Genomic DNA, 72,089 nt, shown 5'->3' on the forward strand with positions numbered 1-72,089 from the left:
AATTAAAAATAAGAATAACTGTTAAATGGAAGATCTATAGTTAGATGGTTAGATGTAGATTACAAATAGAAACAACAGCATAGATATGAATAATGTGGGTATATGCATATGGGTATAGAAATGGGTGTAGGTAAGGAAGTCAGATACAAGGCTACTTCAAATGGGCTGTTAAATTTGCTAAATCTAAAGATGTATATCTTTAACTGATAGATTTTAATTTCCAGTGGGGAGAGAGTGAGAGAGAGAGAGAGAGAAAAGGATAGGAATAACTAAAGCTGCATCTAGGTGTGTATATAATTTCTGCATGTTCATAGATTTTTAATTGTACATGTAAAAAGGAAATTGTGTTTCTATGAATTCAGTCTAAGAAGAGCATAGAGCTATTCCTTTTTAAAATTATGTTTGTTGTGAACATGTTTAGCATAGAATCCTTCTGAGAGCTTCTTTGACCTCTGTATTTCTCAGGCTATAGATTATGGGGTTTAGCATTGGAGTAATAACCCCATATAGCATGGAGATGAGTCTGTCTCTGGCAAGGGAGTGTTGACTTGAGGAGGGGAGGATGTAGGTAAAAATGGTTGTGCCATAGAACATACAGACCACACGGAGGTGGGAAGCACATGTGGAGAAGGCTTTATGCTTCCCTTCTGCTGACTGGATCTTCAGGATAGTTGAGATGATGTAAGTATAGGAAATCAAGGTGGTCAGGAAGGCACCAATCCCCAAGATACTTCCTATCATTAAAACAAGCATTTCTGCCATGTATGTGGATGAGCAAGACAAGGCCAGTACTGGTGGGATATCACAGTAGTACTGGTTAACTTGATTGGAGTTACAGAAAGTCAGGCTGAAGGTGGATACTGTGTGAATGAGGGAATTAAGAAACCCAGCTGCCCAGGTCCCAGACACTAGCTGCACACAGTGAACCTTGGTCATAATGAGAGTGTAATGAAGGGGAAAGCATATAGCCACAAACCTGTCATAAGCCATGACAGCAAGCAGGAAAACTTCAGTCCCAGCTAGGGCCACCAGGAAATACAGCTGAAAAGCACACCCAACAAAAGAAATGCTGTGCTTCTCAGTCAAGAGATTCCTGAGCATCTTGGGAACAGTAGCTGATGGGCAGAATATGTCTAAGAGGGACAAATTTACCAAAAAGTAATACATGGGACTGTGAAGATTTTTCTCAGTTCCAATGGCCAAGAGGATGGCACCATTTCCCACAAGGTGATCTGATAGATGATGGAAAAGACAATGAAGAGAGAGGGTAGCACACCTCAGGGAGATCAGAGATCCCGATGAGGATGAACTGAGTCACCATGGTAAGATTGTAGGCATCCATATCCTCTCTACGCAAACTTCTTTCTGGAGAGAACTAAACCAGCAAACACAAGTTAGAGTGGTAAAACAAATAGCCAAGGGATGAGAAACTCTTAGAAAAGGTGTGTGACTGGTGATGAATTATGTTAGCTTTACTTTAGTTAGCAATTTCAGTATTAAAATTTATGTTTGAAGCATCTCTCATTCTCATGATATTCTTTAAAATATTCACCTTCAGTTTTTGGAGGAAGTCCTCTGAGTAACTAGAGACCTTGAAAATTCTTCTCCTTTATAATCATTGTTGACCCTTCATTGTCTGCATTTTTATAGCTCAGTGAAAGTTGATGTGGATTTCTTATATCTGCATAGGCATTTGCAGATATAAGTGCTAAGTATATCCAGGTACAGTGACTCACATCTATAATTCTAGCTGCTCAGGAGGTGGAGATTGAAGTTCCAGGCCAGTCTGGACAAAAAGTTACCAAGACCATAACTCAACCAATAAGCTGGGCATGTTGGTGCATACCCATTATCCAAGTTATGTTGAAGGTCCTTTCTGGTTGTAGCTGAGAAAAATATAGAGACCCTACTAAAAGAATAACTGAAGAAAATAGGGATGGGAAATAGCTTAAGATGAGCCCTTGCAGCAAACACAAGGCCTTCCATTCAACCACAGTATGGCCAATTAAATAAGTAAATAAGGAATAGAATTACAAGAGAACTGGGGGGTACTGGGCATTGTGACAAATGCCTGTAATCCCCATAATCTCAGTACTGAGAAGGCAGAAGCAAAAGTATCATGAGTTCAAGGGCAACCTGAACTCATAGAAAGACTATGTCTCAAAAGCCAAGACTCAGGTTGTTATTTTTCTTTCCTCAATCAACAACTGGTTTATACTATACTTTAGAGAAAAAAAAACTGTCATTGACAATCTTTTAAATTATAAAATATAAGAAAGAAAATTATTATATGAATCACAAAATGCTTGTATGTAATTATGCAGTAATGATGTTTAATGAAAAGAGTGATATTGATTCAGACAAAAACTATATTCATGTCAGTGTTACGTTTCCAAGTGCTACATCTGTACATATTAATATTTTGAAAATAGAACAGCAAACACTAACACATAAATCAAGCACTTTTGGTTATAGTAGCAACATACTGAGACAATAGATACTAATTTCTTCATTAAAAACTCATTTTTCCTTTTACTCACATTTATAAACTTGACATTTTTTAAACAAGGACTGTATGAAATACATCAATAGCATCTCCAGTTTCATAGTCAATATTTATGTAATCAAAATTGATAATACATTTTAAAAATTTTGCCACTGTTTAAGTTTGTTCAGTAAAGGTTATGGTCTTAATAGAATGGAGAATTTGTTCATGAGTGTAGGGGACTTACATTTATATTACCAATCTCTTCCTTCTAATACAAACATATCTACCCCTTATATATTTATGATGTAATTAAAAAGAGTGACATTTTGTCAATAATATGTTGTTGAGGAAGAAGTTCTACAATCTTCCTTATTAATCTGAATTGTCAATTGTTGACAGGCTATTTTAAAAAGTTCTTATGAAATGCAAACTTTTCATCTCCTTTGTGTGGAAATATGCCTTTAGGAACACTCAACATATGAGAATCATCATAAGGTATGTGTGACTGGCATTTGCTTTCTACTTGACATTTCCCACAAATTGAACTTTATTATTATTTCTGACTTACCATTTTGCATGTGATTAATTCCAAATGTACTATACAGTAAGCTTTTCTTTTCAGAAAGTAGTTATTTCAAGTTTCAATAATGCTATCAAGAAAAATAACATTAAATAATTAAGCAAAAATGTCACGTACAGATCTTAAGACTTAACATAATTAGAATTGTGTTTTCTTATTATATCAATATTGGGGAGCTAGTGCATTCAAATTTTCATTAACATATGTTGTAGAACCAATAAATATTTCAGTGAATAGAAGGCAATATGATCCAGCCAACATATTATATCAGTTGGCAAAAACAAAATTTTCACTTATGTTTAGGACTCACATAAGTTTTAGTCCAAAATTTATATTGTACACCCTTAGGAAAACATGCTAATAAAGACTCTAGGGGGAGTATTCCTTTCTTCATAAATCCAAATTACTTAATAATAGGGACACACAGATAATCAATTTAATTTAAGTTTTAAAATAATTCTAAATTACACAAGTGGCATTTCATCTCTTATAATGGCCTAAGGTTAGGTGTAGCAGAAGATTTTGTAGTAACCACATGGCCAAATGAAAATCAGAATAAATTGTTGCTATTAAGCTGGTTTTCTGTAATAAAATAGTCCTCAAAAATAAGATTCCGTCATCACATTTTTATAAGTATATATTGTCAAAATACAATGACAAAATTTAGCACTATTACACATTTTATTTTGTTAAGACTATGTTCCATCCATGTGAAGAGCTATATTGTTAAGTAATTTAGACTCAAAGTGAGTAGAAATGCAAACATTTTTGAACCTGTGGCTCCTAACTCAGTTTTGCAGTGTTTCATTGAGTAAGGGGTAAATAATCCTGACCTATAAGTTACATAACTAGATAGAAGTACTCTATCTCCCATCTCCCACATAAAGAAATGGGCTTTATGTGCTCACCTTTGCATTTTTGGGGAGTCATAATGTTTTTATTGTCATATATTAATTATACAAAGTGTGAGCTTTCATTTTGTTATTTACATATATGTACTTTTGACACTTTGACCACATTTACTCCTTCTATTACTTTTTCTAATTGCTTTCTCTCACCCTTCCACACGTTTTCACAAGTTTAAGTGGGTTTCATTATGACATTTGAAAGTGCGTACAAAGTACTTTTATTATATTCCCCTACCATCACCATCTCTTTTCCCACCCCACTTCCAGCTGTTTCCTCACTAAATAGACTTCCCTTTTCCATTAATGTCCCTCACCTTTCCAATTTAAGATTGAGATTCTGCATATGACAGAAAACATGCAATACTTGTCTTTCTGAGTCTGGCTTATTTCACTTAACATGAGGATCTTCAGTTCCATCCATTTCTGGCAAATAGATTAATTCCATTCCTCTTTTTATGGTTGAATAATACTTTAAATGTGTATAAATACTACATTTTATTTATCCTTTCATCTGTTGATGGTTAGCTATGCTGATTCCATAACTTGGTCACTGTGAATAGTACTGCAATAAATATGGGTGTGCAGTGTTTTCTTTCATATGGTGATTTACATTCCTTCCATATATGCCCAGAATGGTACCACTGACTTGTATGATAGTTCTATTTTTAGCTTCTTCAGGAATGTCCATACTGCTTTCCATAGTGGTTTTACTAATTTGCATTCCCAACAACAGTATATAAAGATTTCTGATTCCCTATATCCTAGCTAGCATTTGTTGTCGTCTGTGTTTTTAATAATAGTCATTCTGACTGGAGTCAGGTGAAATCTCAATGTCATTTTTACTTGCATTCTTTTATCACCAAAGGAGATGATCATTTCTTTATGTATGTATTGGCTATTTGTACTTCTTTGAGAATTGTCTGTTAATTTGCCCATTTATTCATAGGGCTGTTGACTCTATGGAAAATTGTTTTTGTGAGCTCTGCATATAATTATTAATCCCTTGTCAGATGTACAGCTGGCAAAAATTTTCTACCATTCTGTAGGTTGTGTCTTTAGTCTAGTGATGTTTCCTTTGCTATGATTCAGTTCTGTATGTCAGTTCTTTCTGTTAGCTACTGAGACATTGCAGTTCTACTCAGAAAGTTGTTGCCTTTGCCTATACGTTCCAATGTTTGCCCTATTTTTTCATGTAGTAGTTTCATAGTTTCAGGTCTTACATAAATTTATTCAAATTTGAATTGGCACTAGTAAGGAAAGAGTTAATGAGATCTAGTTTCAGTCTTTCATATGTGGATATTCTGTTTTCCCAACACCGTTGTTAAAGAGGCTGTCTCTTTTACATTGTATATTTTGGGCTACTTTATCAAAAATAAAATGGGTAAAGATGCAGGGATTTGTATCTGGGTCTTCAATTCTTTTACACTGGCTTCATATTTATTTTCATGCCAGTACCATGCTATTTTTATTGCTATGGCTCTGTAGTATAATTTGTAATTAGGTATTGTGACACCTCCAGCATTGCTTTTTTGCTCAGTATTGCCTTGGCTACTTGCAGTCTTTTGTGCTTCCAAATCAAATTTAGGGTTGATTTTTCAAACTCTGTGATGAGTGTCATTGGTATTTTGATGGGAATTGCATTGAACATGCAGATTGCTTTTGGTAATATAGCCATATTCACTATGTTGATTCTATTAATCCATGAGCATGTGTCAGCTCATCTTTTGTAGTCTTCTTCAATTTCTTTCTTCAATGGTTTAAAGTTTTCCTTGTAAAGGTTCTTCACATCTTTTGTTAAGTTTATTCCTTAGATATTTAATTTTTTGAGGATGTAGCAAATGAAATTGTTTTCATATATTCTCTCTAAATTTCTTCATTGTTTATGTAATGAAAGGGTACTCATTTTTGTGTATTTATTTTGTATCCTACTACTTTGTTGAAGCAGTTTATGGTATCTATGAGTTTTTTTGATGTTTTTCAGTTTTTTTTGGTATAAAATCATGTTATCTACAAATAAGGATTATTTGACTTCTTCCTTTCCTATTTGTATCCCTTTTATTTCTTGTTCCTGTCTTATTGCTCTGGCTAGGAATTCCAAGTCTATGTTGAATAAGAATGAAAGAGTGGACAACTTTGTCTTATTCTGGACTTTAGAGTAAGAGTTTTCAGTTTTTTCTCATTTAGTATAATATTGTCTATAGGCTTGTCATATATAGCTTTTATTACATTTGAAGTACATTCCTTCTAGTCCTACTTTCATCAGAGCTTTTATAATGAAAGAATGCTGAATTTTATCAAAGGGTTTTTTTTGCATTCATTAAGATGATTAATTATTTTTGTCTTTGCTTTTGTTAATATGCTGTTATCACATTTAATGATTTGTGTATTCTGAACCATCCTTGCATCACTGGGATGAAACCAACTTGATTGTGGTGTATGATTTTTGGATATGCTGTTGAATTCAGTTTGCCAATATCTCATTGAGGATTTTTTCATCTACGTTCATTAAAGAGATTGGCCTGTAATTCCCTATTTTTTTGTTGTGTCTTGTCTGATTTTGGGATGAGTGTAAAATTGGCTTCATGGAATGAGTTTGTCACTATTTCTTCCCTTTCTATTTTGTGGAAAAGTTTAAGGACTGTTGGTTTTAGTTCTTTAAAGCTTGGAATTCACAGAAGAATCTGTCAAGTCCTGGACTTTTCTTTTTTGGGAGATTATCTATTGCTGATTCAATTTACCTGCACATTATAGATCCATTTATGTGATTGGTATCCTTTGGTTTAATTTTGAGCAGTGATCTGTATCTAGAAATTTTTTCCATTTTATCTACATTTTTCAATTTAATTGAATATAGGTTTTCAAAGTAGTGCCTTATGACTCCCTGGATTTCCTTGGTGTTTTATTTGATCTTCCCTTTTTCATTTCTAATTTTGAAAATTTGGGTCTTTTCTCTCCTCTAGTTAGATTTGTCAGAGGTTTGTCAATCTTGTTTGTTTTTTCAAAGAACCAGCTTTTTGTTTCATGATTATTTGTATTCTTGTTTGTTTGTTTGTATCTCTTTCATTGATTTGGCCTTTATTTTTTTATTTTTCTCCTGCTTGTGTTCTTTTTAGCTTGTTCTTTTTTTTATAGGAGTTTGAGAAGCAACATAAGGACATTTAATTGAGGTCTTTGTGTGTTTCTTAAAAATGCAACCATGGAGATGGACTTTCCTTTTAGGACTGTATTTGCTGTGTCTCATAGGTTCTGAAAGGTTGTGCTTTCATTTTCATTAAATTCCAGGAACTTTTTATTTCTTTCCTTGTTTGTTTAATGACCCACTTATCATGAAGAAAGGTATTGTCCACTTCCAGTTGTTTGAGTATTTTCTGCTAATTCTTTTGTTGTTTAGTTCTAGTTTTATTGCACTGTGATCAGACAGTATGCAGAGGATTATTTCAATTTTCTTATATTTGTTGAAATTTGATTTGTGCCCTAACATATGGTCTATTCTGGAGAAAACTCCATGGGCTGCTGAGAAGAATGCATATTGTTTCTTCAGTAGACGTTTTTCAGGTCCATTAGATCTATGGTGTCATTCAATTCTAGAAATTCTTTGTTGATTTTTTTTGTTTGGATGACTTATCTATTGGTGATAGAGGAGCATTAAAGTCTTCCATCACCAATGTGTTTGGGTGTGTTTATGCAGTGGGGTGCACCAACATTGAGCACATATAAATTAACAATTGTTATTTCTTCTTAATGTATTGCTCTTTTTATTAGTATTAAGTGGTATCTTTGTCTTTTCTGATTAATTTAGCTATGAAGTCCACTTTATCTGATTTTAACTTGGCAAAACTTCTTCTACACTATCACCCTAAGGCAATGTTTGTTTTTGTCTATAAGGTGGATTTCTTGTAAACAACAGGATGCTGAGTCTTCCTTTGTAATCCAGTTTCCCAATTGGTGTCTTTTGATGGGAAGCTGAGTCCATTAACATTCAATGTTAATACTGAGAGGTATGTGGTGATTCCTGCCATTTATTTGTTTTTGTTGTTTAAGAATTTCTGTGTGTAGAGCTAACACTATGCTATTCTATGATTACTTGTTTGTTCTTCTCTTGAGGTTTAATATTTCCCATCCTCTCATGATTATATTTGTTTTTATCTTCTCTGTGGAAAATTCCTTTTCATAGCCTAACTAAAGAGTTTTTTTGTTAGTCAGCATTCTGTTATAATAACAAATGCCTAAGGTAATAAAACTTTTAGAAAGGCTTATTTGTGCTCATAGTTTTCTGGGTTTCCATCCATGATCTTTGGACCCATTGCTATAGTCCTATGGCAAGGGAACACATCACAGCACAAATATGTTGCAGAATCAATCCAATTATACAATTATAATACAAAGTCATAGTAAAAAAAATCAAGGCACTGGTACAAATACAGACTCAAAGACTAATGGAAAGAAATAAGTGCATGCAACTTCACATATCTCATTTTTGACAATAAACCCAAAGATGCACATTTCAGAAAGTTTATTCAACAAATGGTGCTGGTGATACGTTTTATATATATGCAGAAGTTTGAAAGTAAACCATTATCTGTCATCCTGTGTGTATAGAAAACACTTCAAAATGGATCAAAGACCTTAATGCAAGATCCAAACAGGAAAAGAGTGGAAGATACAGGCATAGACAATTATTTTCTGAATACGACTGCAATTATTCAAGAAATAAGAGCAAGAATTGACACATGAGATTACATCAAAAGCTTCTGTGCAGCAAAGCACACAATGACCAGAATCAAGAAAAAACCCACAGAACAGTCTCTGCCAGCTATTCAATGTATAAAATATTAATATCAATAATACACAAATAACTCAAAACTGTACAGATGGTTCTTAGAAGGAAAATGACAAATGACTAGTAAATAAATACATGAAAAATATTCACACCATTTGCCATAAAAGGAATACAAATCAAAAACTACACTGAGAATCCTTCTCAACCCTGTTGTAATGTTTATTACCAAAAGAACAAACAACAAATGTTGGGGTGAGGAGACTGGGAGAAAGGAGCCCTCATTTCATGTTGATGGGAATGTAAAATAGTGCATCCATTATGGAAATGAGTATGTAGGTTCATCAAAAAAGTAATAGTAGACCAACCTTATGACCTTGATATACCACTCTTGCATATATATAGGAAGGAGTGTCAATCAACATATGAAAGACAAACTTGCTCAACAGTGTTTATTGTAGCACTATTCATAATAGCAAAGAAATGTGATATATATTTATATATATATAAAACTCAGCCATAAAGAAAAATGAAGATAAGTCTTATACAGGAAAATGGAAAATTGATGAAACTGGAGATCATCATGTTAAGTGAGATGAGCTAAGCTCAAATAGCCAAATATCATATCTTTTTACTCATATACAGAATATAGACAAATAATAGTAGCAGTACTAGTAGTAGTAATATTAATAATTGCAATAATAATAAAGGAAATGATATAAAAGGAAGACAGTGTAATGAAGAATGACGAATCAACAAGATGGGGGTGTGGAGGCAGAAGGGAAAGGAATGTGTCCTGAGTAGTGTTTTATTTACTCTGACTCTAATATAATTTGAAGTTTGGTATTGTGATACTTGCAACATTGCTCTTTTTGCTTAGGATTGCTTTAGGTATTCAGGGTCTTTCTTGCTTCTATTTGAATAATAGGCTTCACTATTCTATTTCTGAAAGAATGACATTGGAATTTTAATGGAAATTTCATGGATTTTGTTGATTTCAGTAGTGTAGCTATTTTCACAATGTTAATTTTGCCAATACATGTACATGAGAAATCTTTCTATTTCTGTTGCTTTCTTCAGTTTTTCTCAAAATTTTTTAGTTTTCATTGTAGAAGTCTTTCATCTCCTTAGTTACATTTATTCTTAGGTATTTTGAGGCTATTGCAAATGGAATTGTTTAAGTTTTTGCAGTCTATTTATTGTTCTATAGAGAAGCTATAGATTTTTATGTTAATTTTTATTCTGCTCTATTGCCAAATAAACATTTACGATATTTAGACATTTTATCGGTAGACTGTTTAGGGTTTGTAAATATAGGACCACATTGTATGCAAAGGGTGATAATTTGACTTCTTTCATGGCCATTTGCCTCCCTTTTATTTCTTTCTCTTGCCTTATTGCTCTGGCTAAGTGTTACAGTACTATGTTAAGAGGGGAGAGTGGACACTTATTTCTTGTTACTAACTTTCGAGGATTTTTTTATCCCATTTAGTATGGCTTTGCTTGTTGATTTGTCTTATGTAAGGCTAGATACATTTCTTTAATTTCTATTTTCTTTAGCGATTTTATCATAAAAAGATGTTGAATTTTGTTAAAGAATTTTTCTGCATCTATTAAGATGATCATATGATTTTTGTCCTTGAATCTGTTTTTGTTCTTTTTTCAGTTTTTGATTTGTGCATGTTGAACCATCCATCCCTGGAATGTAATTAACTTGACCATGATGTATGTTCTTTCTGTGGTATTTGTTGAATTTGGTTTGCAATGGGTTTTTTTTTTTTTTTTTAGGAATTTAAGTGTATGTTCATGAAGGAAATTTTTCTTTGGTTTATCCTTATCAAGTTTTTGTTATCAGTATAATACTGGCTTCATGGAAAGAGTTCAGTAGCATTCCTTTCCTTTTTATTTTATGAAATAATTTGATAAGCATTGGTTTAAGTTCTTTAAAGGTCTGGTAGAATTTGGTAGTGAATGCATCCAGTCCTGAGGTCTTTTTTCTTGGGAGACTACATTTTTCTTCTTCAATCTCATTGTTTGTTATAGATGTATTTAAGTGGCTCATGTACTCTTGGTTCAATTTCAGTAGGTCAAGTGCGTGTAGAAATGTATCAATTTATTCTTTATTTTCCAGTGTGCTAGAATATAAATTTTGGGGGGAGACCAATATGGAGGATTATTGATAGACTCCAAAACACAGAGTATTCACAAGTCTGAAAGATAACCTTAGGTTCATGGCAGCAAGAGTAGTTGGTCTGGCAAGTTTTTTAAATAACAGGCTGTCAATACATAGACAGGCCATACTGATAGCGAACAGGTTTAAATTAATCTTTCAAAGTACAAATCCACCTCTAAGTGCGTAAGCACTGCCAGCAGCATACCATGCTGCCCCATTACTCGTGGATGTATTTTTTTTAAAGTTTTTCTGGACCAGAGTAGCTTCTACTCTACAAAAGACTATCTATCCAAAGTGCTAAAATCAACACACAGGACTGTGAGCTCTACAAGAGCCTGGAGAATGTCAGACTGCAGGAAAAGGAAGTAATTGTTGCCTGTTGCATGTAGTCGCTTCAACACCACAGAGAGGTAGCTACAATCCATTCAGGTACACAAATGCCAACAGCAACCCATTGAACCACTGTGCCAGTGGTGGATACAAGTTTTGATTTTTTTTTCTGGACCAGAGTAGCATACATTCCACAAGTGATCACATAAAGTGTTAAAATTCAGGACACAAGGTTGCAAGCCCTGCAATACCCTGAGGAGTGTGGACTGCAGAGGGAACAATCATCACCTCTAGCACAGAGCCCACAGTCTGCCAGCCACCAACCAGACTTCCTGTGATGTCAGAGAGAGGTGCCTATAATTAATTCATTTGAGCTTCCCATTTTCATTCCTGGAGGATGCCACATAGTACAGCTCAGATTGTGATAATCTAACTCCCTCGAGAAACAAACATTGGCTAGGAGAGAAAAGATAGAAAAAGATTTTCCAAGCAAATGGGCCCAGAACACAGGTAGGAGAAGCTTACCTGATTAAGTAAACTTCAAAACTAAATTCATCACTGGAGACAAGGCAGTTCACTTCATACTAGTAAAAGGAACAATACATCCAAGAAAAAGCAACAATTGTTAACTGCTATGTGCACAATATTGGCAACCCAACTTCATTACAAAAACATTACTAGATTTAAAAGCACAGATGGACTTCAACACAATGATAGTGGGAGATTTCGGTACTCCATGCTCATTATCAGATAGTCATGAAAAAAATCAACAAAGAAACCTCAGAATTAAATGACATGACAGACAAAATGGACTTAAAAGACATCTATACACATGATAAGGCGAATTTACACAAGGGAGGTATGAGGATAGGTGGGTAACCCGTAAAAACAAGATAGCATTTGATGTCCTCAATGCAACGGAATTAATTTAGAAACTTTAAAGCAACAGAGGCCAAAATGAGAAGGGGACTAGGAACTAGAGAAAAGATTAATTTAAGAAGAATTAATTTAGAATATAACACATATATACATGAAAGCAATGCTAGGAATCTCCCTGTATACCTATCCTTACCTCAACTAGCAAAAACCCTTTGTCCTCCTTATTAATGTTTATAACTCTGTCTTCAACAAAATTAGAGATAAGGGCAAAACAGTTCCTATTTAGAAGTGAGGAGTTAGTGGGAAAGGAGGGGGTGGGAGAAGGGAGGAGCAATGACCAAAACATTGTATGCACATCTGAATAAAAGAAATAAAAATATAAAAATAAAGGACATCTATGAAGTACTTAATCAGCAGAATCACAATACACATTCTTTGCAACAGACCATGGAACATTCTCCAAATAGATCATATTTTATAACAAAAAGCAAGTCCTAACAGATATAAAACATTCAAATAACCTCTCATACTGAGTGAACACATTGAAATAAAACCAGAACTTGAAAACAAATGAAGCAGCAGAGAATGGTTGAACATCAGGAGACTGAACAACATGTTGCTATATGACCAGTGGTCATCAAAGAAAATCAAATCTAATGAAAATAAAAGCACAATCTATAGCAACATAAGTTTATAGCTATGAGTGATTACATTGAAAACACAGAGATACCTCAAATAAATGACCCATTTTTGCATCTCTACCTACTAGAAAAACAAAAACAAGATAAACCCAAAACCAGCAGGAGGAGCAAGAATAAAAATAAGTGCAAAATCAACAAAATAGAGATCAAAAAGTCCATACAGAGAGTCCATGAAACCAAAGTTGTTTCTTCAAAAAGATAAATAAGATTAATAAACCTTTAGGAAACTTGACAAGATCGAAGTGAAGAAAGTCCTAAATTAATAAAATTAGAAATGAAAAATGGGAGATTACAATAAACACCAATGAAATCCAGAGGATAATGAGAGCATACTTTGAAAATCTATATTTACATAAATTGGAAAATCTAGAGGAAATTGACAAATTTCTACACACATATGACCAAAAAATTGAACATAGAGAATAAAAATCATAAAACTATATAAGGTAATGAAATTGTAACAGTAACAGTCTCCCATGAGAGAAAAGCCCAACTTCTGACAGATTCACTGCTGAATTCTACCAGACCTTTAAAGAAAAGATGATATCAACATTTCTTAAACTTTTCTATAAAATAAAAATGGAAAGAACGCTTCTCTACCCATCTGTGAAGCTAGTATTGCACTCCTCCCAAAAACAGACAAGGACATAAGAAAAAAGAGAATTATAGTTCAATCATTTTAATGAGCAAAGATGTAAAAATTCTCAATAAAATACTGGCAAACCAACTTCAACAACATATCAACAACATATCAACATTTGTAATAATCAAACACCATGTTCAAGTCAATTTCATCCCAGAGATATAGGGATAGTTCAGCCTATGCAGATCATTAAGTGTGACACAGGACTTAAACAGAAACAAGGACAGAAACCATGTGATCATCTTGAAAGAAATAGAAAAATCTTCACAATAAACAATACCCTTGAAAAAACATTTTTTTGTTTGTTTATTTATTCATATGTGCATGTATTGTTTGGGTCATTTCTCCATCCTGTCCCCCTACTCCACCCGTTCCCCCCTCCCCTCCTCAATTTCAGGCAGGTCCCATTCTGCCCTTATCACTGATTTTGTTGAAGAAAGGACATATGCATAATAAGAAAGACAAAGCGTTTTTGCTAGCTGAGTTAAGGATATCAATAAAGAAAGATTCCTACTATTGCTTTCATGTACCCATGTGTTATGACCCATGTTGATTCAACTCTAACTGATCTTTACATTGGTTCCTGATCCCCTGCTTATGATAACCTGTCATTTTAAGGTTTCTGTATTAGCTCCTCTAGAGTGGAGACATCAAACCCTTTCATGTTTTGGGTTTTCTACTTATTCCTATATCTCCCATATGTGCTTTCCCCTTTTCTTGTGATCCAAGTCCAACAATATTGCTGTGTTTGCCCTAGATCTAAAGTCTGCATATGAGGGAGAACATACAATTTTTGGTCTTTTGAACCTGGCTGACCTCACTCAGAATGATGTTTTCCAGTTCATCCATTTACCTGCAAATGATAAGATTTCATTTTTCTTCATGGCTGAGTAAAATTCCACTGTGTACAAGTACCACATTTTCTTGATCCATTCATCAGTAGTGGGGCATCTTGGTTGTTTCCATAACTTGGCTATTGCGAATAGTGCTGCAATAAACATGGGTGTGCAGGTGCCTCTGGAGTAACCTGTGTTGCATTCCTTTGGGTATATCCCCAGGGGTGGGATTGCTGGATCATATGGTAGGTCTATGTTTAGATTTTTAAGAATTCTCTAAAATTTTTTTCAGAGTGGTTGCACCAGCTTGCATTCCCAACAGCGGTGGATTAGGGTTCCTTTTATCCCACATCCTTGCCAGCACTTCTTGTCGATGGTGATTTTGATGATGGCTATTCTAACAGGAGTGAGGTGGAATTTAGTGTGCTTTTTATTTGCATTTCCTTTATGGCCAGAGATGGTGAGCATTTTTTCATGTGTTTTGGGCCGTTTGAATTTCTTCTTTTGAGAAAGTTCTATTCACTTCAGTTGCCCATTTCTTAATTGGTTCATTGATTTTAGGAGAGTTTAGTTTCTTAAGTTCCCTGTATATTCTGGTTATCAGTCCCTTGTCTGATGTACACCTGGCAAATATTTTCTCCCACTCTGTGTGTGGTCTTTTCAGTTTAGAGACCATTTCTTTTGTTGTGCAGAAGCTTTTTAATTTTATGAAGTCCCATTTGTCCATCCTTTCTCTTAGTTGCTGGGCTGCTGGGGTTCTACTGAGGAAGTCTTTTACTATACCTACTAGTTTCAGAGTGTTTCCTGCTCCTTCCTGTAGTAACTTCAGAGAATCAGGTCTGATATTTAGGTCCTTGATCCATTTTGAGTTGATACTAGTACAGGGTGATAGACATGAATCTAGTTTCAGTTTCTGGCATATAAGTAACACTTTTCCCAGCAACATTTGTTGAAGAGGCTGTCTTTTCTCCATTGTATATATTTGACATCTTTGTCAAAAATGAGGTGGGTATAGTTGTGTGGGTTCATATTTGGGTCCTCTATTCTGTTCCACTGGTCTTCATGTCTGTTTTTGTGCCAGTACCATGCTGTTTTTATTGCTATTGCTTTGTAATATAGTTTGAAGTCAGGTATTATGATAGATACCTCCAGCATTGCTCTTTTTGCTGAGTATTGCCTTGGCTATTCACAGTCTCTTGCATTTCCAAATGAACTTTAGGATAGATTTTTCAATCTCAGTGATGAAAGTCATTGGGATTTTGATGGGAATTGCATTAAACATGTAGATTGCTTTTGGTAGTATAGCCATTTTTACTATGTTGATTCTACTGATCCATGAGCATGGGAGATCTTTCCATCTTCTGTAGTCTTCCTCGATCTCTTTCTTCGGGAGTTTGTAATTCTCCTTGTAGAAGTCATTCACATCCTTTGTTAAATTTATGCCTAGGTATTTGATTTTGTTTGAAGCTATTTTGAAAGGAATTGTTTCCATGAATTCCTTCTAAGTTTGTTCATTTTTGATATATAGAAAAGTCAATAATTTTTGTACAATGATTTTTGTATTCTGCCACCTTACTGTAACTGTTTCTGGTGTCTAAGAGTTTTTGATTAGAGTATTTTGGGTCTTTAAGGTATAGGATCCTATCATCTGCAAGTAAGGATATTTTGACAGTTTCTTTACCTATTAGTATTCCTTTTATTTCTTCTTCTTGCCTAATTGCTCTGGCTAGAAATTCCAGTACTATGTTGAATAAAAGTGGGGATACTGGGCATCCTTGTCTCCTTCCTTATTTTAGGGTGCCTGATTTCAGTTTTTCACCATTAAATATGATGTTAGCTGTGGTTTGAAGAAAGAAATCAAATAAAACTACAGAAGATGGAAATTTTTCCAATGCTTATGGATTGGCAAAGCTAATATTGTGAAAATGGCTATATTATCAAAAGTGTATATATGTTCAATGCAATGCTAATCAAAATTTCAATTACATTCCTCACAGAGATTGAATATCCACTGTAAAATTCCTATGAAGCACAAAATTTCATGAATAATAAAGGCAATTCTGAGCAAAGAAAATAATGCTGGAGGTATCACAACACATGACTTCAAACTATAGTACAGAACCATAGCAATAAAACCAGCATTATGCTGGCAAAAAAACAATAGACAGGAAGCCCAGCGGAACAGGACAGAAGACACAAACATAAATGCATGCAGCTACAGTCACCTGATATTTGACAAAGGCACCAAAAACATACTATGAAGAAAAGTCAGCTGTTTTCAACAAATGTTGCTGGAATACTAGATATCTGCATTCAGCATACTGAAACTAGATCCATGTTTTCATCTCATACAAATTTCAGCTGAAAGTAGGTTAAAGACATTAATATAATGCCTGAAACTTTGAAAGAGTAGGGAATGCAATGGAACATATAGGTATAGGCAGTAACTTTGTAAATAGAACTTCAGCAATTAAAGGAAAGGATTGACAATAGGCTGTTATTCACCTTCCTATGGTCCTTATACCCCCTGTGAGGACATTTTGGCCAACAGGGATACTCTTGGTGTTAAGTTTGGTGCTATCAGCAGCAACTGGTTCAGGGTGTAGCTGTTCTTGGTATGTTTGAGTTACTAGTGTCCAAGTTACAGGAGCATCTTAACAAATGCAAAGCAGAGCCAAGATCTGGTGCTCTATAGTGGGTGGAGTGACTGCAACACCAAGGTTCAGGGTACATGTGCAATATAGTGTTGCCGGTATCTAAGAGTGAACACTGCTGAACTGTGTTGCAAGTCATGTGGATGAGCTGGAAAATGTGACTCCAGATTGGTTGGTAATGGTGAAATGGCAGGATTTATATTCCAAGGAGGCTGATTCTGAGGAGCACCATCCACTTCAGGGAGGACAGACATGTGGGCCACTTTCTATGTCTTGGGACACATTAACTGCTCCTTGGGATGATGCCAGCATAAAATTTAGGCCATTCTATCAGTTGGGAATTCTGTGGTACCATCGTTATGATAGCTGTGTGTGTCTGAAGTCATCTAGAAGGCTACTATTATGGTCTTCCTGTTCTCATAGTCCCTTGCAAGGAGAGGTCTTGCTACAGGATCCCTCGTGATGCCATTCTCTGCCTGCTGTGGAATGGCGTGTCACAAGTGAAATGTTTCTTATTAGCTTTCTATGAAGAAAACCAAGATATCTGTGTTCCACAGGGTTTAAGACTTTTTCATTATTGCATGTCCTCGCAATCCCAGAGAGAAAATACAATGTGAATGGCATAGTCACACTTTTGTGGTAATTATAAGAGATAATGAGAACCTTCTACTTGGGAATATTACAGACAACAAATATCATAGTTTTATTTTCAATTTTATTTAGTTCTGTGCTTCTTTTAATTCCTGTTAAAACCTCCTCTTTGACCATAGTTTATTTAGAAATCTGTCATTTAATTTTCACTGAGGAGGTTTGCCTATTATTTTTTTAAATTATTGATCTCATTTGAATTTGGCCTGAAAACATACTTGGAATGATTTAATTTTAGATTTCAGATTTATTAACATACAATGTAATATTTGTCTTTCTGTGTTTGACTTATTTCACATAGCATAATGTAGTTCAATTGAACTCATGATTTTTCAAATTACTGTACCTCTGCTTTATTAAGGCTGAATAGCATTCTTTTTTGTTTATAACAAACATTTATTATTTATTATTTCCTTCATGGAAATTAATGTTGATTACATAGTTTGGCTATTGTGAATAGGATTTCAGTAGATGTGAGAGTGCAGAAATCTTTTCCAAATGGTGATTTTAAATTATTAATGGAAATACCAAGAGATCAAATTTGGGGATAATATAATAATTCTGTTTTTAGCTTTTAAAGCATCTCCACATTACTGTCCATATGGCTATACTAATTCATATGCCTATCAACAGTATTCCAGGTTCCCTTTCTTCCACATCTTCACCAACATTTGTCTTTCCTCTTTTTGATGGCAGTATCCTAACAGTTGTAAGGTAACATCTCATTGTGATTTTAGTATGCATTTGCCTTGTGATAATTTATGTTAAACATTTTTCTATGTATCTGTTATTCATTCATAAATCTTCTCATAAAAATCTGTTTGGGTTCCCTGACCATTATTTTCATTTTTTTTGTTTCCTCCTTTTCTTCTTTTTCTCCTCTTCTCCTTCTTTTCTACACTTTTTCCCTTTTTTCATGCTCCTGTGAATAGATGCCATACATACATACTACATACTAGGTAAGTGTTCTGTCAGTAAGCTACAACATGCAAACATCTTTTTGCCATGCTCATTCCTTCACTATTATTTACTTTCTGTTTATACTCTTAACTGAATTCCTTACATAGCTCATCTATTAATCTATTTTCTGATATATTTCTTACAAATATTTTCTTCCAATTCATAGTAGTCTCTTTACTTATTTCTTTTATTGTGCAGCAGCTGTTTCTTGTTTTAATGTAATATCATTTGCTTGTTTTGTCTATTGCTCACATTTTTTAACTCACATATAAAAAATCCCAATAACATATTCTGTAGTTTTCCTTGTACATTTACTTTTAGTAGTATTGCATTGCCAGGTGTCATGTTTATATCTTTAATACACTTCAAATTGATTATTGTTTGTGGTGCAAGATAAGGTCCAATTTCATTGTTCTGTATATGGATGGTTCACATTTATTGAAAAGGCTGTCCTTTTCTCATTCTGTATTGCTGGTACTATTGTCAAAAAAAACAAATGCTTTGTATTGTTCCACTGATCACTGTGATTTGTTTTAATCACAGTTACCTTCTGATTTAATTATTGATGCTTGAAATGTACTTTGTAATCAGATAGTATAATACCTTCTGTTCATTCTTTTTACTCAAAATTTCCTTCTCTATCCAGGGTTTGTGTGGTTCCACAGGAAAGTTAGGATTTCTTTTGCTATTTTTAGAAAATGACAGATTAATGTTCATAGAAAATACATTGAATATGCAGATTGTTTTGGTAGTATTGTCATTTTCATAATGTTAATTTTTCCAAGTAATGAACTAATAATATCTTTTGATGTGCTTTGGCTTCTTTACTTTTAATTTTATTTTTGATGAAAATGTAAAAATAATAAATATTTATGAAATGTGTAAGATGTCTCAATACAGGTATTTGTTGTATAATATCAAATCAGGATAATTAGCACTGCCATATAATATTTAATATTTGCCATTTCTTTGTGATGACAGCATTCAAAACCTTTATCTAGGTATCGTGGTACACATTTGTATTTCCAGATACTCAGGAGGTGAATATACGAGGATCATGATCTTAGGCTGGTCCAGGAAAAAAAATGCAATGACCATACCTGAAAAACAAATTAAAAAAGGACTTGGAGGAATGTTTCAAGTGGCAGAGTGCTTGCTTAGCAATCACAAATCCCTGAGTCAAACTTCATTACTGCTAGTTTTAAATATACATTATTTTTAATATTATTACTAGTCACCCTAGTATGCAATAACACCTGATCTGATTCCTCCTAACTGCAATCATGTACCCATTGATCAAACTTTACCACTTCCTCGCTTACTTTTCCTAGTCTCTAGTTAACAATTCTATTCTCAAAGCCTATGAGATTAACTTTTTTACATTCCTGACATTAGTGGAATTATGTGGTGTTTGTCTTTCTGTGATTGATTAACTTTACTTAATATCCCACAGTTTCATCCATGTTATCATATGTAACAGGGTTTCTACTGTTTACTGTGGCTTCTATGGAGACACAATACCAATACAATTAGTCATGGATTGGATCACCTGACCATAAAGCATAAACAATTCCATACTAAGAGATCCTAAACTGAGGAGCCAGAGAAGATATTCAAATGGTTCAGCCCAACAAAACCTAAAGGACAAATTCCAGAGAAGTTGATGGCACATGCCCAAGATTGCCAGACCAAGGTCCCACAAAAGACTTCAGGTGCAAGTATTACAGTCCAAAGACCAGCACTTTGTACTTTGATGTTGAAGGGCAGCAGGAGGAGAAAGCACCCTCACTATGGAAGAAAAAATCGGAGGAAAACGTTTTGCTTATGCTTTTCTGTTTCATCTAAGCCCCTAGATGACTCGAATTGCCTGCCTACATTGGGGGTTCTTCCCTACTCAGATTACTGACCCACATGCCATCTTTTTTGGAAATGCTCTAACAGATGCTCCCAGGAGTAGTGCTTTACCAAGTCTTTAGGCATTCTTCAATCTACGGAGGATGACATCTAAAATTGCATTATCATTTTTTTTGGATAAATGCTTGTGTCACATTTAAATATCATACATACATATATACACACTACATTTTCTTCATTCATTCATTCTTTCATTTAAGACACAGGTTTATTTCACATATCTTAGTTATTATGAACAGTGCTGCAGTGAACATGGGAATGCAGACATCTCTTAGACATCATGATTTCTTTTCCCTTGGACATGGACTTAGAAGTGCGATTTTGTCATCAATAGGTGCTTTAACTTTAGAATTTATTATGTTTCATTTTTTAAAACAAAGTCCATATCGTGATAATGTATACTTTACAGTAAAATTGTAGTAAAATACTGACATTTGATAGTTTGAACAAGGTACCATTCATGTAAACATCATGTAATAGCATATAAAACTTAATTCGAAAATTTGTAGGTCACATAACTACGCATATTTTGCTGACAGCTTGAGAACATTACCGTAAATTTAGTTAAGAAACAGAAAAAAATTCACAGTTAGATTTGAATTTAGTACTGTAAATTTTTACACTGGATTAGATGATATTTTGTTAATAATTCCTATTGAAATACTTGAAGATATTCTTGTTGAAACAATTGATTTTGATTACCAATGAATTGGTACTTTATGGTATAACCAAGATCTATTGGTTTATATTGCGTAGTAATCAGTTATTTCACTAGAAATTTAAATGACAGGGACCTAGCTGAAAGCACCATTGACACGTATCCTTAACAGAATAATTGAAATAAAAAGCACTAGAAGCTTTGATTCCCATTTTCACAGGTAGACACAAGACAAATCCATATTTTACAGTTAAAATTTATAGAAAAGTAAACCACTAAAATATTTTCCCCAAGAGAAGAGTCCTAATGTTAACATTTTGTTTAAAAATAAGAGGTAGCATGTAAAAATATTTTTACTGAAAATTATGAGCATAAATCCTTGTACATCTAACATTTTCTTGCCATTCAATAGTCAAATTTCTAAGACTCACAGAAATGAAGCTGGAATGTCATTAATGAGTAGTGGAACATGAAAGGAAGTTCAGTTAATTCAAGTAGAAGTACATTGTGTCACATGATGTTATGAAGTCCGTTAATAGTTTAAGGATAATTAGTTTAGTGGAATGTAAAAAAATTACAGTGAAATACTCTGAGACCAGATATCTGCATTCAACCAAGACTTCACTGCTTCATATGGTTTACCAGACAGAAGAAACATCTTTCAAACAGATGTCATTTGAATCTTCATTGTTTTAATAGCATGCAGTTGTTACATAACACACTTTTTAAAAAATTTTATTCATATGTGCATACAAAGTTTGGGTCATTTCTTCCCCCATCCTCCTGCCTCCTCCCTTACCCTCCCCATCCTGTCCCTTACCCCCTAAACCCCTTGCTGCCAGGCAGAAACTATTTTGCCCTTATCTATAATTTTGTTGAAGAGAGAGTATAAACAGTAATAGGAAGGACCAAGTGTTTTTGATAGTTGAGATAAGGATAGCTATACAGGGAGTTGACTCACATTGATTTCCTGTGCATGTGTGTTACCTTCTAGGTTAATTCTTCTTGATCTAACCTTTTCTCTAGTTCCTGGTCCCCTTCTCCTATTGACCTCAGTTGCTTTAAATTATCTGCATTAGTTTCTCTGCGTTGAGAGCAACAAATGCGATCTAGTTTTTGGGTGTCTTACCTATCCTCATTCCTCCCTTTATCATGTGTGCTCTCACTTTATCATGTGATCAAAGTCCAATCCCCTTGTTATGTTTGCCCTTGATCTACTGTCCGCATATGAGGGAGAACATACGATTTTTGGTCTTTTGGGCCAGGCTAACCTCACTCAGAATAATGTTCTCCAGTTCCATCCATTTACCTGAGAATGATAACATTTTATTCTTCTTCATGGCTGCATACAATTCCATTGTGTATAAATACCACATTTTCTTAATCCATTCATCAGTAATTGGGCATCTTGGCTGTTTCTATAACTTGGCTATTGTGAATAGTGCTGCAATAAACATGGGTGTGCAGGTGCCTCTGGAGTAACCTGAGTCACATTCTTTTGGGTATATCCCCGAGAGTGGTATTGCTGGATCAAATGGTAGATCAATGTTTAGCTTTTTAAGTAGCCTCCAAATTTTTTTCCAAAGAGGTTGTACTAGTTTACATTCCCACCAGCAGTGTAAGAGGGTTCCTTTTTCCCTGCATCCTTGCCAACACCTGTTGCTATTGGTGTTGCTAATGATGGCTATTTTAACAAGGGTAAGGTGGAATCTTAGTGTGGTTTTAATTTACATTTCCTTTACTGCTAGAGATGGTTAGCATTTTTTCATGTGTTTTTTGGCAATTTGAATTTCTTCTTCTGAGAAAGTTCTGTTTAGTTCACCTGTCCATTTTATTGGTTCATTGATTTTGGGAGAATTTAGTTTTTGAATTCCCTATATATTCTGGTTATCAGTCCTTTGTCTGATGTATAGTTGGCAAATATTTTCTCCCACTCTGTGGGTGTTCTCTTCAGTTTAGAGACCATTTCTTTTGATGAACAGAAGCTTTTTAGTTTTATGAGGTCCCATTTATCTATGCTATCTCTTAGTTGCTGTGCTGCTGGGGTTTCATTGAGAAAGTTCTTACCTATACCTACTAACTCCAGAGTATTTCCTACTCTTTCTTGTATCAACTTAAGAGTTTGGGGTCTGATATTAAGATCTTTGATCCATTTTGAGTTAATCTTGGTATAGGGTGATATACATGGATCTAGTTTCAGTTTTTTGCAGACTGCTAACCACTTTTCCCAGCAGTTTTTGTTGAAGAGGCTGCTATTTCTCCATCGTATATTTTTAGCTCCTTTGTCAAAGATAAGTTGCTTATAGTTGTGTGGCTTCATATCTGGATCCTCTATTCTGTTCCACTGGTCTTCATGTCTGTTTTTGTGCCAGTACCATGCTGTTTTTATTGTTATTGCTTTGTAATATAGTTTGAAGTCAGGTATTGTGATACCTCCTGCATTGTTCTTTTTTTTTATTATTATTCATATGTGCATACAAGGCTTGGTTCATTTCTCCCCCCTGCCCCCGCCCCCTCCCTTACCACCCACTCCAGCCCCCTCCCTCTCCCCCCCACCCCCTCAATACCCAGCAGAAACTATTTTACCCTTATCTCTAATTTTGTTGTAGAGAGAGTATAAGCAATAATAGGAAGGAACAAGGGGTTTTGCTGGTTGAGATAAGGATAGCTATACAGGGCATTGACTCACATTGATTTCCTGTGCATGGGTGTTACCTTCTAGGTTAATTCTTTTTGATCTAACCTTTTCTCTAGTTCCTGGTCCCCTTTTCCTATTGGCCTCAGTTGCTTTAAGGTATCTGCTTTAGTTTCTCTGCATTAAGGGCAACAAATGCTAGTTAGTTTTTTAAGTGTCTTACCTATCCGCACCCCTCCTTTGTGTGCTCTCGCTTTTATCATGTGCTCATAGTCCAATCCCCTTGTTGTGTTTGCCCTTGATCTAATGTCCACATATGAGGGAGAACATACGATTTTTGGTCTTTTGGGCCAGGCTAACCTCACTCAGAATGATGTTCTCCAATTCCATCCATTTACCAGTGAATGATAAAATTTCGTTCTTCTTCATGGCTGCATAAAATTCCATCGTGTATAGATACCACATTTTCTTAATCCATTCGTCAGTGCTGGGGCATCTTGGCTGTTTCCATAACTTGGCTATTGTGAATAGTGCCGCAATAAACATGGATGTGCAGGTGCCTCTGGAGTAACAGTCTTTTGGGTATATCCCCAAGAGTGGTATTGCTGGATCAAATGGTAGATCGATGTCCAGCTTTTTAAGTAGCCTCCAAATTTTTTTCCAGAGTGGTTGTACTAGTCTACATTCCCACCAACAGTGTAAGAGTGTTCCTTTTTCCCTGCATCCTCACAAACACCTGTTGTTGGTGGTGTTGCTGATGATGGCTATTCTAACAGGGGTGAGATGGAATCTTAGTGTGGTTTTAATTTGCATTTCCTTTATTGCTAGAGATGGTGAGCATTTTTTCATGTGTTTTCTGGCAATTTGAATTTCTTCTTTTGAGAAAGTTCTGTTTAGTTCACATGCCCATTTCTTTATTGGTTCATTAGTTTTGGGAGAATTTAGTTTTTTAAGTTCCCTGTATATTCTGGTTATCAGTCCTTTGTCTGATGTATAATTGGCAAATATTTTCTCCCACTCTGTGGGTGTTCTCTTCAGTTTAGAGACCATTTCTTTTGATGAACAGAAGCTTTTTAGTTTTATGAGGTCCCATTTATCTATGCTATCTCTTAGTTGCTGTGCTGCTGGGGTTTCATTGAGAAAGTTCTTACCTATACCTACTAACTCCAGAGTATTTCCTACTCTTTCTTGTATCAACTTAAGAGTTTGGGGTCTGATATTAAGATCCTTGATCCATTTTTATTTAATCTTGGTATAGGGTGATATACATGGATCTAGTTTCAGTTTTTTGCAGACTGCTAACCACTTTTCCCAGCAGTTTTTGTTGAAGAGGCTGCTATTTCTCCATCGTATATTTTTAGCTCCTTTGTCAAAGATAAGTTGCTCATAGTTGTGTGGCTTCATATCTGGATCCTCTATTCTGTTCCACTGGTCTTCATGTCTGTTTTTGTGCCAGTACCATGCTGTTTTTATTGTTATTGCTTTGTAATATAGTTTGAAGTCAGGTATTGTGATACCTCCTGCATTGTTCTTTTGACTGAGTATTGCCTTGGCTATTCGTGGCCTCTTGTGTTTCCATATAAATTTAACAGTAGATTGTTCAATCTCTTTAATGAATGTCATTGGAATTTTGATGGGAATTGCATTAAACATGTAGATTACTTTGGGGAGTATCGACATTTTTACTATGTTGATTCTACCAATCCATGAGCATGGGAGATCTCTCCACTTTCTATAGTCTTCCTCAATCTCTTTCTTCAGAAGTGTATAGTTTTCCTTGTAGAGGTCTTTCATATCTTTTCTTAGGTTTACACCTAGGTATTTGATTTTTTTTGAGGCTATTGTAAATGGAATTGTTTTCATACATTCTTTTTCCATTTGCTCATTGTTAGTGTATAGAAATGCTAATGATTTTTCTATGTTGATTTTATATCCTGCTACCTTGCTATAGCTATTGATGATGTCTAGAAGCTTCTGGGTAGAGTTTTTTGGGTCTTTAAAGTATAGGATCATGTCATCTGCAAATAGGGATATTTTGACAGTTTCTTTACCTATTTGTATTCCTTTTATTCCTTCTTCTTGCCTAATTGCTCTGGCTAGGAATTCCAGTACTATGTTGAATAGGAGTGGAGATAGTGGGCATCCTTGTCTTGTTCCTGATTTTAGAGGGAATGGTTTCATTTTTTTTCACTGCTCAGTATAATGCTGTCTTTAGTTTTGTCATATATAGCTTTTATAATGTTGAGGTACTTTCCTTCTGTTCTTAGTATTTTTAGAGCTTTTATCATTAGATGTTGTTGGATCTTATCAAAGGCTTTTTCTGCATCTATTGAGATGATCAAGTGGTTTTTGTCTTTGCTTCTGTTAATGTGGTTTATTTCGTTTACTGATTTTCATATATTGAATCACCCCTGCATTTCTAGGATGAAGCCAACTTAGTGGTGGTGAATGATCTTTTTGATGTGTTGTTGAATTCAGTTTGCCATTATTTTATTGATGATTTTTGCATCAATGTTCATTAAGGAGATTGGCCTATAGTTCTCCTTTACACAGGTGTCTTTACCTGGTTTTGGGATAAGTGTAGTACTGGCTTCTATTTTGTGGAACAGTTTAAGAAGGGTTGGTATCAGCTCTTCTTTAAAGGTCTGATAGAATTCAGCAGAGAATCCAGCAGGTCCTGGACTTTTCTTTTTAGTGAGACTCTTGATTGCTGCTTCAATTTCATTTTGTATTATAGATCTATTCAGGTGATTAATGTCCTTTTGGTTCAGTTTTGGATGATCATAAGTATCTAGAAATTTGTCCATTTCTTTAAGATTTTTGAATTTATTTGAATATAACTTCTCAAAATAGTCTCTGATGATTTCCTGAACTTCCATGGTGTTCATTGTTATCTCCCATTTTGCATTTCTAATTTTACTAATCTGGGTTTTTCTCTCCTCATTTTAGTCAGGTTTGCCATGGGTCTATCAGTCTTGTTTATTTTTTTCAAAGAACCAGCTTTTTGTTTCATTAATTCTTTGTATGTTTTTTCGGTTTCCATTTCATTCATTTTAGCTCTTATTTTTATTATTTCTCTCATTCTATTCATTTTGGGATTTTCTTCTTCTGTTCTTCTAGGAGTTTGAGATGTATCATTAGGTCATTTATTTGAGATCTTTCAGTCTTTTTAATATAGACACTCATGGCTATAAACTTTCTTCCCAGGACTGCCTTTGCTGTGTCCCATAGGTTATGGTATGTTATGTTTTCATTTTCATTGACTTCCAGGAACTCTTTAATTTTTCTTTTATTTCATCAATGAGCCATTGTTCATTAAGCAATGAGTTATTCAGTTTCCAGCTGTTTGCATGCAGTTGTTATAATGATATCCATGCTAGCCTTAACATAAAATTAATTAGTAAATAACTCCATAAACCAGAGCGACCTATAGTTGTCTGTCTCCACATATGGTCAAATTTTAGCACTTGTGCACTTGATATGGTGAAATCAGGCAAGGGGGAAGTAGCTTATGTTACTTATCATAAGTAGATGAATTGGAAAGTTATTAATAATGCCATAGAATTAAGAAACTCTAAGATGAATGCTACAAATTTCATAAAGTGTAAGCAATGTTCCTAACAATCCCATGAAGCAAACCCATTTTTTGTATAAAAAGTGCACAAGTTTGTCCTTTGTGTAAACCTCTTATTAATTTGGGTGCCATTTTAATCCAAATTGGCTCACTTTACTTGAATACATGAAAAGAATGTAAAAGCACACCAGCAAAACATGCTAACAATAATAGGAATGATTTTCAAGAAAAATGAGTACAAAAGTTCAAAGACTCAGGTTAGCTTTGAAAGTATCAACTATGTTCAAATGAAAGTCATCTAACTGGGAAGATATAGGATAGAGGCATCATGTGAACAACTGTCACAGTGTCACAACTCAGACATGGTCAGATCAAACTGTGCATAACATGGGAAGCAAATCCTAAAGACAGCCCACTGCCTTGATTTCTTATAAATTTGGAAATATACATTTGAGAACATAATTTGTTATAATTAACAATTGGGACAAGAGAGAATTAGACCTTTTCACATCAGATTTTTAAAAATATAATTAAAGAGCAAATGAAGTGGGCTTTGCATATCAGGTACCTTCAACAGAAATGACCCAGTCCTTTCCCACAGTGCTGGAAATGTTCCCTGACATCCAGCTCTCTGTAGAAAAAATAGAAATTTCACATTATTTCATTTTGTAAGACCCCTTTTAGTCCCTAACTGACCTCTGAGCAATCAAAGTCCATATTAACGATGATCACCCTAATACTTTAAGGTTACTTTAAGCTTGCAATATGTTTTTTCTCATGCTTGCTCCACATCATTGGTTTAGAGGTACATAATACTTTAATTTGTGGCCAGATCTACAAAAACCTGAAGTATTCTCACTCAGGACACATGTGAACCTCAGCTTCACAATGTTATGATTTTTCCATTTTGTTCTAAGAGTTTCTGAGCTGGAGCATGTATTTAAGAAACCTTGTTTGTGCTACTTGCAATGAATCCTAAGCTCACTTCATTAGAGAAAATAAAACCATTCAGTTCAAACTCAAAGCAGAACTCTTATCTATGTCAAAGACTCCAGGCTGTCACCATGAGGCACTGCTTTTGGAAATTGTTATGGCACTCCATTGCCTTCAATGAAAATGCCATCTTCATCACTATCCATGTCTTCCAGCTCAATGCTTGTCTCCATCTACCATGCATAGCTAAGAAGGCTCTTATCAGTAGACTGGCCAGAGCTGCCAGAAATCATACTATTCCTGACAACATTGTTCCTCTGGTTCGAGGGTCTCAATTGTGATGATGAAATTGAGACTTAAAAAAAATTAAAACTTGTTTATTCTTCTTTTCCCCTTTTTGTTGTGCTGTGTGGGGTTCATTGTGACATTTATACTGTTTCTTATAATGTATCAAATATATCAGATGTGAATTCTTCCCCTCCAGTTGTTACTTACTGCAATCATCATGTCAGTTATTTGGTCAAGACTCTTCCCTGAAACTTCTATGCCACAGAGTTCTAAAACCTTATCATTAACCACTAACAGTCCTGTGTTCTGAGTCAGGCCTCTGGGGATGAGTTTGGATATACAGACACCTAGGACCTTCTATAACTTATGTGGTATGACCCTGAATATGGAGCCATCCCAAATGTGGAATCCTACAAGTTTCTCTTTGCCATATTTGTAAAGACAAATCTTACCATGTTTTTCTGGGAGAATATTCTCATCTGTGATAGAAGATCCAGGTCCAAAGACTTGGGTCATACTAAAGACTATGTGTGTAGCTTTTTTCTGTGGTTGGCAGACATAACACATCGGTCAAAACATTCTTCTTATTACTGTATCTGTACCAAAGGCACTACAGTCTGCTTCTTCGTTCTTTTGTATAAAAATCATAAGCAGTGGATTAATGATTGAAACTGCTTTGTGATAATTATCTTCATTATTTATGGGTAGTAGGTCTCTGATGATGTCCAGATAACCCACTGAAATGTCAGCATTAGCTGTCTTGTGAAGATACTGCAGTAATCCATAAAAATCCTCAAATTTTACAGATTTTGATCTTTCCAGTGAAAACCAAAGAACTCTGCTCAACCTGCACCTCTGAGCATCTTCCTCTGATTTCAGTTTTTGAGGAATTCCATAGAGTAATTCATAGAAACTAATATATGTGATTTAAGGGATGCATATTAATTTTTATTTCCACTAAAAGTGTTCATGAGTTCCTTTTCTCCACACCCTTGCCAACATGTATTAAACTTGAAATTTTGATAATATCCATTTTGACTGAACTGGTTTTCATTTTCCTGAGACTAGTAATAATAAGCATTTTTCCCCTATACCTGATATCCATTCAGAAATGTCTATTTCAGAAATGTCAATTTATGCTTTATGCCATCTTTAAACTTTTTTATGGTAGTAGATTTTGAACTCAGGACCTTGTGTTTGCTAGACAGACACACTTGAGCCACAGACCCAGAATTTAAAATAAACTACTTAATAAACTATTTTTCTAATATGAGTCTGGCATTTATACTTATGGCCTGAACCATGTTTCAATTGTTTATGCTTCCCACACACCTAGGAAGACAGGTGTGTTCTATCATGTTCTGCTTTTATTGGCTGAGCTGGAGTCTTGCTAACTTTTTCCCAGGATGGCCTCTAACTGTGATCCCTCCATACCATGGGAGTGGGACTATTGTCATTTGGACACCAGAATGGTAGCACCACTAGCGGCATACATCAACAATGTAAAAAATCCAGCAACACTAGCATACAATACTAATCCCAAAGAGAAGTCAAGTGGGCTGAAAAAGACCTGGGGATTGTTTGCCATAGCCTGGTGGGTACAACTCCCACTGTAGTCTATCTGGGAGGTGAATCATAGAGCATGTATGCCTTTTAGCTTGAAAATATATATCTTCCCTGGTGAGTTTCAGACATGTTATGGGTTGGTTATTCCATTATTTGGAATATTTCTCTCTTTAGAAATGAGGATGCTTAACCTTTGCTTATCCTGCAAAGATAACTTGTTATAGAGCCTAAATCCTTAGTGCTAGACAGAGAGCTGGATAGACTTCTCAGTTCTCAGATAAGACTTTGGACTATGTGTTGATGCTGGAATTGGTTAAGACTTCAGAATTCTTGGGCTGGATGATTGCATTTTTGCACCATAAGAGGAATATGAGTTTTGGTGGAGAGGAGGAATGCTTTGGTTTGAAAGTGTTTATATGCAGCACCATGCTAATTTTGGTCTTAAATGTAATGATATGAAGAGATGATCTCTTCATGAGATAATGAGATTAGTATGTTTCTCAGGACACTGGATTATTTCTCTCAGAGAGAGCTATCATAAAGAAAGCCTGGAACCTTCCCAGACTCCCACATATTCTCCTCTGCTGATACTTGTCTGCTTTTGTTTTTCCTCCTTGAGAGTTCATAACAAGAGATCTCTCCAGAACAAAGATTCTGGCATTAATCTAACCTTCAGAACTATGAACTAAAATAAACCTCTTTTCCTATACTTTATTTTTACTATTTTTATACTGGGAACACATTGTGACATTTACAAAATTTCTTATAATATATCACAGTTGAATTCACTCCCTCCATCATTCTCCATTATCTCCCTTCTCCCATTCCTGGAATAGTTTCAACAGATCTCATTTTTCCATTTGCATACATGTGTACAGAATATTTTTACCATGTTCACACCAGGTATTTTGTTATTGCAAAGAAAATGACTAAATATCCATTACAGTGGTTATCTCTTTCCCTGAGTAACACTAGGGGTGAACTTTGAGACAAAAGGAATTCTCAGTGCACTCTTTGGTGTGGCACAACACGTGCCTACTTCTAGTTGAAATACACTATGTGGATCTACACCATCCATGTGGTTTTCCATGGTGTAGGCTCTGATGCTAGACCTGAAGCTGATTGTCCAGAAGTTTGAACAAAGTACCACTTCTCACTTCTCCTGAGTGTAAATAGCTTAATAGCCATAATGGGCATGCAAAATGTGACTGGAATTGTATTTTAGAAGTAACTGAGATGTATAGGATTAAGGAAAGTAATAGAGGAAATTATAAGTAGTTGCTTACCAAAAGTGATGTATTGCATAAGCAATAGAATTTAAGTAAATATTTCCTATTTCTAGAAGTGACAGAAAAGAATAAAATTGAAAATGGTAACACTTTGGTCACACTCAATGGAAATGGTGAGGTATAAGGCAAATCAGTCCACTTTCAAAGATTTTAGTTTGAACAGCTGAGAAAAACAGTAAAAATAATGTAGCAGAGCTGATATGAAGAACCAGCAGTTGATGCATCTTCTTTTAAATACATTTAGACCAAGATGACAATAATTGAGTCGAATAAGTTAGATGGTTACATTAGATATACAGAGAGGTGAATGTCTCCATGGCTTGATAGGCAGTATGGGAATGTATGTGGTTACATGAGAAAACAGAAAAGTGGTGTAATATGAAGTAGAAACCAATATTAAAATACAAGCAGCAGATAATGACAAGCTAGAAGGGCCTCTCTGAAGAGCTGTTGAGCAATGAAAAGAATAAAAGTGGCAGTGAGACATATAGATAAATGGTTAGATACAGATTTAGGAATATATGTAAAGCCAAGTAGCTGTAAATAGTATAGAAATAAGCAGATATAGGGAGCAATATGGCCATGCACATAGCTAAGATGGAGTAGATTCATGATTCCTTACAAGCCCTGTTCGTAAGCCTTAAAGCATGCACTCACTAAGTGCTTTTATTCTCTCAAAGATGTCTATTTTTGGATAGCAATAGCAAACTGAAATCCTCAATGAATACACATAGAGACATACATAAATAGATGTAGTTATATGTATATGTATTTATACCTTTCTATGTATACATAGGTATGTGCTTTATATTTTGACAAATACTCTTTTATTGAATTCTTCCTATGAATTTATTCATAGTGCACATCACATAAATATGTTCAGCAACCTAACAATCTTCTGAGTGCTCCTTTCACTTCTGTGTTTCGCAGGCTATAGATGATGGGGTTTAACATTGGAGTAATAACCCCATATAGCATGGAGATGAGCCTGTCTCTGACCAGCAAGTTTTGACTTGAGGAGCGGCACATGTAGGTAAATATGGCTGTGCCATAGAACAAACAGACCACAAGGAGGTGGGAAGCACATGTGGAGAAAGCTTTATGTTTCCTTTCTGCTGACTTGATGTTCAGGATGGTGGAGATGATGTAACTATAAGAGATCAATGTGGTCAAAAAGGCACTGGTCCCAAAGATACCTCCTATCAATAAAGCAAGCATTTCTGCCACATAAGTGGATGAACAAGACAGGGCCACAATTTGTGGAATATCACAATAGTACTGGTTCACCAGATTTGACTTACAGAAAGACAAGCTGAAGGTGGACATTGTATGGATGACAGAATTAAGAAACCCAGCTGCCCAGGTCCCAGACATAAGCTGCACACAGCGATAATTTGTTATGATGAGGAAATAATGAAGCAGGAAGCATATAGCCACATATCTGTCATAAGCCATAACAGCAAGCAGGAAGACTTCAGTCCCCATTATTGCTACTAGGAGATACAACTGCAAAGCACACCCAACCAAAGAAATACTTTTCTCCCCAGTCAACAGGTTGCCTAGCATCTTAGGAACAGTAGTTGATGAGCAGAATATATCTATGAGAGACAAATTTACCAAAAGGTAATACATAGGAATGTGAAGCTTTTTCTCAGTCCCAATGGGCAAAAGGATGCCCACATTTCTCACTAAGGTGATATGATAGATGATGGAAAAGGCCACAAAGAGAGAGTAGCGCACCTCAGGAAGATCAGAGAGCCCGATGAGGATGAACTGAATCACTCTCGTAAGATTATAGGCGTCCATCTTCTTTCTCCACAAAGGTCTTTCTCGAGAGAACTAAACCAACCAACACAAGTTAGGGTGTCAATCCAAGGAGCCCATTGATGAGAAAATCCTGGAACATAGTTGGCATGTGGCCAGTGATGAACTATGTTAGCCTTACTTTAATAAGAGTTTTGGTTATTAGAACTTCTGTTTAAAACATGTCCTGTACTCATATTTCTGGAAATATTCTCCTTTAGATTCTTATCAAGTAGAAAATTTCTGAATAAGTAATGATACTTTAAGAGCCATCTTCTCAGTAATACCTTTTTTGAACCTTCTCAAGTGTTTAGGACTTCGTAATTTAGTGAAAATTGCTGGAGCATTTCTCACACCTGCTTTATATTATTTCAATACATTTAGATTAATAGGCCTTCTCAATAATAATACCATGAAGACAGAAACATAGTGAATATTTTTTAGCTAATTGTAGGAATTAAGATACCTGTAAGAAAAGGTAAATAAATAAGTGAAAGAAAGAGTGGTGACCCATCTGTTCTGACTGTTTCTGTCAGAAAGAAATCAAAGTAGGGATGTTTCAATAACTTCAAAATCATAATCATTTAAACATAAGCATCAACATGAGAAATATCTAATAAAATTAAATGCAGCCTAGAAATACAGGTAGACTTGTTTGCTAGTGTCTAAAGTTCCCCCATATAAAAGAAATATATTCCTGTATGTACTCAATTCCCTTTCCCATAAATTTGCATATTTGATCATGCATCTAATATATTTAAGGAAATATGATAGACTATTTTGCTTACCTACTATTGTTTAATTTCCTAATTATATTTCTGTGTAATTAATAACTCTTATGATCATATTGACAAATTATTTACAGAAAACTTTAATTGAAGGCACACTTATTTAATATGACCTGAGGATTTTTTTATGCTCCTTTAAAAACTAATTTCTTTTTGAATATCAAACATACCCAGCTAAAAATTCAAAAGGAACAGATGGCTTAAATACAAGATACAAAAGCTACTTTTTATGACTACCTTTTCATTATTTTTTTCTGATGGGAACTACTAATGATTTTTCTGCTCAGTTGTAATGTATAACATAAATAGAAGTTATACATAATATTTAGGTTAAACAAATTATCTTCTACCACATTTCCTTCCTACAACATTTAAATCAGAATCACTGAGACTGCTTACATTACCAATCTTTCTCCACACAACACCAGCCTTGGGAAAAAATAAAACTTCTTTTATTTTTTAATGAAATTAAGGGAGGAAAATTCCTACTATAACCAAAAAGTGCTTGATATCATTATTCAATAAATGAGTGAATGCACTGATTAAAACAAAAAGAACATCTAGTGTGTCAACTTTCAAATTTTCAAATGTTCAAGTCTGCAGGGCTACTCAGTTTTAGTCCACATTTATTATATAGTAATACTTTGAAAAACAGTAACTTTAAGAAATTAATAAAGTTCTTAAATTATAAGAAAAAATGATACTTTCAGATAGTACATATTTATTTCTACATCAAATACTTGTATTCCTTTAACTCAACCTTTATTAACTTGACTAACTTTTAAAAATAAGAATTATGGGACATGTGATTGAAACTCAAAACTTGGTTCTTCTTCAGGTTACATACTCAGCATGTACCCTTCAACAAATGATAATACATTCTTCTTGCATTTTTCCCTTATGTGTATTAATTTGTTAAATCAAGATCATGATTTTGTAGGATAGAATCCAGAATTTATAGTAGCCATCTCTACCTACTAAATGAAATATAATTAAATCCTATTTGCCATTCAATTAGAAAAATAAGAATCATGTCTTATGAATGACACGTCACAGAGAATCAAGTTCTATCACCTGACTCTTCAGTAGCTCATATCCTAGAGAGGCAGAGGCACCCTCATGGAAGTCTAGTCACTTTACCTGTTTTGTGTGATTACTTGGTACAAATGTAAGCATGTGGTGAAGAATACAAGTTGAAATTGTTTTATTTTGTCAAAGCTAGAAAAAAGCAAAATCTATGATAACTGGCACAAAAGATGTGTGGTTAAGATTAATCTTTTATTAGAAATTACCCCAAATACAACTTTCTTCCTAGTTCCATGGTTTACCTTTTTTCATATGTGATCAAGACAAAACTTGCCATTTGCAATTTTTCACTTTAACAAACAGCTACTTGAATTATTCATTATATATATATAGAGAGAGACATATATATGTATATATACATATACATATATGGACAAATTTATAATTTATTCACTATAACTATATTAAGAAAAATTAAATTCAAATTTTCTTTAAAAACTGCACACTTTTCCTTAAAGTTGTTATTGGTAGGGAATAACACTCAATGGATGAATAGCTAATAAATTAGAATTATTAAAGCCCATCTGAAGTTTAATCTCATCATCTTCTTGGAGACATCTTGTGGGCTTTTAAGTCTCATGGATCTGGGTTTACAGGGGACAAAACTCAGGGCCTTGGATCATAAATATTAATCAGTTACAGGAATTTACATAAAGACTTTAGGGATATGCACATATGTAGGCATGTACATAAAAAAGTTAAACCACTTCATGTATTTACGTAGATGCTCTAAAGAATTTAAAATCTCTCTTTATTTTACCTATTTAATAATTGATTTTTATCAGTTGCTTAAACGTGTATGTTTTCAAACCTTATAAAATCTTCTTGAGTCGAATTATTTAACTTAAAATCCCTAAAATATACCAAAATTATCTCACATTCTCAGTTCCAGGTGGTTCATCTCCAATTCCAAGTTTCAACCAGAAAAAAGCTGAATGATCCAGAAAATGGAAAGTATGCCAGTAAATCTAAGCAAATTCCTCACTATATATGGAGCCTACATTGGAATTCACTGTATGCTTGCATTATTCCCCTTTCTTCTATGGAAATATTAATGATAATGAGGACTCTAGGGAGAATATTCTTCTCTTCATTAATCTGAATTACTGCTAATCCAAAATGAGCACTCACACTTAGTCAATTTAATGAAAATTTAAAAAAATCTGTGTTGCACAATTGCAATACTTTCCTTATTATAATGGTCTCAGGTAGAGAAAACAAACTCCACCCTCCAGTAATTGTATTACCAAATAAAAGTAAAAAATAAAATGATGTTTTTAAGATATTTTCCTACAATCAGAGTAATATTCCTATAAAATATTATTGCTTTGTGAAATTGGTATAAATTCTCATTTTCATGATAGATGGGGAGAATTCAATATAATTTTATGCATAATAATGAACTGTATAATAATGAAGTGCGTATTACCAAGATTATTTATCATAAACATGAAAAACTGTGTTGTTAGACACAAAGTGAGTGGAATTTCAAATTTTTTTAATGCTATAATTAATAACTTGATTTTTTAACAGTATATTGGTTGAAAGTTAAAAGAATTTACATCAATAAAATTTATATTTATGCATGTACCTATAGATGTATTTTTAGTTAGTAAATCCAGGTGAAGAGAATATGTTTGTTATATCATTTCAATTTCTCTCTAACTATATTTTCAATATTTCTTTTCATGTTTTTTTGGCAGCACCAGGGTTTGAAATCAGGGCCTCACAATCGGTAGGCAGATGCTCTTACTTCTTCAGCCACTCTGCCAGCCTTCATTTTTTAATTTTCTTAATAAACTGGGGCCATGGCTCAAGTTGTAAAGGGCCTGCCTAACAAGAACAAGTTCCTGAGTTTAATCCCCAGTACCAACCAAAAAAATTTTATTGATATTTTTGCAGCCTGATAGTTTCTCTTTTTACCATTACACTTTATAGAATAAATTTTAACTTGTGTTGCTTTATATGTTGGCCTTTGGACAACAAAGATGGATTTCTATTATGAAACATTAGGAAATGCTGATTATACACATATGTATATGTGTATGTGTGTATACATATCCCCTTGAATCCTATCAAATTGTCTTAACTCCTCTGCTGAAATTTGGTTAAATATTATAATAATTAGAGATCAGGCTACTCTTAAGTTCTAGTCTCCTTTGCCTCAGTGTGACAAAATACCTGAGGAAAAACTTGTAAGAAAGATAGTTTATTTAGACTCATGGTTTCATTCCATTGTATGGCTCTGACTCTTTTGGGCTTGTAACAAGGCAGAACAGAAGGCAGGGAGTATGATGTTGAACAAAGTTATTTACTTCAATGTAGCCAGAAAGCTCACAGAGGGAGGGAGAGAAAGAGAAAAGAAGAAGAAGAAGAGAGAGAGAAAGAGAGAGAGAGAGAGAGAGAGAGAGAGAGAGAGAGAGAGAGAGAATAGTAGAGAAAGTGCTTTTCAATGGGCATACCCCAAATGCCCTAACTTATTTCCACTTGGCCCTATCTCTGAAAACCTCCACCACTTCCCAGTGGTTCCACAGGCTGAAGACATGGTCGTTCAGGGGACAGTAAATATCCAAGCCTTATGTTCTTGAATCAAAGAATACATATTGAGCATGTTGTTTGTTGCAAAATTAGAGGCTTTTTATTCTACAGTAAAGAAATAGAGGCATTGAAATGACAGATTTAAACATTACCAGGATCCCTTAGGTTCTCTTCAGTATTCTGAAATCATAGCTCTGGATCCCAAGGAATCAAAGCAAGCATTTCAATTCCAATCACCCATGCATTCCAAATACTGCCTAATTTCAGACTACAATAATTTTATTTTGTATTTACCCCTAAATGTTTTATATTGTATTCATTTCTACTTTTACTATGTATTTACCTTTACAATTTGATGACTTGTATTTAGAGCTAATTTTCATACGTTATGAGTTAAGGTAAGGTTAAATATTACAATAAAAATTTTTCAAAAGAGTATTTTAAATTTGTTCTATGACTTTTGAATCTTTGTTGAAAATCAAAGGACTAGATCTATAAGGATCTATTTCTGGCTTCCATATGTGCCAGTGCCCACTTGAAGGGATAGAAAAATTTGCATCCTTATATTGTCTCAAAATTGTATAGAGTTATTACTTCCAGTTTACTCATTTTCAGAATTATTTGGTTTATTATACTTTCACTGCCCTGTGTATATATATTTTATAGCTACTTTATCAAGATACAAAAAAGCATAATTTATGTTTTTACTGAGATTCTGCTTAATGTATTGATAAATATAAAAAGAATTTGCATCTTTAGTGTGCTTATTGCAGTCAAACAATATGCTAGGTGTTTTAATTTAATCTTTTAATATCTTTTATTAATATTTTGTAGTTCATAAAATAACTATGAACTAGATCCTTATAGATCTAGTCAAAGGACTAGATCTATATATATACATGTTTCGTTTATATTTTTACTACATAATTTTCTCTTTTGTGTTTTATTTTTTATTTTGTGGTGGTACTAGGATTTGAGGTCAGGGCATTATACTTGCTAAGCAAGTGCTCTACCACTTAAGTCACACCTCTAGCCCTTTTGTGATTAGGTATTTTTCAGAGGGTTTCTTGAACTTTTTGCTGAGGTTGACCTGTTCCACCTTGCTCAGCCCACTTTGGTGTTATGAAGTTATTTTGATGGTACTGGATATTGAACTCAAGACCTTGTGCTTTTCAGGCAGGTATTCTACCACTTGACCCACATTCCCATCCCTTTTGCCCTCGTTGTTTGGAAACACCACCTCACATTCTGTCCATGGTGGCCTGGATCATTATCCTCCCATTTATGCTTGTTGTAAAGTTGAGATGACAAGCACATGGTACCATGTCTTGCCATGCTTTGCCTAGGCTGGCCTCAAAAAGTGATCCTTTTGTCTCTAAATCCCATGTTGGTGGAATTAAAGTCATGTGCCATTGTGTGTTCCATTGGCTGTTATTTTTAATTTTATTGCCTTTTTATTCCAAAATTTTGTTGCCAATATGTAGAAATATAATATAACATAATATTATCATATTTTTGTGTCTTAATGTGCATATTGTAACCTTCATAAACTTGCTTATTAATTACAGAGGCTTTCTTTCTGATGTAGTTTCTGTGGAATTTTCTGTATTCAAAACACTGTCTCTAAGAATAGGGGAAATTTTAGTTCTTTACATTTATATGGGATTTATAATATTCATTGCCTTATTACATTGGGGAAAAGTCATAGTATAATGTTTCATAGGAGTGGTAAGGATAAATTTCCTTGCCTTATTCATTAATATAGAGAGCAACATTCAATATTTCATCATTAAGTATGAGTTAATGGTAGGTTTTCTACATATGCTAAAATGTTTTTGAGAAAATTGTAATCCTTGTTGGCTAGGAGTTGGAATCATGAGCTGATGTTGAATTTCCTCATTTTTTGTATAGCCATTGTTAAACGATTAATATGTTTTGTTACACTGAACCTGCTTTGTTTACCAATTTAAAGTTCACTTGGTCATATTTGCTAGACTCTGTGTATGCCATTGGATTTGAATTTCCAGTATTTTATTGAGAGCTTTTGTATGTACACTTATAAAGTTAGTGTTTGGTAGTTTTCTTTGAAGGAATTTTTTGTGGGCTTTTAATATTGGGGTAATTATGATTATGGTCTCATAAAATGAGTTTTCTGTATATGTATGGCATCATTGTCCAATTTCTTCTTTAAATATTTAGTAGAAATTTAAAGTCAACTAGACTAGAAGATTTTATTTTTTAAAATGAAATGATTGTGGCAACAAATTCAATATCTGCAGATTCATCAGACACTCCAAAGTATATATTTAATTTTAGATGGTTTTTCATACTTTGTGTTTTCCAAAGAATTACATAATTTCAGCTATCAGTTTTTGTAACAGTTGTTCATATAACTATTTTAATTCCTTAAAATGTATGTTACACAGTTATTGACTCATAAGAATTGCTTATTACTCTTTAAAAGTTTATTCTTAAAAGATGACTTATTCTTCGTATTGGAAATTTTTTATTCTTCTCATTTTACTAAGGCAATAGTTGTAACTATTTATGATGTACAATATTTTAACTATGTATATAGAGACAGAAATGATTAAATAAAACCAATAGATATTCTATCATCTCACGTACTTTCTATTTTCCATGGTGGTAATACTTAAAATCTTAGCAATTCTCAAGTACAGAATACATTAAGTGTAGTTCCCATGCTATACAATACATGTCTAGTACATATTCATCATGTCTAAGTCAAGCTTTACACCATTTGAAAAATAATTCCATTTCCCAACTAATATGAGGATAGCAACACCATTCTACTCTCTGTTTCTATGAGTTCAATCGTTTTAGATTCTACATATAAGTTAGATGATGCAATAATTATCTTTTTGTGTCTGGCCTATTTCACTTTGGATACTGTCCTCCAGGTTAATGAATGCTTTTGTAAATTCACATTTTCTTTAACCATGCATATGTTGGAAACTTTGATTGATTGTAAGTTTGGTTTTCTGAAATAATTCTATAATGTAGGATAGTGTAAATTTTTGTTTTCCCCTAGGTGTATAATCAGTAATGGTATTGCTGAATAATGTAGTAATCTATTTTTTTTTATAGTGTATTGCTTTATTTGGGGGGCTGGGAGAAGACACCATGGTGAGGGAAGAAACCAATTTAAAGACTACAAATGCAAGAACAATTATTAAAATAGTAATACACGAATGATAACTGGAATAATCTTAAAGAGGATCCAACTTGTGGAAGAAAAACTTTAATTGCTGTTGCAAAAAACATCTATATGAAGTAGAAATTGGTTTCAATAACATTAGTAGAGAACATGTTGTAAAAAATGGAGGTAACTGGATGCAAAATTCTGGCAGCAATTTAATAGAACAGTCCCAGATGGTTAGGCTGAGGCCAACACCTAATGAGGACGAAAGCCTTGTCTGTGGGGAATTTTGGATGATACCTGGAGAAATATTATACTGTGCATAAACCAAATTGAATTATTTTCACAAGTGTTGTAAAGTTTCATATAGTAAAAGGCTTTTTCTACATGCACTTTAATTTCACAGCAAGAGTGGCATAGAATATCTAAAGACAGAAGAGAGCATTCATGCAAGATATCTAACTCCTTGATATAATAATGCATACACTTCAAAATGATTACACTATCATTACATCTAGGGCTTTCTGCAACTATAAGGTGGTGATAATGTAAAGCATGACCCCCAGTATCAACATCTAGAAAGCAGCCACCACCTCCTATGCATCTTCTCTTTTTGCGTTTTTTCTTCATTTTTCTTAATCAACTCTGCTGTTGTTGCTGCATTTTTTGAGGGAACTTTATATTGTTTTTCTTAACAACTGTATTCAATTTACAAGAGCCCCAACAGTCTAACAGATTCCATTTTCTTCACATTCTGGCCAACAGTTTTAAAAATCTTTCCTTTGATTAAAGTCATTTTAGCAGGTATGAGGTAATATCACATCATGATTTCAATATGTTTTCCCTTGATTATTAGTGGTTTGCAGCAGTTTTTATGAATGTCTTGATCAATCACTTTTTTAAAGAAATTATATCTTTTACCCATTTAAAATCATTTGTTTTGTTTTATTGTGATGTTGTTTGGGTTAGAATTGTTTTTGCTATTGATTTGTTTAACTTCTGTATATATTTTGGCTATTTTACTCTTTATAGGTATATGGTAAGTTCCCTGATTCCATCTGTAAGATTGCCTCTTCACTATGTGTTTTTTTTTGCTATGCAGAAACTTATTAGCATGATGTAATCCTATTTGTTTATTTCTGTTTTCTCTGCGTTCACTGTCTTTTTCAAATACTCATTGCCCAGAGGAATGCCATGAAGCTTTTTCCTAGGTTTGTTTTTTAAGAATGTATGGTTGTGATCTTTCATTTAAGTCTCTAAAAGTCTCTAATTATATGTTAAGGTGATTTATTTATTTATTTGAGGTACTGAGGCTTCAACTCTGGGCCTTCATCTTGAGCCATTCCACCAGTCCTTTTTTGTGATGGGTATTTTCCAAGACAGGGTCTCATGAATTATTTGCATTGGCTGGCTTTGAACTGCAATCCTCCTGATCTCTACCTTCTGAGTAGCTAGGATTACAGGTGTGAGCCACAGTGTCCTGTGAGCTGATTTTTTAAAATATGGTCTGGGATCATGTTCAGATGTCATTCTTAAGTACATGAACATTCAACACATCAAAGATGCTATCACCCATTTTGTGTCATGACATCCTTGAGGAAAATTAATTAATTAATTAACCAATGATGTGTGGATTTACTTTCTGGCTGTTTATTTGGTTCTACTGTTCTGTTTTCCATGGCAACACAATACTCTTGCACTGCTGTAATTTTCTAATACAATAGGAAATTAAGTGCAGTAAAGCCTCCAGTTTTGGGCATTTTGTTGAAGATTTATTTGGCTGTTGAGGACCCTTTTTGTTCCACATTAATTTTTAAGAATATCTTTCCTATTTCTCTAAAGAACATCATCAGAATTCTCATATGCATTACCCGGAGTGTATAGATCATTTTTAGGTTATATGGATGTCTTAAAGTATATCACTTCTTCCAATCAATGAGATGGGAATTTTTTTTTTTTGGTTTATCTGTGTTGTCTTTAATTTCTTCCTTGAAAGTTTAATAATTTTGTTTCAGAACCCATCTTTCATTAAGTTTATTCCAATGCATTTCATTATTTTTCTTGGTATTATGAATGGGATTGCTTTCTTAAATTTTTGTTTGTTTGTTTTGTTAGGATTTGGGTTTAAATTCAGGGCTTCCTGCTTGCAAAGCAGGCACTATATGACTTGAGTCACACATCCAGTTCATTTTCCTCTGATTATTTTGGATATGGGGTCTCATGAACTATCTACCAAGACTGGCCTTGAACCATGATCCTACTGGTCTCAGCCTCCCATGTAATTAGTATTACAGTTGTGAGCCACCAGTACCTGGCTCTTAATTATGTTTAAACATATACTTCTTTGTGTGTGAAACTGTGACAAATTTTTCAAAGTTTTTTTGTATCCTGCAAAATTGTTGAGCTCATTTATTATTTCTAACAGTTTGGTTGCTCTTGTTCTTGCCTGATTGCTCTGATTAGAACCTCTGTTCTGTTTTGAAAAGAAGTAGAGACAGTAGGCATCCAAACATTTTACAAGATCTTAGAATGACCTTTTCACTAATTCCTGATCCTTTTCTCATATTGAACTCCATCACTTTAAAGTTTCTGCATTAGTTCCTCTGCAGTTGGGACATCAAACACTTTCATATTTTGGGTTTCTTACCTATCCCCATTCCTCCCGTATGTGCTCTCCCCTTATCATGTGACCCAAGTCCTACAACATTGCCGTATTTGCCCTGGATCTAAAGTCCGCATATGAGGGAGAACATATGATGAGTCAACATGGGTTGTAACCCCTTTGTACATGGAAACAATGCTAGGAATCTCTCTGTATGGCTATCCTTATCTCAACTAACAAAAATGCTTTGCCTTTCTTATTATTGCTTATGTTTTTTCTTCAACCAAATTAGAGATAAGGGCAGAACAGGTTGCACCTGGAAGTAAGAGGGGGTTAGGGGGAGATGGAGGGGGTAGGGGATGGGGAGAGAAATGGCCCAAACAATGCATGCAAATATAAATAAACAAATAAAAAGAAGATCTTAGAAGGTAATCAGTTTTTCAGCTGCTTAAGTGCATGTTTTTTATACATTGCTGTGAGGTAAGAAACTACTATGCCTGTTTTGTTCAGCATATTAATCATGAATGTATACTGTATTTAATCAAACACTTTAGTATGTTATTGAAGACATTATTTATATATCAATTTAATATATTACTTTTTTCTTAAATTTTGTTCATGTGTTTTAGCACATTGATTTTTTAGCATATGTGGGATCATCCTCTCATCTATGATATCAATCCTATTTACTCAAGCAGTTTTAGCATATAACATGGCAGAAGCACATGTGAGATGGAGAGATCAGATGGTAAGACAGGAAGCTGGTAAGATTCAGCAGCCAGGCTTGCTCTATTAGTTATAACAGCCAGCTCTCAGGAGAATGAATCATAAAAACTACATTAATCCCTTCCTAGGGCCCTCAATGACATAATTACACTGTAATAAACCACACCTTTTAATGGCTCCATCACCACCTAACATGACCACACTGGAAACCAAGCTTCCAAAACATGAACCATTAAGGAACAAACTGAAAATGTAATGAAACAATAGGAAATATATACCCAGCAATAAGATTGTTGGATCATATGGTGGTTCTATATTTATTATTTATTTATTTCTCAAGAATTTATTTACATGTAAAATTGTGCAAATTAATGAGGTACATGTGATGTTTCTGTACCTGTATACATTGTATAGTGGTGAAACTGCACTAATTAGCATATTTCTCAACTTAAAGATTTGTCATTTCTCTGTGATGAGAACATTCAAAATCCTTTCTTCTCTAGCTACTTGAAAACATAATTCATTATTGTTAGCTTTGATCACCCTACTGTGAAATAGGATATTGGAATGCATTTCCTCCATTTTATGTGTAACGTAGTACCCACTGAACAACCCCTCCCATTTTATCTTCCCATTTGTACTCTTTAGAGACCCTGTGGTGACATTTATTTTGGTCTCAACTTCTATGACATCAACAGTTTCATATTTCACATATGAATGAGATCATTCAATATTTGTCTTTCTTTGTCTGGGTTATTTCAATTAGCAAAATGTCTTTTTAGTTATATTGCTAAGCCACAAGTAATAGGATTTCTTCTTTTTTGTTAAAGCTGAATATATTACATTGGGTATATATAGCCCCATCTTAAAAAAAATCCATGCATCCCTTGACAAGAATTTAGCTTTATTCCACATGTTTGCTCTTATGAATAATTCCATGATTAATATGTGAGTGTAGATATATCCTCAGTATTCTGATTTCATTTCCTCAGCCTATATACCCAATAATTGGGTTGCTCCATCATATGGTAAATCTACAATTACTAATTATTAAATATTATTTCCTAACTTAGTGACACAATAATTGTATATTTTTAAGGGCACAATGTCACAATGTTATGTTTCTAAACTTGTATGAGTTGTACCATGATTAAACCAGGATAAGTAGCCATTGATTACCTTAAACAATTGCAATTTCTTGTTATAAGAACATCCAAATCCTTTCTTCTAGTAGTTATTGGCAGTGCACAATTCATGAATGTTAGCTAAAACCACCCTACTGTGCAGCAGCATAACAAATACTTTTCTTCTTTCAAATTGAAACTTTGTACCTGTTGACCAGCCTCTCTTCTATCACCATTCTCTTCAGCAGCCTGTCTCTGGTAACTACTGTTATACTCTTAATTTGTATATATACTTGTTATATTCCATGAGAGAAATCATTTAGCATTTGTTTTTCTGTACCTTATTTATTCTACTTTAGATAACTGTTAAAGTCTTTGTGTCTAAGTTAATTATTTGTATTTGCCTTCAGGGTTTTGGTCTGTTTGGTTCTTTGGTTGTGTGCTTCTCTATTCTCTAGTTTTAGTGTTAGAGTAATACTAGTCTCATAGAATGAGTTTGGAAGAGCTCCATTGTTTAAGATTCTGTGAATATTTTATGAAAAATTAATAATTATTTAAATATTTTTGAATAATTCTGTAGTAAAACCATTAGGTCCTATATTTTTCTTTCATGCGACACTTTTTATTTATTTATTTTGGCATTACTGACTATTGAATCCATGCCCTGCTTTTACCTGCTACCACCTTGAGCCACACCCTAAATCATTTTGTTTGTATTTTATTTTTGACATAGGGCCTCCCTAACTTTACCTAGTCTGGACTTCACCTCCCAGTTACCTGGGAGATATATACCACCATGCTGTGCTTGATGGACAATTTTTTAATCACTGATTCAATCAACTTATTGATTATTGATCAGTTAAGATTTTCTGTTTCTTTTTGATAAAATGTTGGTGTAATATATGCATATAGGATCTTGACCATTACTTCCAGGTTTATCATTTTTACCAATAGATTGTGCATAATCCCACCATGTTTTTATTTTTATAACATTAGTTATAATAATTCTGATTTTATTTGTCTTCCATCCTTTTTTCTTAGTTTGATTGCTTGTTGATTATGTTTCTCTTTTTAGAAACCATGTCTTTGTTTTTTTTCTGCATTGTTTAGTCTCAAATGTGTGTATTTGGGCTCTGATCTTGTTTCTTCCTTCCACTAATTTTGTGTTTCAATTTTCCTATTTCCAGGGATTGCAAAATCAAATTCTTTATTTTAGGTCTTCTTCCTTTTTTATTTTTAATGCAGGCCTTTTTTCCTGTAATTACTTTTTTTAGAGCTGCTTTTGTTGTATCCTACAAATTTCGGTAGGATGCAAATATCCATTTTCATTTCCTCAACAGATGTCTCTTTATTTATCTCTTATTCATTGTTCAGACGCATGTTTTTACTTTCCCTGTTCTTGTACTGTATCCAAGTTGCTCCTATTGTGGATTTCTATTCCCATGCCAGTGAGAGCAGCAAAAGAAATCAATACAATGATGATCATAGGGAGTTTGGTTGTTTTGGCGAGTGTTCGTTATGTGGTTGAACACAGCATCAAATCTGGAGTTGTTGGTTGGATGTTGTGTAAATATCTGTTAGGGAAACATTTAGTAGAATAAAGCTTATATCCAAAGTTTTTTGGTGATATTCAGAAAATACTCTGTACATTGCCAAAAGCCAGATGCTGAATCCTACTATAATTGTATTTCTATCTAACCCTTTAGATTTATTGCTTCTTAAATATATTTAGGTTCTTCAATTTTGTGTGCAATTATATTTATAATTGTTTCATGCTCTTGTGTTAATGTCTTTATCATCTGCCTCAAGTTTTTGACTTGAATTGTATTTTATCCGATACATGTATGACTACTCCTTTCTTTTGATTTCCACTTGCATGGATTATCTTTTCCTAGCCAGTCACTTTCTGTTTTGCTTGTAGTATAGTGCATAAAATGAGCCTATTGTAGGCAGCAAATCATTTTGCATATTAAGCCATTCAATGTTATTTTATTGGACTATTAAGTCCATTTACATTCAAGGTGATTATTGGTAGGTATTACCATGTTATCACTAGCTTCCTACATATTTTTTAGATCCTCTTTTTCCCTCTCTTCTTGTTTTCCTCTGTGCCTAAGTATTTTTCTCTGTCAGTATATTCTGATTCCTTTCTTTGTTATATTTACTGCATTTAGCAAAGGTTTTTGCTTTATGACTACCATAAGGAACACAAAAAATATCTTAGGGTTTGGGGATTTGACTTAGTGGTAAACTGTTTGGCTACCAAGAGTAAAATCCTAAGTTTGATTCTAGCATAAAAAAGTACATCTTATAGTTGCAACAATTTATTTTGAACTGAAAACAACTTTCTCTGCAGAAAAGGATAAAAATATTTACTCCGATTTTTCCCCACATTTTTAGTTATTCATGTCATAATTTGCATTTTATATTATCTATCTTTTAATAAATTTTTATAATTATTATCTTTTTACTTGCTTTCTATTTTAATCTTTCTAGTGAGGATGCAAGTTTGCAACCTGTGTGAGAGTTGTAAATGTGTCTAGTTACTGACTTTGACTGTAAGTTTTATGTCTTCAGATGTTTTCACTTCACACATGGCATAATTTTCTTTCAGTTTGAATAACTTCTTTAATTTTTCTAGTTCTGGTTTCAAACATTACCATAAAATAGTTGGGTCAGTCTTAAAATCAATAGTGGAAACAAAAACTTGAACATTTTTCCTTATTTTAACATTGTACATAAATGTAAATTATATTAAAATTATCTTTTCCCCATTAACTAACCTACTATTTTGTACAATGTGTGTAGTTGATGGTTATCTTTCCCAAACTTATTCCTAATAAAAGGTCATGTCAACAAAAATGTTCATGAAATATAACAATGAAGTCAGGCATGGTGGTGCATGTCTATAATCCTGGGCACTGCAATTTGGTCAGTTATAATGAGGGTCACTATTAAAACTGATGCTGTTTGTTCCCTACACACATTTATCCATGTTTATCATCCAACTACAAGATGATGATATACTTTGGTTTGTTTATTTATTTTTAATTAGCAAATTATATGTATTTATTATGTACAGGATATTTTAAAATATATGTACTTGTATATACCATAGAATGACTCAATGTGGTTAATTAACATATATAAATCACCTTAAATAGTTATTAATTTTTGGTGGTGAGAACACTTAATATCCATCCACCTGCCTTTTATTTTAGTTGGGTTACTAGAGATTGAACTCAGGGCCTCAGTCTTACAAGGCAAGTGCTATACCACATGTACCACGAACCAATCATTTGGATTTTAATGTTTTTTCAGAAAGGCTGTTGTGCTTTTCCCTGTGTCCAACTCAGGCCATGATCCTTCTACCTCTTCTTCCCAAGTAGTGGGGATTACAGAGATGTGCTCACATGCTTGGCTTATTTTTGAAACAGGGCTTTACTAACTGTTTCTCAGAATGGCCTCAAACCTTGATCTTCCTACATCTCCATCTCCCAAGTAGCTGGAATTACAAAGATGCATCCCCTACTATTTTCTTATAAAATATACTACTGTTAACCATAGGCACCATGTTCTACAAGTGAGCTCTTGAATTTCTCTTATTTAACTAAATTTTGGATCCTTTGTTCAACAGCTCCCAAAATCTCCCTCCACAACCAAACCATCCTAGCTCTTGGTATCCACCATTCTACTTGACCTTGATGAGATCAACATTTTAGAATCCACATAATGTTTGTTTTCTTGTGCCTGATTCATTTTGCTTAACAAAATATCTTGCAGATATATAAATGTTGACCTACGCAAGAGGATATCCCTGTTTTAATACCATTATTCCATTGAGTACATTTGGCTATTTTTTTATCCATTAATCCATTAGTGTACACTAAAGTTTATTCCTTGATCTTAGGCATTATAAATAGTGCTGCAATGAATGGGAATGAGGCAATCACTTTCATATTTTAACTCCATTTTTAATTTCTTGAGAAATTCTATGTTGTTTTTCATAATGACTATATTAACTTCCATTCCCATTAACAGTGAGAAAGGGTTCTCTTTTCTCCACATTATTGACAGCATTCTTAGTTGAAAATAGTCATTCTATCAGGTGGGTAATTAGTGTCATTGTAGTTTAATTTTTCATTTCTCTAATGATTAGTTATATTGATCAGTTTTTCATATGTATATGGCAGTGAATGATTTCTTTGTATGACAAAGGAACTACAGAGTTCCTTTGCCATTTTTTGTTTTCTATTTTTTGAGTTGTTTGTATTCCTTCTATATATTGAATATTAAATCCTTATTCAACATTTAGTGTACAAATATTTTCTCCCACTCTGTAGATTGTCTGTAGAATGATTATTTCTTTTGTCATGAAGAAAGTTTTAAGTTTGATTAAATTCCACTTTTCCATATTGCATTGTAAGTATATGTTATTAGGGTCCTACCCCAAAAAATCATTTTCAAGATCTATTGATAAGGCTTTTCTCTAATGTTTTCTATTAGTGTTTTTATAGTCTCAAGTCTACATTTAGGTAAGGTTTTGTTCATACTGGTATATGAACTCAGGGCCTTACACTTACTATCCAGGCACTCAAGCACTTGACCCATGCTTCCAGCCCACATTTAAGTCTTTAGTGAATTTCAAGTTGTTTTTTGAATATGGTCATGGTAAATTTCTTATTCCATTCTTTTTATACATATCCAATTTTCTTAATTGCATCCTTTTTCAGTTATGCATCCTTGGCACCTTTCTCCAAAAACCACTTGACTACAATGGCATTAAGTCATTTCTGGGCTTTCTATTCTATTCATTAGGGCTGTGTGCCACATTTTATGCCAGTCCCCTGCTGGGTGCTATAGTATTACAATATATTTTGAAGTTATATATTGTGGAGCTGAATTTTAGCAGTGTGTTAAAATACAAACAGAAAGAAAATAAAGAGTTTTAAAATTAGGATATATGGAAACACTAAATGAAAAAAAATTAAGTCTTTAAGAAAAAAAATTAAAAACATACATAAATGGAAAGACAAATCCATTTCATGGATTGAAGATACAATATTTATTGGTGTCATCGTACCCCAACCTTGATATTTAGTTTCATTCCTGCTTCAACAAAAATCCCTAGAATAATTGAAGTACATGTGCCTTGAAATGTTTTCAAAATATGAATGGAAATTCTAAATATCAGGTATACCCATGTTACTTGTGAATAAGAATAACTGTTATATAAGATGAACCAATGTGGGTTATAATACATATGTGCATGGAAACAATGCTAGGAATTTCTCTGTATAGCTATCTCTGTCTCTAACTAGCAAAAATGCTATGTCTTTCTTATTATCTCTTATGATTTTTTCTTCAACAAAATGGAGAACAATAGGGTAGACAAGTTCTGCCTGGAAGTGAGCAGGGCGGGGGTAGGAAGTTGGGGGGGAAGGGAGAAGGGGAGGCAGGGAGAGGTGACCCAAACAGTGTATATACATATGAATAAATGTAAAAGCAATAATAAAGATTTCATACTTTATCCAAAAGCCTTACTATTTGAGATAGTAAATTATTAGTGTAAGAGAAAAATAAAACAGAAAACCTAATGAGTCTATAAAATCATGAATGAAAAGGGTTTTGAAATATAGGTACATCACTGCAGTAATTGCAGAATAGTAGGAAAGGGATTGTCATTTCAGTAAATGATATGGGAAGTAAGGGTATGAATATAAGAAATGTAAGAATTTACCCTGACCTACTTCATATCTTGCCTAAGAATCAACTGCTGGTCTATTAGGTAGAAGTTTTTTTTGCCTGGTCTACAAATTGATTACAAGGAAGTATATCAGAAACTATTTAATACTTTAAGCAAGAAAACTTTCTTTAAAATAAAATATTGAACTTAAGTACACTTAGAAAGAACCTTTCTTCAAGAATAATACCTTTGAAAATGTGGGAAGACAGAAATCAGTATAAAAGATGTTTTTGTGGCATACAACTAAAAGGGGACTTGTACAGACTGTATTAAGGCTGCTTATAAGAAGCAAACAAATATACCACAAAGGCTGTTTTAAAAGTCAAGTGCTTCTAGTTTCATTTCTGATATGTAAAGTACTTCAAAGTATTAACTTCCATATTTACAACAAAAATAGAAAAAAGCTGAGGGGAAAGCTAAATTGGCAACTTTTTAAATATACATCAAAGAACTGAACTTAAAGAAGAAGAGTCATTTTGAAATTTGGAGGCACAAGTAAACACAGATATCTGAACCAAAATCTACATTCCAGAAGCAAAAACTGCCAAAGCAGTTTTGTAACTGTTGGTTACAAAATATGTATATTGTACTTTTACTAACAGGTAGAAGCTGACTCTGGACTACAATAGAATTAAAAGAAATGGTGGCCACATATTTTACTTTGTTTTGCCTCCAGAAGTTTCAAAGGGTTTCATAGTGAGGAACCAACAAGACTTCAAAATTAAATCAATCAGAATTGAGAAGTTAAGAAAAGTGATAAAATACTCATATACAAAATATTCAAAGAAAACAAAAGGAAGATAAAATAAACTAATATCAAATGGAATAAAGAAGGACAGTTGCAAACATGCCTTATGTTAATCCAACTATATCAGCAGTCACATAAAATATAAATGGCCAAAAATACCAAATGAAAGACAATGACATCTGTGTAAAAGAAATAAAAGAATGAGCATTGTCTGGTCTACAAGAAACCCAGTTAAATATATCTTGATAGATTAAAAGTAAAAGGATGATGAAACTTCAAGTAGCCATATCACTTTTAGACAAATAAATTATCCAGATAGGAAATATTACCAAAGATAAATAAGAACACAATATAACGATAAACCCATCAACTTTCTGAGAAGATGTAACAATCAGCAACTTCAGTAGCTGATTGATCAACCATGTAGAAAAACAGTATATATAAAGACTTGAACAGCACTATCAATCAGTGTAATTTAGTTGATATTCATAGATACTCTATCCAGCAACACAAGATACATTGTTCTGATGCTCAAGTGGAACACTCACAAAGATGTACTTTGTTCTGGGCTAAAAAAACATCTTACAAAATTAAAAAATTTTTAAAATGTCAAAATATATGTCTTCAGAACATAGTAGAATATACTAGAAATAAATAAACAGAAAACAAAGCATCTAAAAATAAATGGTCTAATATGGACTATAAATTGCAAATTTTTGGAAGTAAACACAGTTTAAAATAAAACTTAGGAGCAAAAATAAATCTCAAGAGAAATCTTTACATACATTGAGGTAAATACAAATGACAATTCAAAATAAATTTATGGGATACATCAAAATTAGTGCTCAAAAAGAGTATTATATCATTAAATATAAGCATTAGAAAATAAAAAATCTAAGTAAATAACCTGTATACACTGTAGAAAAGAAATTCAATCCTAAACCTAGCAAAAGGAAATAATAATACAGATTAATCAGGAATGAAAGTGATTGAACCTCAAAATACCAGAAATAATCAAGGTAACCAAAAACTGTTTCTCTGTAAAGACCAAAAACATTTATGAGCCTCTTAAGTCAAGCTAACCAAGTAAAAAGAACAATGTTGTATGAAAGAGGAGTCATCACCATTATTCCCATAAATATTACTGTTTCTTGAGTCAAATGAAAGTGGAAACACAATGTTAGATACCAATGTTAAGCCAGTGTGTGAGGCATGAAAGATTACACAAAGGCCAAAGTTAAAATAGATAAAGTTTTATTCACTTTCCAAAAGTGAAAAGGGACCAGACACTAAGGGCAGTATTAGCCCTGTAGGGTAATTAGTTTGAGGTTTTTAGGACTTTTCTGAGAGGGGATTTGTAGAAACTTGTGTGGGGAATGGAAAGAGAAGTCGTTAGTCACTTTGACAGATGGTGGAGTGAGTGTTCTGATTAGAACTCCACACTGACCAGGATGTAGTTATTCCTGGAAACATGTCTTCAAGGGTTCTGGGTATAATTGTTTCTCATAATAAAACAGAAATTACTTCCATGTCTGCTCTGAAATACATAAGGAAGGTTAGCAGGATCCTACACAAAATGGTCTCCAGATACAAAATGGAGTTCCTTAGGCCCTTAAACAGCATACCAAAACTTAGAAGGTAAAACAATAGTAGTTCTAAGAGGGAAGTTACTCAATAGCAGCATCAAAAAAGTACAAAGATTTTTGGTGCATTAAACAACTTCCTGTTACTCTTTCAAATACCTGGGACAAATAATTTATGAAGAGATTTTAGTTCACAGTTTTGGAGGTTCTAGTATATGATCAGCTGGAACTCTTTGCTTCTAGGCCTTTGGTAAGGTTGGGCCGCAATTCACGGCAGGAACACAGGGCAGAAAGCAACCAATTATGTCATGACTGGGAACTGAAAAAGAGGATCTTTTGACAGATTTCTTGAGTTTCACTAATTGTGTCTCTATAACATCTCTTTATATTCATTCTATTTGAGATACTTGATTTTTGTGGATATACATTTATCTCTTGCAATTTGGGAGTTCTTCTTGCCATTATTTTTAAAAATAAACATATCTCCTTCTGCTATTCTGCTCTTTCTTGAACATCTGTAATGCATATATTTGTTTGCTTGATGATGTCTTATAATTCCCAGAGGTTTGTTTTTCACACTCTGTAATTACTTAAAAGTAAATCTGCATTGCTATATCTCTGAACTTATGATGCTTGGTGACCTGGCCATTTTCCAATATTCCCTCAAGGCATCTTTCTTAATTCCCTGTTGCAAAGTGCTGGGATTATTTTTTTGGTGGGGTTTAAAGGAGGTAACTGGGTTTGGATCTCAGAACCTCACACTTGCTAAGCAGTTGCTCTATGATATGAGCAGCACTACCAGCCCTTTTTGCTTTGTTTATTTTTAATTTAGGGTCTTATTTTATGCTCAGGCTGGCCAAGAGTGAAATCCTCATTTTTCTCCACCTAATTGGAATGACAGGCATATGCCCCTGTGCCCACGCATTGATTGAGATGGGGGTCTTGCAAACGTTTTTACTTGGACTGGGCTTGAACCATCATCTGCCCAATCTGTGCCTTCCAAGTAGCTAGGATTACAGGTGTGAATCACTGCATCTGGCCTCTTGGCTTCTGTTGGTGGCAAATGCACCCTCCTTGATTGCACCTTTATAGACATTCAACATGTGATCTGGGCTAGAGTTGCATTCTGAGGATACTAGCCTGGCCTCTGGAGCTGATCTTTCCAAATTGGTAGTAAGCTGTATAATTTGTTGATGTCCATAGGTTTATAGTTTTTTCTTATAATTTTGTGATTTATGAAGGGTCTGTAATTGTACCCCCTATTTTTGTTTTGTTGTAATTGTTTTGATCTTATCCCCTTTAAAAAAGTTGGTATAGATTTATTACAGGTAATGTTTTGTCAATTTTGTTGCTCTTTTCAGAGTCAAGTTTCTATTCATTTTAGATTTTTTGTGTTCATTATTTTTAAATTTTTGTTATAATCTTAATACTTCTTCCCTTCCTCTGTCTTTAAGCTATGTTTGCTCTTTTTCCTAGTTTCTTTAAGTAAAGAACTACTTTGTTCATCCACCTTTCCTCATTTCAGTGTACAACAGTGCTACTGATTGTTTTTGTAAGCATTGCACAAGCTGTATTACATGAGTTTTTGATGTTATGTTTTCATGTCATTGGTCTTAACTTATTTCCTCACTATCCTAGAAATTTTTTTCTTTGAAATATTTTAAGAAGTTATAAATAAAATTCATATATCTCTGAAGTTTTAAAATTTATAGTTTGATCCCACTGTCACAGTAGACATGTTGTTTGGATTCTATATTTAAAATTGTAATAAAATTGTTTGGTCTGGTGCAGTGGCTCGAGCCTATAATCAAAGATATTTGGGAGGCAGAAATAAGGACAACTGAAGTTCAAGGCCAAAAAGTTAGTGAGACAAGACTTCAACTCAACAAGAAAGCTGCACATGGTGACAAGCACCTGTTATCCCAAACATGTGGGAAGCATAAGTAGGAGGATCAAGGTCCAGGGCACCTCAGGCAAACAATGCAAAAAGAAAAAACAACAAAAAGGTCTGGGGGTATAGCAAAAGTGGCAAAGCATTTGCTTAACAAGTATGAGGCCTTAAGTTCAAACACAGTACTGTGAAAAAAGTAGAAAAAATGTTTTATGACATAATATATGGACTATTCAATAGAATGTTCCATGAGCATAGAACAAGACTAGTATTCTGCTGTTGTTCAGTGAAATATTCTGTATATGATTTTTCTTATTTTTTGTTGGTACTGTGATTTAAATCAGGGCCTCATGCTTGCTAGGCAGGTGCTCTACCAATGGAACCACACCTCTACCCCTTCTTGTTTTGGTTATTTATTTTAACAGGGTCTCACTTTATGCCTGAGGTGCCCTGGTCTGTGATCATATTTATGTTTTCAACATAGTTTAATTTAGATGACAGCTACATACCACCATGCCAAACATTTTATTGGATGAAATGGGGTCTCACAAACTTTTTTACAGGCTGGCCTCAAACCATGAACTTCCTTATATCTCCCTCCTGAACTAGTATAAAAGCTATGACCCAGAATGACCAGCTACTGTAGATATTTTATATGTAGTTTGTATACATTGTTGCCCAAGTTCACTACACTTTTATTGATGTTTCTATTAAATGTTCTATCCACCATAAAGCTAGGACATTTAAATATTTATCTTTTATCATAGAGCTTCTATTTCTTCCTTCAATTCTGTCAATATTTGCTTCCTAAACTTTGGGAATTTGTTGTTTGGTGCATAGATGTTCATCACTTTTATGTTTACTTGATGAATTGACCATTTACCAATTCATCAATATACAATTTTCTCCTTTGCTTTGATATTTTTACATAAAATCTACTTGGTCTGAGATTAGTATTGTGATTCAGGCTCTTTTTTGCTTGCTATTTGAATGACATGCTTGGATCATTTGGTAGGTAGAAGTGAATATCCGGTAACTGGAATATAGTTGGAAACTTGTTTTGAATTCATCTTTCTCAGTCTCTCTGTCTTTCTTTTTTGGCATAGTTTTATGGCTGTGTTCTTTTGTGCAAGACTGATTTTTTAGTTAGTATTTATTTATTTTTGTTCATTTATTCACATGTGCATACATTGTTTGGGTCATTTCTCCACACTGCACTCCTCCCCCACCCTTCCCCCCTCTCAGTTCCAGGCAGGTCTCATTCAAGATTGATATTAAATTGTGCCATTTTAATTCCCTATTAATTTTTCTATATATTTAAAATAGCTTAGTGGTCACAAGCAGAAAACCTCAAAGCATTTCCCCTAAAATCAATAATGAGACAAGTGTAACCACTATCCCCACTCCTATTCAACATGGTCCTAGACTTCCTAGCTAGAGCAATAAGGCAAGAAGAAATAAAAGGAATACAAAGAGGTAAAGAAACTGATAAAATATCCCTTTTTGCAGATGACATGATCCTATACCTTAAAGACCCAAAAAAATCTACCCCAAAACTTCCAGATACCATAAATAGCTTCAGAAGGTGATAGGATACAAAATCAACTTACAAAATTCATTAACTTTTCTATATACCAACAATGAACACATTGAGAATGAATATATGAAAACAATTCCATTTACAATAGCCTCAAAAAAAATCAAATACCTAGTAGTATACTTAATGAAAGATGTGAATGATCTCTACAAGGAGAACTTCAAACCCCTGAAGAAAGAGATCAAGGAAGACTACAGAAGGTGGAAAGATCTCCTGTGCTCATGGATTGGTCTAATCAACATAGTAAAAATGGCTATACTACCAAAAGCAATCTAAATGTTTTATGCAATTCCCATCAAAATCCCAATGACATTCATCACAAAGATTTAAAAATCTACCTTAAATTTCAATTGGAAACACAAGAGACAATGAATAGCCAAGGCAATACTCAGCAAAAAGGGTAATGCTGGAGGTATCACAATACCCAACTTCAAACCATGTTACAAAGCAATGGCAATAAAAAACGGCACAAAACATATATGAAGACCAGTGGAACAGAATAGAGGACCCATATATGAATCCACACAGCTATGCCCACCTTATTTTTGACAAAGGTGCCAATTATATATGATAGGAAATAGCCTCTTCAACAAATATTGGTGGGAAAAGTGATTACCTGGCTGCACAAAAGGCTGCACAAAAAAGAAAGTAGGTCCATGTTTATCACCCTGTACTAGTATCAACTCAAAATGGATCAGGGACCTTAATATCAGACCCCAAACTCTGAAGCTAGTAGAGAAAAGAGCATGGAATACTCTGGATGCAATAAGTATAGGCCAGGAATTCCTTAATAGAACCCCATCAGTTCAGCAATTAAGACAAAGGATGGACAAATGGGACTACATGAAATTAAAAAGCTTCTGCACTATGAAAGAACTGGTCTCTAAACTGAAGAGACCACACACAGAGTTGGAGAAAATATTTTCTAGCTATACATCAAACAAAGGACTGATAACCAGAAAATACAAGGAGCTCAAAAAACTGAATTCTCCAAAATCAATGAACCAACTAAGAGATGGGCAATTGAACTAAACAGAATTTTCACTAAGGAAAAATCTCAAATGGCCAAAAAACACATGAAAAAATGCTCACCATCCCTGGCCATAAAGGAAATGCAAGTCAAAACCACAGTAAGATTTCACCTCACCCCTGTTAGAATAGCTATCATCAAAAACACCACCACCAACAGGTTTTGGCGAGGATGTGGGGAGAAAGGAACCCTCACATACTGCTGGTGTGAATGCAAGCTAGTACAACCTCTCTGGAAAACAATGTGGAAGCTTCTTAAAATACTAAATGTAGATCTGCCTTATGATTCAGCAATCCCACTCCTGGGGATATACCCAAAGGAATGTGACACAGGTTACTCCAGAGGCACTTGCACACCCATGTTTATTGCAGCACTATTCACAATAGCCAAGTTATGGAAACAACCAAGGTGCCCCACTACTGACGAGTGGATCAAGAAAATGTGGTATAGATACACAATGGAATTTTACTCAGCCATGAAGAAGAATGAAATCTTGTCATATGCATGTAAATGGATCAATTAGAGAACATCATTTGAAGTGAAGGTAGCCAGGCTCAGAAGGCCAAAAATGGTATCTTCTCGATCATAGGTAATCCTTACACCTAAAACAAATACAGTAATATCATTGGACATGGTTTTTATGCTAAATGGATTATATATACGGAGGATTAGGGAAAGGTAGGAAACCAAAAACTTGAAAGCATGGGTTTCAAGTTGCCCGCTGTAAAGGAACTAATATAGGAACCTTAAAACAACAGAGGTCACTATGGGAAGGTGACTGGGAAATAGTGAAGAGGTCTGGTAGAGATGAATCAATTCAGGTTGTAGTACACATGTACATGGAAACAATGCAAGGAATCTTGCTGTATAGCCATCCTTATGTCAAAGTAGCAAAAACCCTATGTCTTTCTTAGTATTGCTTATATCTTCTCTTCAACAAAATTGGAGAAGAATACAGAACAGGTCCTACCTGGAAGTGAGGAGAGTTGGGAGGGAAAAAGAGGGGGTGTAGAGCAGGGGGGAGAAATGGCCCAATGTATGCATGTATGAATAAATGAATAAATAAACCAAAAAATGTTATTGGGGAAAACATTTATTCTGAAGCATAAGGAAAATGGACCCTTAGATATACAAATATTAACCCAAAATGAATTAAAAACTTAAATGTAAGATATAAACTAAAACTGTTAGAGGAAAGCATAGTGAGGTTGTCCCCCATCATTCATGCAGACAAAGTTTCTTGGATATTACTCTGAAAGTACATGCAACAAAAACAAAGAAATAAGGAAAAAAATTCCAATGTGATTGCATCAAATTTAACAATTTTTGGAATAACAGAGTGATGAAATGACCCAAAAATTAGAAGAAAATATTTGCAAGCCATATATTGATAATGGACTAATATCTAAAGTACATAAAGTACCAAATAATTCAATATCCAGGAAACAATGTAATGAAAGAATGGGCAAAGGACTTACACATATATATTTCTCAAAAGGAAACATAAAGTCACTAATATATGAAATAATAATAACCATCACTAATATCAGGCAAACCCAAACTAAAACTATAATAATAAATTACCTCACAAGTTATAGGATGACCATTATAAAAAATGGTGACAGAAAGTATTGGTGAGGGTGTGAGAAGATATGACCATTTGTGCCCAATTGCTATTAAAATAAATAAGGATAGCCTTTATGGAAAACAGTAGAGAGACTCCTCAGAAAAAAAATTAGCAAAATATCTTATAGGACCCACAATTGTGATAGCAAAGGGAAAACAATACCACAGAGTAAAGAACCACATTTTGGATAAAATACTTGCAAACTGTATATCTGATAAGGGATTAATAATTACATTATACAACAAACTAAAAAACTCAGTACTAAGCAAACAAATAATTCAGTCATAAATGAGCAAAGGATCAAAGTAGATAATTGTAAAATATTCAAATGACTTACAAAAATACAAACAATTTCTCACTCCCCTCATGTGTGGTAGAATCAATACTATCAAAGAAAGCATGGATATGTTACCTAATGTGTTCAAAAATGGTAGCCCTCCATAATGTATTGATAGTACCCATTTTATTGCAGCTGTATTTGTAACAGTCCAGATATGCAATTAACCTAAGTGTCTATCATCAAATGAATGAATAATGACAATGTGATATGAATATATAATTGGGTACTCTTTGGCTTTAAGAAAAAAGGGAATACTGTCATTTTGAACAACCTGGATAAACCTGGAGGACATTAATCTAAGTGAAAAAAAACAGGTTCAGAAAGAGCAAAATGCATGATCTTACTTGTATGTGGAACCTATAAAAGGTAACTCATAAAAGAAGAGTATAGAATAATTAAAGATTTTTATTTGAGCATGGTCTTTAGACACTTTTAGGCAACATTTGTAAACACTTAAATACCCAAAATTTAAATTTATCTCATTGAATGAAATTTGAGAAACATCCAAATCCCCCAGCCAGATTTTTATGCAATGTTCATTATATCCCCAAACCAAAATTCAATTAGTGTTTTCTTCTATTCATTACTTTATTCATTATGTCGCATATGCAGCTTTGGTTGAACCATGAAAAGAATATTACATACATCTCGGAAAAAGGAATGAGTATTTCACTTATACTTTCCCACAATTGTTAATTCATATTCTTCATTGATTCTATACCAACACTGAACAATCTTAGAGAATAGTTGCAATTTGGCAGCAGAAGCCCCATTAAGAATTTTTCATACTCTATTTTAAACTTATTCAGATTTTTGTATTGGCCATGCATGATTTTTTAATTCTATCTATTGTTCATCTGGAAATAACTGGCACACAGAATGATGCAGCTTTTCCAAATATTATAGATTGGATATACAATGCCAAAATTTTGTGGATTTACTGTAATATTATGAAATTAATTTTATAATCACAGATAAACTGGAAATTTTATTGACTCTCCAGTGATGGATGAAACATTTTGAATATTTTTAACTTATTAAGGGTCACACATGCAAATTGTTTTTAAGAATCTCTATTAGAAATTTAATTAGTCTCAATAGTATGGCCAAAGACTCCTTACAAATTAGAATTTGGAGGAAACTTGGACTCAAGGGATGTTGAATCAGGTGGTTCTTGTTAAAGAACCACCATGCATATTAATGACTCAGAAGCAGAGCTGTCCAAATGATGTGTGATAAGTGTGACTCTCCTGGAAAGTAACCTTTTGTATTTTACTCACTGAAGAATGAAGGAGGATCCAAGATTCATCAAGTCTTTAAATTATGCTAAAGCAATATTCTTCTTAGTGAAATTCGATTTGTTATTCATCATTTCTGAGGTACTTCTGTGTCTGTTAATTTATGTTTCTCTGAATCTTATTAATGAATGCATCACATAAATACCCCTGATAGGGTTAAAAAATTTAAGCATGCTTACTTATTCTAGGTTAAAGTAATGTGTATGTGTTCATACAATATGCTGATTGTTTCAGATTTTAGGTGATTTTTCTTAAAATGCTCTGACCATCTGTGTTTCATATATGACCTATGTCAGAAATTCAAACTAAAAATGACTGAGAAATACCCTTGGATTTGAGCAGCAGGTCCAAGGAATTAAATGTTACTTTAGCTGAATCTAATGTGATAACTAAGAATCTACAAAGCAGAAAGTTATGATGGCATTTCATGGAAATCAAACCACATCATCAAAACTGGTCTTTAAAATAGCAAAACAAGTTGAGACATCTAGTGTAGTTATTATTATGAACAGTTAATATCTGGATTTTACAAGACCTTAATATGACAATGTTTATCATTTACATACGTATATATATGTATATAATATTTATATATGATTGTATTTCACTCATTTAATAATTCATGGAAAATAACCAATCGCAGTTATTCTGCTATCCACATTTTAAAATTGTAAACCAAATAATTTCTAAATTTCATGGAGAAAATAAAGGAAGAGCATCAAAAATCCCTGAACTTTCACTTTCTATATACGAATGTTCTTTAAGCTATCATTATTTAGTCTGAAGAATAAAACTGTAAGGCAAATTTAGCATGGGAAAATGAGATTTGTTTGGACTGAGGAGAAATAAAATGTAATCTGTAAAGGGGGAGAATAGAAAGAAGAATTCTAATGACAAAGAGCTAATATGACATATTGAATAAGCAAACTAAGAATAGATGTATGTAGAATTTGCTTCACTAGCCTAAGGCATAAGTTGTCAGTTAGTATTTGTTTTGTTAATTAATAACAGTCTCTGTTCAAAGCATGTTCTCTTCATATAGAAAAATGAAGCTCATAGAAGAAAACATACATAATTCAAAGGATAATAAGAGAAAACAATTAGTATAAAATATTTTGCTAAAGCATTCAGAAGGCCCACAAGTATATCAGGGCAATCACATCATTATTATTATTCATATAAAAGGAAAAAATTTCAAATATTTCATAATAATATACGAAGTAACTATGAAGTACTAAAATATAAATGAATAGCATGTTTAATATTATAATCTATCAGTTCTAGATTTGTTACCATTAAAAAAATAGTACTCAGATTAGATCTATATTACTAGTTCAGTATGAAAATATAGCTTAAAAATAAGCACAGGAAAACAAGTAGAATTTAAAATGGTTATATGAGACTAAAATTTTAACAAAAGTTATGAAAACAAGAAGAAGGTAGGTCTAGATATAATGTGGGCACTTCATTAAATGTTGGAATCCATGGAAGGCAGAAATTTTTTTTTGAAGGTGTAATTAAGGCATATGTACGCAAATGAGTAGGTACAGCAAGAAAATTGGCTGTGCATCACCAAGAGGAAAGCGGAGATTTTCGACTTGAATCAAGTCAAATTTTTTAAAATTTGTAAATCCTTTTAATGTCTGACTTGATAGAAGATAGCTGGATTTTCATATTTCTTGCTGTGATCAATCTATTTGGATATATGTTTTGGTTGAAACAGAAGAAGAGAATTACAAATCAGATATGTGAATAGGAAGGCAAAAAATATTTTAGCACCCTTTGCAATAGCTATAGATATTCTCTTCAATAGTACACTAAAACTTCACAAGTGGTAGTTGCAATATGGGATCCCAACCTAGAAGTTTTCACATTCTATTACATTAAAATCCACTGGCCTATTTTGCATTTGGAATGGATCTTTTACCCAGGCATGATTTTGCAACACATGCGTTAGTTATTTGAAAAACACATTTTCCACTAAATTATACAAATCTTCCAAAAATTGACACATTTCATTATATAATATGTTTAAAAAATTACTTCTGATAGTATGAACACCAGTCTCATCAGAAAAGTCTTTAAGTATTAGGAAGCTATCAAAATCACAGAGATGAATACAAATTTCTAAAATGCTAGTTTTCACCTGAAAGCTTAAATTATATCATCAGCAATAAATACTGTCAGTTGAGTTTTCCTTATAGTGACAGACTTACTTTGCTCATGTTTGAGAAAATACCTGCTAGATACGTACATAAGAAAAACTATAGTTTATCAGTCATTCTTTTGAGTAAACATGGTGCTTCCTCAACAAAGCGGTTCATTTAATGCACAATGCAGACAATCCCACAGTCTTTTGCCTTGAGACAACCATCATTCTTTGGTTTTTAGCATAATTGCCATCTCAGCACACAGAATGTTTAAAAATACATGCATTCTGGGCTCAAAATATAATAAAATTGATCACTTTACTGCATATTCACGTGTCATTATTACGTGAAACTTTTTTTATAAATGTGTAAAGATGAAAAATGTGATGACTACTAGTACAAGTTGGTGTTAGTGCCTTAATTTTTTTTCTAAAGAGTCAACAGTTTTACCCACTTTTGCTTTTGCATCATCAGTACAATGGTATCACAAACATGACCCAGAGATCCTGTGGAGAATCTTGAGACGTGCCTGACTGAGGTACAGCTCCAGGGACAGCCAAAAACCCGGTACTCTAAAGACTTAGATCATGTAAGGCTACACCAGACCAGGATAAGAACTGCCGGCCTGCCAAATCCCCGCCCCATAGGTCTGCAGAGCCGCTACTCCATTCTGCCGGGCTCTCCACCCCTGGGGCTGTGCCAGGCCATAGCTCTGTTCCAGACCCACACACAGCGGGATACCCGTCCCTCAGCCGCGCCGGCCACACCACGCCTGAATACCCACCCCTTGACCGTGCCCCCGGACCCACGACCACCGGGATCCCCGCCACCAATCTGCGCTGGATCCCAGACTGGAGCCAGTCCCACAGCTCGCGGGGATACCCACTCCTCCCTCCGAGCCCACTGCCCTTCAGGCCCTACTGAGCCCCAGGCATCCGCAGGACGATCAGCAGTCAAATTCTTTATGGATAGTGGTATAAAGCAGGAGAGAAAGGAGTCACACTTATGTCTTAAAGAATAACATAAGTGAGAGCATGGTGTGGTGTTAATATCCTGGTTTCATGTAAATTAAAACCCTATCAGACAAACCTTAGATGCATTTCTTAAATTTATCATTGAACACTTTTGCTATAGTCAGTCAAAAAGGGGATACAAGAAGTTCATTTTTCATATCTGTGACCTTCAGAATGACTAACACCTGTGGAATTTTCAAACTCAGAGGGCTGATACAGAAGCTCTCTTAGACTTTCTGGAATAACCATTGGAAATAGAAAAAAATTAAAACAAATGGGATAAAAAAGACATTTTACATAACAATGTAAATGTATTCAAATGAAATATTGGTGGGGTATGATTGAAGTTTAAGTGCTCTGTGCTGAGGTAGCTCATTTATGACTATTGAAACTAATACTATATTTCAGCAGACTTGGTGAAGAAAACCCAAATAAAAATATACCCATTCATTGGATTTTAAGAAGCTTCACCTACTTACTCTCTCCTGAATTCTAATTGGAATCCATACACTGTTATGATTTGTTTGGATTTTATTTGTAATTACTACGAATTATCTTCATCCTGATAGTTATCACTAACATAGGCACACTGCAGCACATTAGCAGACATGGACAAGCTAACCTTCACTGAATTCCTCCTCATGGACATCTCAACCTCTAGGAGCATTAACTGGGAATCTTATAACTGGTGCTCATTACGACAGACACACATCTTTACTCTCTAATGTACTTTTTGTAAGTAATTTATCCCTCAAAGACCTTTACAGTCTCTCAGTCATTGTTCCCAAGTAATTTGTTAATTCCATGACAGGGAGAAAGACCATATCTCTGACAGAATGTGCAGATGTTCCTGCATATACTCCTTCCATGTACAGAGCTTTCTTTCCTTGTGGTCATGTCCTATGATCACTGTGTTGCCTATTGCCACTCTCTGCACTATAGTTCCTTATCACTCCAAGTCTGTGTGTCCAGGAAGCAGGTGCTCATGGGTGTGTGGTCTGATCTATTGTGCTATTCACACATAGTCTATGTTCTGGCTCCCATTTACAAAGATCAATGTGATCCATCAATATTTCTGTGATATACCTCAAATTTTGAGGATTTCATTTTCAGATGTTCAGTTTTCTGAATTTGTGATCTTTGCTATTAGTGTTTTCTCTGTCTTAGGATGGCTTGCCTTCATGTTTATGTCCTATATTATTATATTCTCATGTGTGCTGAAGATTCATTCAGTGGAAACCCATAACAAAGCCTTGCTCATCTGGACCCCACAGTTGGTAATTCTCATTTTGTTTGAAATTTCTGGTTCTGTCACTGTTTTAGATCCCATTGCAAATAAAGCATCCCTTAAAAACCTCCTAACAGCCATGTTCTACACCATGGTGTTTCCATTATGAACCCCATCATCTACCACCTACAGAATAGGGAGATTACCTCTGCTCTGGGCAGAATGTTAGGCACGTGTTATCATTTCCCAATCAAGAATTTTCTACAGTAAAAAATGCTCAGGGGAAAGACCATTTGAAAGAAGTTTAATTTATAGTGGTATATGTTTTTATATTTTAGTCTCTTCCTATGAGTTATCTATTTTACTTGTCTGTATATATTTTATTGTCTATACTTTTGATGGGGAACAACAAATCTATGTCTTCAATTTTTTTCTTCAGTAATATATTAATATCTTCTACAAATTTCCTGAACTAATAGAAGCCTGGTCAATATTTTCAAAATATTTTGAAAATTTGGAGAATAATTATGGACTAAAAACAAAGAGGAGTATCATGAGGAGAATTGTCACATGTATTTCTTTCATAATAAATGGTTTTATTTTTATGATAACTTCGGGACCATGGGTGTTACAACCCTAGAATAGCCTGTGTGGTTATGTTAGAAAATCCTACTAGCTACAATTTTATCTTTGAACTCACTCTTCTGTTATGATAGAGAAAGTGATAACAAGATTACAGAAACAAGACAGCTAAATTACTGAGGTTATAGTGAGCAGACTCACCTGAGACTCTCCTCTGACCTTTGGAGCTCACTTCCCTTAGGCTCCTGAACTCCTGCTACTTCACTTAGTAAAGAGAAGGACCAGAACAACTGGCTTCCATGACAAACTGTGGTTTGGCCACATTTGGTTTATTCCTGAGCTCTGGGTGAAAAATGTGTACCAGGCTTGATTCATTTAACTTGAAAGTGTTGATGAACAAGGATTTATAAGATAAATTGGAACCAAGTGAAACTATATCTATTTGGAATTTACTTGTAGGGCAACAGATGATGTGTGCACTGAATAATGCATTTTTCCCACCAGATAAGCCATCCAAATGGATTCCTTCCAAATGGAAATAGTTTTATTTTTCTGATTCCCAAAATCTGAGCCTGTGTCCTAATGGCTAAAAATACATTTAGTATTATGTGTCTCTGAACTAAACCCCACAGTAGCCCTTTTAGTTTAGAATCTCTAACTTTAAAAGTCTCGGGATGTAGGAACTCATGGTCATCATTCTGGAACTGACATTATAGTGATCTTATCAGAATCATGATACTTTAGTATTATTTTATCAATGTAGAAAAAAATTATTCTATGCATCTTACTAGACTTTGACATACAGAAGTAATACATAAGTATGTACACACATACTTAGAGAAGTAATACAGAAGTAACAATCCTAGTAAAATTCTGAACTGTGATCACACTTCACAAAAATATTCAGCATTTTGATAATTGGGGATTCTACTACATTTTTTCTTTTTTCTGGCTTTATTTAGATACAGTTTTGACAATTAACAGTTGAATGTATTTAATGTGCACAATTGATGATATTTTTTGTGGTACTGGGGTTTGAACTCTGGGCCTCAGAAGCAGGCCCTCTAGCACTTGAAAAATTCCACTAGCCTTCAACATTGATGATTTGATTTATGTCCACCCTGCGAAGTTTTTGCCACATTTAAAAAATATATTTGTTTGTAAGTGAATCATCTGCATAGTTCTTTTCAAGGAATCACACCACTGAGTAACTTTACATTCAAATAACACTGATATAAAGGATGGGTGCTATATTTCTGAATTTTTGTATATGTGAGTATGCATTTTCCCAATTTCTTGTTTTCTATTTAAATTCATATGTCTAGGTTATTAGCTCCAAATATTTGTATATATGAGTGGATTGATTTGTAATTACCAGGGTGCATTAAAAATTAATGTTGTTCTGATTCTTCCTCCTTTTGGCTTTTTTGGCTTTCTTTTTTCCTAGGACATCCATTTCTACTTTATCCATGTAATCCCATATATATATATATATATATATATATATATATATATATATATATATAAAATGTGTGTGTGTGTGTGTATGTGTATTCCATGTGCTTCCTAGGACATGAAATACACACACACATTAAACTCATTTTTATGAGTTTTCAATCAATGTACCATCAACAGTTAGACTTCTTTCAATCATGAAAGTCAAATATTTTCTCCTAGGGAATGTTTCTAGGATATTTGAGGGGTATATTTCCTTATTAATTTTAATTGTCAAATAACATTTTTATATTTAAGTAATGAAACACAATGTTTTCATATTAGTTTACAAAGTGAAATTTTTGTAAAGATATCATTACTGAATCTATCACATCACATATTTGTCATTTTTGTGTCTGAATCATATAAAATCCGCCCCTTTAGTAACTTTGAAACATTTAATGCATTAGTGTTTATTATACTCATTGTGTACAATCAATCACTAAATCTTATTCTTCATGTCTAACTAAAATTTTAAACCCTTTGATCAACACTTATCCATTATCCATACAGACTTTTCCACTGTCTCTGGTAAAAATCATTTGAACCTCTATAACAATTAATTCAGATTTCTTAGATTAACACATGTTCATGAGATCATGGGATGCTTTTCCTTCCATGCCTGACTTACTACGCATACCTTAATAAACTCTAGTTTCATTCATGTCCCTACAAATTACAAGATATCCCATATGTTATAAAGATAAACAGTATTCTAGTCCTGGTAATGGGCACCTAGATCACATCCATACCTCTGCTCTTTTGAGTAATGCTGCAGTGAACATGACAGTGGATCTATCATGTCAGCATACTGATTTCAATTTATTTGGGTCTTTACCCAAAAATGAATTTCTGGATCATGTGGTAAATCTGTTTTTAGCTTTTTGAGGCACCTCCATATTTTTTTCCATACCAACTACACTAAATTACATTATCAACAAAGTGCACAAGGAAACAATTTTTTCACACCTTTATCAACATTTGCTATATTTTTATAATATCTATTTTATAATATCTTGTTATAGTTCCAATTTGCATTTTCCTGATGTCTAATGATGATGAGTATTTTTTACTATATTTGTCAGTAATTTTCTTAAATGATTTCCTTCACTTATTAAGATTATCATATGGATTTGTTTGTTTTGTTAATTTGGTTTATCAAATTTATTGATTGTATATATTGAACTAAAATTGTCTCTCAGGGATATATTTCAGTGCTTATGCAAAAGATTCTTATAATGAGCTGCTGAACTCTGTGTCTTTATTTGTTGAAGAATTTTGCATCTATGTTCATGAGGAAGATTGGCTGGCAATTTTCTTTCTTACAATGCTATTCCTTGGTTTTCATACCAGGGTGACACTGGATTTATAAAGTGCCTTTGAAATATTCCCTCCAATGCAATTTTCTGGATGAGTTTGAGAATAAGTGGTACTAATTCTCTTTTAAATGTTTGATAAAATCATTACAGGTTGTATAGGTTGGTCTGAACACAGTTCATACACACAAGACAGAATAGATAAGGAAAAATGAGGCATGGGAAAGAGGAGATAAGAATTCAGAAGTAAATACTATATTAGTGAATAGCTTAATTAAAGCACATGGGCATTATTTTCTCTGCTTGAAGCTTCACACACCCTCACTAAATTGCAAAATATAGTATAAAAGAGCTTTCTCCCTGTGATCTTGACTACTTGTCCTCTGAGAACTGAATAAGGACAACATAAAGAAAGTTACTTATTCTGGGAACAAAACATTGGTTTAAAAGACTCTTTTGATCACAAAAGAGTTTTCAAAGAAGAAAACATATCTTGACCTCTACTTCCACATGTCCAAAAATTCTTTTCTGTGACAAAGTCATGATCCTGTTATCCAAGAGCAAGATAAAGATCTCTGTCTGGAGACTTCCCTGGAGTCTCACAGGTTGGGGAAACACAAACACCTAGTCCAGTACTAAGGTTCAGATTTCCCATTACAGCAGGTGCTGAGGAGGTCAGGCATTCCTTTCCTGAAATGTGAGATGTGAAGGAGGGTGGGAAATGCATGTGTAGAAGACTGGACACTATCAAATGCCAAATTTCAGAACAGAGGTAGCCTCTTCATTACATATGGTGATGTCATTTGCAGATGTGTAAGTGAATAAAGATAAAAATTCCTAATCAAGACCCTAATCCCTAGAGGCCACAACAGGCTTCTACTCCAGGTACGCCTGGCCCAACAGACTTCTTGCTCTGGACAAAAGCATTGCTTCCTCTGGAGAAATCTGTGATTCACTGTCACAACTGTGTCTCAAAGGGCAATGGGGTAGCTGTGTACTAGGAATGGTAATAAATTTTGCAAGATGCAAATATTCCTACCAGGGGTAACACAGTCAAAAGCCAGTTCAACTATCATGTGAAGTCTGCCTGATTCATGGCCTAGGGAGTGACACCTCCTGGGGTGAGACCAGAGTTCTGCAATCTGTCTGATGCTACTGTGCTTTCTGGTACCTCCCTGACAGAGTCTGGTTTCTTTGTCAGCACCTGTGTTTTCTGTAAGCTGCAGTGCCCCAGTGATTCAGAAGGGACTCTGGGATGCCCCAGAAGACTTTAAGTGGGCTATACACAGGCCTCGGACCCAGACCAGTGAGGAGGACAAAGGTTCTGGTTGGAGCTGGCTATGGGAGCCACATATTGACACCTGGTGGCAGTGGGGCTCAAAGGCTCAAGCTAGGTCACAGTGGGACCAGACTTGTCCTGCCCCTTCCTGAGGGAAGCCAACTCCTGTGGCCTATCTTCCAGACTGTGATGGCCATATGTGGATCCTCAGCTGTCCCTCCCACATGTGTGGGGTCTGTAGGGTGTGTGCATAGAGAGTGTCTGTGGTGACCCCAGACATTCCTTCCTCTAAAGTGGGCACCAATTTCCTCTTAGTCTTCTATACACTGAAGAACTGAGGTCTCAAATAAATCCCAGACCTATGCCTCCAAGGTGAGGTATTCCCGGTTTGCGAGGTAACTACCCAATTTCTATTGTCTCTTCTCATTCCCAAAAGCCATTTTCTAACTCCTGTTACAATCATCTTGTCCTACTAACCATTTTGGCCTTCATTCTATATTTTAAACACATGAAGTATTTTTTTCTTAGAAAGAAATGGGTAGCCTTTCTATACATATTTATTTATTTTGGTAGTATGGGATTTTGAACTCAAAGTGTCTAGGCATGCATTCTACCACTTGAACCAGGCCTGTAGCCATAATTTTGGAGATAGGGTCTGGTTCTTTGCCTTTTGCCCAGGCTGCCTGTATATGAAGCTTCCTATTTTAGGCTTTCTGTCATTGCTGGAATGAGAGACAAGTGCCACCATACCCAGCTTTTTCCACTGATATCATACTTCTTTGCAAAGCTGGCCTCCAGATTTCATCTCCTGTGTTCAACTTCTGAATTAGCTAACATTACAGCCATGAAGCACCATGTCCAGTGAGAAGACGTTTTTGATAGGCCCTGCTAAATATTTAATAGAGGGTACAGGGAGACCCAGTTTCTATGACAATTTGTAAATGACAAAAACTTATTTTGGAGTTATTTGTTGTGTCAGAGTATCTGTGTATAACCAAAATATTTTACAGCAATGGATTTGAAGATTTTACTCAAGGTTTCAGTTAAATGAGGTATATTCATTTTTAAATAAATATTCCGGGGTGAGGGCAAGATGACAGATTGTTGACATCCCTATAGCCCAGCAGCAACTAACTATGCTGAAAAAAGATTAGAGGACCTCAAAGGGCACCCATGGGGTTCCCTAACCAGTGAGAAGCAATGCCTTCTCTGAATCTGCAAATAGAGAAGCAACAAAACATGGGAAGAATAGGAAGAAACACTTGCAGTTCAACACTGCCACCTATGCCCCTGAAGTCACCATGTATGTGGCTCCAGGCTCCATTACTTGGTGCTTCGTGGTAAGTCCTGCTTCCCAGTATATGCAGAACTCAGAGCTCCATGCTTCCCTCTACTACGTGAGCAACTAACGTCATCCTGAAATGCCAGGGAAGCCTGTGCCTGAGTAAACAAGACCCATGGCTCATGCTGCTCCATGGGTAACAGAAGGCACAGCCAGCAAGCTTGGTTCCCCTAACAACAGCACCAGTGAACTCTGATCCTGGAAGCCTGTGTGGGAAATAAGGCCTCAGAACACCCATTGCCTACAGGATTGATTCTCCTGAACTGGCAGCAGTGACATGGAACTGTGCTCCTTGGAACCCATGCCTGGTAAGTAGGCCCCAAAACTCCTGCTGCCCAGAGGCTTGATTTCCCCATGCATTCATTATATGTCATGGCTCCTGGTAGCCCAGTGTCAGCAAGCAAGCCTCACAGCTTGTGCTGCCTGTAGATATGGGTCCTCCATGCCTGCAGCAGTTACCATGGGTCTTAGAAGCCCATGCCCCAACACAAGGACATTAAAGTACCTTTGCTGCCTTGTGGGCAACAGATGATTCAATTTGACTGACTTTGATGCCCCACAGGT

The 72,089-nt window shown here is 34.4% G+C and overlaps 1 protein-coding gene and 2 pseudogenes across 1 annotated transcript; all 3 read right to left on the bottom strand.

The window, feature by feature from the left end:
• Nucleotides 1-417: 417 nt before the first annotated feature.
• LOC109696428 (olfactory receptor 5V1-like) lies at nucleotides 418-1,342 on the bottom strand (annotated as a pseudogene).
• Nucleotides 1,343-28,241: 26,899 nt separating this feature from the next.
• Nucleotides 28,242-31,333, bottom strand: LOC109696427 (partitioning defective 6 homolog beta pseudogene; annotated as a pseudogene).
• Nucleotides 31,334-32,313: 980 nt separating this feature from the next.
• On the bottom strand, nucleotides 32,314-33,240 carry LOC141417224 (olfactory receptor 5V1-like). The gene has a single exon (XM_074055391.1). The coding sequence runs from the start codon at nucleotides 33,238-33,240 to the stop codon at nucleotides 32,314-32,316; it is 927 nt and encodes a 308-aa protein (XP_073911492.1).
• Nucleotides 33,241-72,089: the final 38,849 nt, after the last annotated feature.

Source organism: Castor canadensis, chromosome 15 (genome assembly GCF_047511655.1).
Source record: "Castor canadensis chromosome 15, mCasCan1.hap1v2, whole genome shotgun sequence".
Lineage (NCBI taxonomy): Eukaryota > Metazoa > Chordata > Mammalia > Rodentia > Castoridae > Castor > Castor canadensis.

What these genes read in the sequence shown, in the direction of transcription:
- LOC141417224 (XM_074055391.1), bottom strand. Translation starts at nt 33,240, where the DNA reads ATGGACGCCTATAATCTTACGAGAGTGATTCAGTTCATCCTCATCGGG.